At 36.9% G+C, this 72,089-nt stretch overlaps 3 protein-coding genes, 2 long non-coding RNA genes and 1 pseudogene across 9 annotated transcripts; 1 reads left to right on the forward strand and 5 right to left on the reverse strand.

Moving 5' to 3' along the window:
- Positions 1-33,949: 33,949 nt before the first annotated feature.
- Positions 33,950-34,483, forward strand: LOC145018609 (uncharacterized). Its single transcript, XR_013667092.1, has 2 exons — positions 33,950-34,078; positions 34,246-34,483. It is a non-coding gene; the product is annotated as an uncharacterized LOC145018609 (long non-coding RNA).
- Positions 34,484-36,037: 1,554 nt separating this feature from the next.
- On the reverse strand, positions 36,038-36,992 carry LOC145016372 (large ribosomal subunit protein eL24y-like; annotated as a pseudogene). The gene is made up of 5 exons (XR_013666186.1): positions 36,982-36,992; positions 36,795-36,870; positions 36,614-36,715; positions 36,386-36,534; positions 36,038-36,302 (listed from the first exon to the last, which is right to left on the reverse strand). The product of XR_013666186.1 is annotated as a large ribosomal subunit protein eL24y-like (transcript).
- A 682-nt stretch (positions 36,993-37,674) lies between these two features.
- Positions 37,675-41,703, reverse strand: RPD1 (Ubiquitin carboxyl-terminal hydrolase family protein). The gene is made up of 4 exons (XM_078973050.1): positions 41,666-41,703; positions 40,155-40,486; positions 39,418-39,640; positions 37,675-39,165 (listed from the first exon to the last, which is right to left on the reverse strand). Exon 4 carries the CDS (start codon positions 39,043-39,045, stop codon positions 37,735-37,737), a length of 1,311 nt encoding a protein of 436 aa, XP_078829176.1. The 5' UTR covers positions 39,046-39,165; positions 39,418-39,640; positions 40,155-40,486; positions 41,666-41,703; the 3' UTR covers positions 37,675-37,734.
- Positions 41,704-43,609: 1,906 nt separating this feature from the next.
- LOC145016373 (large ribosomal subunit protein eL24y-like) lies at positions 43,610-48,924 on the reverse strand. Its single transcript, XM_078974711.1, has 8 exons — positions 48,791-48,924; positions 48,564-48,567; positions 48,159-48,227; positions 47,770-47,825; positions 44,240-44,315; positions 44,059-44,160; positions 43,831-43,979; positions 43,610-43,760 (listed from the first exon to the last, which is right to left on the reverse strand). Exons 1-8 carry the CDS (start codon positions 48,922-48,924, stop codon positions 43,610-43,612), a joined length of 741 nt encoding a protein of 246 aa, XP_078830837.1.
- A 1,790-nt stretch (positions 48,925-50,714) lies between these two features.
- Positions 50,715-53,370, reverse strand: LOC145013982 (uncharacterized). 4 transcript variants are annotated; one of them, XR_013665361.1, is made up of 3 exons: positions 52,044-53,368; positions 51,911-51,930; positions 50,715-51,390 (listed from the first exon to the last, which is right to left on the reverse strand). It is a non-coding gene; the product is annotated as an uncharacterized LOC145013982 (long non-coding RNA). The 4 variants fall into 4 exon arrangements; XR_013665362.1 differs by having other exon boundaries at positions 50,715-50,969; positions 51,038-51,390; positions 51,911-53,368; XR_013665360.1 differs by having other exon boundaries at positions 51,911-52,784; positions 52,866-53,367.
- Positions 53,371-54,414: 1,044 nt separating this feature from the next.
- Positions 54,415-55,041, reverse strand: LOC145016374 (uncharacterized). The gene has a single exon (XM_078974712.1). The coding sequence runs from the start codon at positions 55,039-55,041 to the stop codon at positions 54,415-54,417; it is 627 nt and encodes a 208-aa protein (XP_078830838.1).
- Positions 55,042-72,089: the final 17,048 nt, after the last annotated feature.

The following is a 72,089-nucleotide window of genomic DNA, read 5'->3' on the forward strand; positions in this document are numbered from 1 at the left end:
GGGTGTTGGCCTCCCCTTCGGTCCTCTCGACCGGATATGGAGGGAACCATGTCTCCCCTCTACCAATACCACATAACATGTAACACAATATCAGAATCTATCTATCATGACTGGGTATGACTACCCCTTCGGCCCTACCGACCTGATGTCTTGGGGACTATCTCCCCCTACTGTCTCTAGCACATAGCATCATATCATACTAGCACATAAACGTACACAGATAGTAGCAACCCTAGATGAATATCACAGAGACAATCATCTAACCATACAACTCCTACTAGTGGGTCGGCATTGTGGCCTTAGACCCACCAGTACTGGAAGGTAACTCACCTCGAAGTAGCTGCTGATCTGATCGGGAACTGACTGCCTACGGCTGCTGCTGCTGCTCCGGAAATCCTCCGGCTGCAATTCCCACAACATACTCAATCAAACACTGCTAACTGTCCTTTGGGTAAAATGACCATTTTACCCCTGATCATGTCTTAAAACCAAGTCAGAGTCAACTCTCAGTTGACTCGACTCGCCGAGTTGGCTTGCCAACTCGCTGAGTCCCTAGCAAATCGTCTGACCTGAAATCTCGTCCCTACTCATCGAGTTGGGCTCTGACTCGACGAGTTCTCCTTCTATACTTGAGGTTCAAGTCCTTCATCCTACTCGCCGAGTTGTATGAACAACTCGCCGAGTTCATCTTCATCCGATGAACACTCATGCTTAGACTCGCCGAGTTGTATGAACAACTCGTCGAGTCTGATCTTGATCTATGAAGATTGCCTTGGACTCGCCGAGTCAAGCTATGACTCGCCCGGTCCTACCATGGGTGAGTTCGGCTTCCAACTCACCGAGTCACACCCTGTGACTCACTGCTCAAACTCGATACTGCAAAAAGGGGACAACTCAGAGACTCGCGAGCAGACTCGCCGAGTCATATAAACGACTCGCCGAGTCGTTGCCATGCACTCATAAAATACACAGATTTGCTCGATTCCAGCCCATGCCATTCACAGATCTGGACTCCTAGGACACGAATCACACGTAAAGTTTCCAACTTTACGTGTAGATACTTACCAATATGGTTTTTAGGGTTCCAAATGCACTCAAAATGGTAGATCTTGGGTGAACAAGCAACATGGGTCCATAAAGCTAACAGATCTGAGCTCCTGGAGCTCAATCTTGTCCAGATCTAGAGGCCAATCAACTTATTACGAACCCTCAAGCATACACAATCTAGGAAACGACTCAAAAAGGAATTTAATGGAGCTATAAGGGGACAATAAGCTTAAAAAAACAGAGGGGAAACAAGCTATACCTTAGGGGAAACGTTGGAATGACACAGAGATGCTTGGCCTCCTTCTCCTCTTCTTGATTCCCTCTTCTTTTCCTTCAAAAACTTCAAGAATACCACAAAAACACTTCAAACTCACAAGGAAACATGGCTAAAGCAAGATACAGAGCTCTGAGGGCGAATGGGGATGGAGTTGGGGCGGATATGTCGTTTAAATAGGGTGCAAACCCCTGAAACTTAGGGTTTCATCCAACAGCTGTGACTCGCTAAGTCCAGGATATGGACTCGTTGAGTCGACAACTTAAACGTGTCCCGGGTCCCGCATCTACTCGGCGAGTCGGACCTGTGACTCGCCGAGTCCAAGGCTAAAATAAGAGAAATACTCAAATAGGATTTACGTACCAGGAACCAGGTGCTACAAAACTGGCTTGTTCATACATATCTCACATCTCTGTTTTTTACATCATGGGTGACCGTTGGCTTATTTCTTGGATGAGGCAAGTACCCCGTACAGGGGTGTCGTTGAAAGCATCAGAAGGTAAAGTTTCATTGACCAACCCACTGCTCAAGGAACATGAGAAACCATGAATTGCATTGTTTGAGCCTTCTGTATCTTTAGTACCTGGCGAATTTAAAGAAAATGAAGATATATTATTATAATCTAGGGTTAATGGGGTATGTGGTCCCTCCCCATGATTTATGTAGGCAGGCTCTGAGTTTTCCATGTTACCCATGAATATGAGTTGTACAATGCATGTGCTTTCTAATAAGCTTCCATGTGTAGTCTCCCAATCCCAAGCTTTTGCTTCATCAAATGAGACATCACGCGTCACTACAATCCTTTTAGCTTTATGATTATATAGTCTGTAAGCCTTGCTCCCAGGTTTTATATCTATATCAACCATAGGTATGCTTTTATCTTCGAGCTTAGTGAGATGACCTCCCATTTAAAAAAAAAAACAAACAAACAACCGAATATTTTTAAATATTGCATATTTGGTTTTCTTTTCTTCAAGCCTTCATATCGAGTAAAGTCTCTCACATCCTTCATGGGAATTCTATTAAGAAATTAAAGTGTATGGCAAACTGCTTCCCCCCACAACAGATCTGGTACGTTCATGCTTTTCAACAATGATTGAGTCATATCGACTACCGTTATGTTTCTCCGCTCCACAACACCGTTTTATTGTGGGGTATATGGTGTTGTGGTTTGCCTTTGGATTCCTTCTCGCTGGCAGAAATTGATGAAGGCTAGTGAGTTGAACTCGCCTCCCCGATTTGTCCGTAGTATCTTTACCTTATGCTTAGTTTCCATCTCAACTTGAACTTTGAAGATCTTGAACTTTGCTAATGCTTCATCTTTTGATCTGAGTAGATAAAATCACATATATCTACACCAACAATCAACAATCAATAAAAAAATATTTGTTACCACCCACTGATTGTGGCTTTATTGGCCCACAGAGATCGGCGTGCAAGAGTTCCAACGGCTTGGACACTCTCCACTGAGCTTCATTAGGAAAGTTTTGCCTTGTTTGTTTTTCCACAACACACCTGTTGCACAGCTGTTTCGAATGTGAGACACATGGCATTCTGATCACCATCTGTAACGCCCCGGTTTCTCAGGTATTAGATTAAGAATTTCTTTAGTTTTTAAGCCCTACTCAACGAGTAAATGATGCCCGAATCGTCTAGTAGCGTCGACGCGGGATCGCGAAATTAGTGACCTACTTGCCGAGTCCATAAAGGGACTCGATAAGTAGGAGCTGGCAGAAGAAACCCTAAGTCCTAAGTTCTGCACTCTATTTAAGGAGGTTTAAGCCCCATTTGGCCTCCTTACAGTCAGTTAGAGCTCTAAAGAAAACCCTAACCGTGTATTGTGTCATTTTGTGCATTGGAAGCTTGAAAGACGGGCTTTGTGGAAGGAAGAGTTTGGAGAAACAAAGGGATAGGAGCAAGGAAGGAGTGGAATCCGAAATCTACCTCATTTAGTACTCATTGAAGATACCAAGTCAACATATTTATCTCTTTTTCCCTTCTAGATCTCATATGGTGGAATCTAGGGTTTTTATGGTGTAAGTAAGGTGATAGTGCAAGACATAAGCTAGATCTGAAGTTGTAACTTCAGATTTGGACCATTTCCGAGTTCTAGATCCATAAAGTTCCTGTCTTGGACGTGAATGAGGCCCCCCTTGTGCATGAAACCCATTAAGAGCTTAGTTTTGGGAATTAAGAACCTTTTTAGCCATGCTTTCACGTAAAGTTTGCAACTTTACGTGAAAGGCATGCCCTGGAAGCTTGGATCTGTAGTTTGGAGTCGTTGCATGGCTCAAAATGGGTATGTATGGCTTAAGGACTGAACGAACTCGGCGAGTCGCAAGGGCGACTCGGCGACTCGTATGAATATAGTCGTGAACTCGACGAGTTGGAAGAACAACCCGGCGAGTCCAATGAATATTGCCATAGACTCGACGAGTTGCATGAACAACTCGGCGAGTCGGATGAGTTTTCCCCAAGTTAGGAATGCGTGTGCATCAACGTGTTACTAGAAGGAAACTCGACGGGTGGCCTTAGGGCCTCAATCGAGGATCGTGGGAACTCGACGAGTCACCCCGGTGACTCAGCGAGTGGGTAAAGGTTTCAAGGAACTCGGCGAGTAGTCGAGGGTACTCGACGAGTTAAGGTCAACATGGATTGTTGACCTTGACTAAGGACTTTGACTTTGACCAGGGTTAACTAGTTGGGTTAGGGAGTATCCTGTGAGGACGAAGACTTATGAGCATGTTCGTATTATGGTAATAGGTGGTGGAGTCTTTGACGAGTGATTGGAGAGCTGTGATTATTTACCAAGCTGACATCTACAAGGTGAGTTATCCTCACTATACTAAGGGGTCTAAGGCACCAAGGCTGGCCCATTGGATTTGATATCCTATTAGTTATTGATATGTTGAGTTGAGTTAGTAATGTATGTTAGTTGATATGCTAGTCAGGTAGATCTGTAGGACTGCTTGTGATACTGATTGATTACCTGTATGTGCATTTATCTGTTACATGTCGACATGTTATGTGGGGTGGGTTAAGGTTGTACTGCTCTGTGAGGTAGCCAACAAATCCGAGAGTATTCCAAATATGAGCTGAGGGCCCGGTAGGCATTCCAGACTCATACCGAGGACTCAGGAGCATTCCAGATACGAGCTGAGGGCCCGGTAGGCATTCCACACTCGTACTGAGGGCTCGATGGCGTTCCAGATACAAGCTGTGACAACCGTCAAATTTCGGTCAAGATAAAGTCAACTGAAGTCAACAAGTCAAACCGTTTGACTCAATTTGCCCGTGGGTACTAGAATTTACATTATGAAACTTCTACATAACTCTCTATTCTAATGAGAAATCATAAAGCAAAAAGTGCGAACACCTAGATATCCTTAACCTAAAACTGTGGTACGTGGCAAGCCAAACCGATAAAACAATGTTGCATACTCATCGGGAGTGTGTAAGATCCTAAAACAAGGCTTAACAGGGTTTACAAACCTTGCCTTGCGAAGCCAGACACTCACAAATGCCACACTCGAAACCCCTCTCAATTGTTTTCACTCTATCTCTCTCTATTTGAAATCTCTCCAAGTATGTGAAATCTCTCTCAAATATCTCTCTGTATGAGAAATCTCTCCAAGCATATCAAATCTCTCCCTAATCTCTCCAAGTATGTAAAATCTCTCGCAAAAATCTCTTTGTATGGGAAATCTCCCCAAGAATGTCAAATCCCTCCCAAATATCTCCAAGTGTGAGAAATCTCTCCCAAATCTCTCCCAAAAGTTTCCCGTAACTTTTTAGAATCATTCGGGTCATTCCGACCCTTAACCGGGTCAAAAACGGCTTAAAACGGGGCGAAAACGAGAAAAATAGGCTTTAGAAACCGAAACCAAGAAGAGAGGCCTCTTAGGACCAGAACCGAGCCTCTGTTGGCTAAGGCATGCGAGACCGAGCCTCGGTCTCTGCCTCTCTCGGTCTCTCTTCTGGTTGCTCGGTCTCTGCCTCTCTCTGTTCCCTTCTCTCGCTCGGTCTCTGCCTCTCTCTGTTCCCTTTTCTCGCTCTGTCTCTGCCTCTTTCTGTTCCCTTCTCTCGCTCTGTCTCTGCCTCTCTCTGTTCCCTTCTCCCCCCTCTCGGTTCCTGCCCTCTCTCTTCTCCACTCTCGGTTCCTGCTCTCTCCCTTCTCCTCTCTCGGTTTCTACCCTCCCTCCTCTCGGTTTCAGCATCAGAAGGCCGAACCTCGGCCAGAATCCGTAAAATTGTCACTTTTGGCCCATTTTTGATATTTCTAACATTTTAAGCCCGTTTTTCGTGATTTTAAAGCGTGATTTTCTCCAGAAATTATATTTTAACATAATAAACCCTAAATATTCATAATTTAAACATATTTTGATGAAAATCATTATCTAAATAATAAAAATCAAATGGGTGAATTATTAAAGGTGGAGTGTTGACTTTGCCATATCCAATATCACAAGCAACCACCCCACACCCACTCTATGACCAGCCATACCTCCCCACCTTACCTAAGTCACTTCAATGTCCCTTACACTCAAATTACACTCATTCCCACGTTTTTAGAGCTGGAACAAACATCCTCTCTCCTCATTTCTCTCATTTGCTCTCATTTCACTAAGTATCAAACACCACTATTCTCTCAAACTCTTTCTCCACCAAACTTGAGATTCAAGGCTGATTATCAAGTGTTCTTCCACATTTGGTAAGCATAATCCATTCTCCTTATGATTATCCCACTTATTTCCACTCAAATCATGGATATCTTACACAAACTCCATCATATTTGTGTTAGATCTTCAAATCTTTAAGCAATCTTCCCTAGTGTTCTTGAGTTGAACACCCCTTCTCTCCATCATCCATCCACTGAAATCACTCAAGGTGAGTTCATACCCCCACATTTTTATGTTTTCTCAAGTTTTCAGGGGGGGGAATACAAGTTAAAACACTAAGAACATAACTAAATTTCTCTAACAACCTTCATCAGAAAAGTTCAACTCCATTCACGGACTGTTTTGGGCATCTTAAGCATTTTTGTTTTCAAAACTGTACAAGGTGCAAATAGTTCAAGTTCTTAGCTTTAAAATGGCTACTTTCACATCTCCATACGATTTTTCTACAATTTATGGTGATTTTTACAACACTGCCTATCATTTCAAACAACAATCCGGACCAGTCTGCGATTTTGGACTTATTCACCCAAGTTGAAGGTCGTTAAAAATCGTGATAAAAATTATGAGTAAACTAGACACATTTTGTGAACTCTCAGAATTTACGGATCTAGTTTTCGACTTCGTATGAATTTTCTATGATTTTTCCAAAACAGTGCATAATGGCTAAAGTTAGCCAACAGCATGTAAATATCATAACACTTTGTATTATGTGGAGCAAAGTGTATAATCATAAGTTCTAATCATTGAATGTGTTTCGTTGTTAGTTTATCATCATGAACTGAAACTAAGTCATTCATAATAAATATTATTCATTCATTTTAGAACACGTATATTAAACTATAAAAAGTATAGTTTAGTAAATTCATAACACTAATACATTTTCATAAAAGAATTTATACATATTACATACATTTTAGATAAACTATACTAGGTATAGTTTATGATACATCACTCAACACACTCGTACAAAAAGGGTACATTCATACAAGAAAGATTTATATTCACACACATTTCACGTAAACTTGTTATCCAATATTCTCTCTCTCTCTCTCTCTCTCTCTCTCTCCCCGTATGTCCGAGTGCGGGATATAATTCCTGGGAGTTATAATCAGAATCTCCTTGAGGGAGAACGTGATACTTGTATATAGATCTATATTGGGTTTGACACCCCACACCTTGCTGCTAGCTACAGTTGGACCTGCAGGTCTACGGGTGACAAATGTCATTTCAGTTTTCGCGACGCCTGAGAACGTCGTGGCAGGTTCACATAGTCATAGTATGATTATAGCGACTCACATAGGATATAACAATCCATAAGTTTACGGGATTTTATTTTTAAAACCTAAATGAGTTTTATGTCGATTTAAAATCACTTTTTATCTCTATGAGTACAGATATTACTGTACACTTTTGGTTTTGGTAGTTACAACTACACATCATTTGAAACCACATTTATACCTTTAAGTATGGTCAATACTTGTTATTACTCGGTCCTCTAATTTAGGACTACATATATATAATGTATTAATAAACATGAGAACATACAGTGATGAGATTATAGAGTCTTTTAATGTATAAAGATCGATTAGATCTTGAACAAGTGAATAAACAATGACAGTTCAGACACAGTATGTAACGCCCGGGTTTTCAGGGCTAAGCATTTTTGTCAATGTAATAGTCTAGGTCAACTATTGTAACTCTTTTTGAAGTAATAGATATGAAATATTTGAGTATTATGTGAATTATGTGTGTTTATGTGTTTATTATTTAATTATAAATGTATAATTAATAAAGAATAAAAAATGAGCGTCAAAATTAAAGTGTGAGATAATCCCGATATCTCTACATAAAGTTGTAGAATATGTCTCAAGGTTTCCGTGCATATAAAGAATGCCGAAATCCGAGCTATAACGAAGAAGTTATGGCCCGCCGAAGTTTTACGACAAAACCGGCACGATACCGGGAGACGTAAATAGTGAATTTACGATAGAAGACTTTTTAGCCTTAGCAATCTAAACAAAAGTCGTAGAATATGTTAAACTAAGAACATCGATAAAAAGAACGCCCAAATCTGACTTCGTATGAAGAAGTTATGATTTTTCTAAGATTCGGCTTAGCAGTGCATGACCTGAAACTCGAATTTTAGTTTGAGCGGTTTTTGGCTTACGCAACATAAATGAGAGTTGAAGATCTCATTAATAGGAAATCAACGGTAAAAAGACAGACAAAAACAGAGTCCGTATGTAGAAGTTATTAATTTTACGCAGACGTTTAACAGTATAATCTCCTTGTACTGTTAAATTTAAGATCGGTCGAGAATTAGCTGACGGTGTCAAAATGAAAGTTGTAGATCTTATTATTACCTACGCGTGGATATAAAGAACGTCAAAAACGGAGGTCGTATGTGAAAGTTACGGATTTTAGAAGTCGGAAGTGTGCTGTGCGAAAATGGGTGATGTGGCACAATCTTGGTCATTGCTTTCTCCCCAAGGCTTGCCACCAGATGGTGACATGTGGCACCAAGTTCAGCCACATTTCACCCTATAAATACCACCTCTCCCACCCTCATTTTCTTCACACCTTTCCCATTCTTTCTTCTCTTTACTCTCTCTCTCTCTCTAGAACCTCTCTCTAGCCCCGAAATCCCCCGAAAAGCCTAGGGAACCTCCCTAGCACGAGGCGGAAGCCCCGGAGTGCTCGAAGGCTCCGAGAAGAAGAGCTTTTCGGCTCGGGAACGCTGCTCCAAGCAAATCCCGGTTTTCTATAAAACCCGCTGTAAGTGAGCTACGCCTACGCTATTTTTAATATAACTTTTATTTAATTATAGTAACGTTATTAGGAACTTATAATAAATACTTGGGCTATTATTATGGGTTATATAAGTATTTTTTTTGACGCTTATATAATAATAATAATAATAGCTAGACTATTAATTAGTCTCGACGAATAATAAACTAAACTCTAGTGGTAATAATACTAGGTTTCGTCGAAGAAAAATTCTTTTTAAGAAGCGAAGCGCTGTCTGAGTTCGGAATCACCACCTTTTCCGGTGAGTGCATAGTTACCTTCAACTTACACATAGATATGAAGTATTTTATATAAATTACGTGTTATGTGTGCATATTATCTGAATACTTGCTATCTATGCTAGATGAACGTTGTTATACATGTTTTCAATGATTTAAACTGTATATGTATTTTATATCTACGAAAATGTTGGGGTAAAACATGGGTAGATGTAATAGGTGATGTGTGATAAAATGATGAGAGGCCTCATTGTTGTTGTTGTTGATCCAGTCATCTAGCGGAGTATAGATGACGACCACGGACTCTTCTAGACAGTCCAGTGGAACACTAGCAGGTTCGCAACCTGTAGGTGTTGTGAACGATGTGTTCACCGGTGTACTCCATCCCCCACATGGTTGCCTATTAGGACATTTATTGCTGAGGAATCCCCTTAGCAGTAGTGTCCGTCCCGATGATAATCCTTAGGCTAGGTCCCTTATGATAGGTGTTTAGGGACGTAAAGTGAGGATAACGGGAACGGGTAATCGGGTTATTGTTGATTGATGAAATTAATAAACTTATTTATTGTGGGTTGAAAACCCTATGTGCTCACCAGGCCCCCAAGCCTGACCCACTCAGTTTTATGTATTACAGGTAGTGGCGCATGATCATAGGTGTGATGTTTTGGTCGAGGGATTACGGATATAGGCCTGTAGATATGAAATAATGTAGTAAGGCTTATATTGTACTGTTTATACTTTTGATCTGTACGAACATGACATCCCGAGTCTTTTAATGAATACATTTCTATGGAAATGCTTTTGATAAATCTTTATCATATTATTGTTTTGGGACAAATTCCGCAAACCATTTATTAAAAGATAACTCTGATTTTGAAATAAAGTATAAACAAAACCGGTCTTTTCTGGCCGTGATTTTGGGGATGTCACAGTTGGTATCAGAGCATTAGTTTAAGCGAACTAGAAATTTGTAGGATTTCTAGACTTAAACTTAGAATGCTAAGCGATGATTGTGAGGTGTGAGCACTAGCTTATTTTAGGAATTGTGCCTAAAATGCTTTTATGTGCTAAATGTTTTATGCATGATATGCTGTTATTTTGTTCGGGATCTATGGTCTGTTGCCGACCGGATCTGGAACCTTATGTGTTTAGGATTCTAAACGTACGACTACGATATTAGAACTAGCATGTAAACGTTTCGGAGTGATAAGGATGATTTAAAACGTCTCTCCTAAATAAAGATCTAAATCCACCTTATTCGGTATATAGATCAAGATGGTAAGGACCCGTAGCGGAAACGTAAACGCAAATGGGAACGGACACCAACCCCCCGTGATCGAGCAAATACCAGTTGTGGAAGCCGCCGCCGGACCAATAACGATGGCCGGAGTGCAAGCGATGATCCAGGCAATGTTGGATCGTCAAATGGAGGAAACCAGGCGTTTGCTCCAGCAAAATCGAGAGGAAGCGACTATTCAGCTCGAACAGCCCGAGTTGAACGAAGGGCAGACTGAAGAAGGAAACTACAGTGGGACTATTGGTCAAGCCAACCCACTGATAGTTAGGCAAAACCACCAGGATGGAGGAAATGATGGACGTGGATGCAAATACAAGGATTTCATGGCATCCAAGCCACCGAGTCTATCCGGAAGCCCGACGCCGGTGGAAGTCATGAACTGGATCTCTGAGATGGAGACAATGTTTGAGAGTTGCGAGTGTAGCAATAGGCAGAAGACTGCTCTTGCAGTTCCTCTATTGAAATCTGGAGTACTAAGCTGGTGGAAGCTACTAGCTGATTCAATGCCCAAAGGTGAAGCAAGCAAGATGTCGTGGGAGGATTTTCTGGTACAGTTAAAGATGCAATACTGCTCTGAGCAGGATCTTCTGGAGATCAACAACGAATTCCAAAGTCTGAAGAAGGGGAGGATGAGCGTTACTGAATACGCTGCAAGCTTTACTGAGAAAATGAAGCTTGTTCCTCACCTCGTCCCAACTGAACTCTCCAAGGTTAACAAATTTGCCCTCGGATTACCAGCGGACTTCGGTCCAATGGTCAAGCAAACTAGCACTCTGAAAGCTGCCATCTGGGCTGCTAAGAATGTGGAGACCCAGATACGAGAAAAGGGTCTGGAGAGAGCGGAAGTGGGAGAGAAACGGAAATTTGACGGATCCTCGAGGTCCGGTAAGAAAGGTAGATTCTCGAAGTCTAGTTCGAGAGGAGGAGGATCAGAAGCAAAGTGGTGTGACAAGTGCAAGAAGAAGCACTCTGGGAAGTGTGATGGAGGGGTCACTTGTTACAAATGCGGAAAGCCTGGGCACTATGCCAACGAATGCACTCTTAACCAGAAGGCCTGTTATGGGTGTAATGAAGAAGGGCACATTTTGAAGGACTGCCCGAAGAAGAAGGAGGCAGGAAGACCCAACATACCACCAAAGCCGAAGGCGAGAGCCTTCCAGATGACGCTCGAGGCTGCAAAGGAGGCAGCAGACGTCGCTTCAAGTACCTTTCTTGTAAATGGTTTGCCTGCAAATATACTGTTTGATTCCGGAGCCAACTACTCCTTTGTGTCGCATAAATTTAGTGCGAAATTAGCATTACCTGTAGAAAAAAACTTGATAACGCCCTAATTGTAGAAGTTGCCAGTGGCAAATTCGTACCTGTTAGTAATCGTATTAGGAACATCGTCATTGACCTAAACGGAAACGAATTCCAGGAGGAACTATTACCCATAGAGTTAAACGGTTTCGACATCGTTTTGGGTATGGATTGGCTTAGCGCCAACGATGCCGAGATATTATGCCGAAAGAAGATAGTTAGGATAAACCCACCCGGAAAGGAATCATTTATGGTGTACGGGGACAAACGCAGAGTGAGTTCTGGAATCATATCCTTGATGAAAGCTAGGAAATGTTTGTCCAAGGGATGTGCATCGTACTTGGCATTCGTAATCGATGCTAAGAAAGAAAAGAAAGAGGTGCAGAATATACCGGTTGTGTGCGATTATCCGGAAGTCTTTCCCGAAGATCTTCCTGGATTACCACCTGATAGGCAAGTAGAATTTCGTATAGACTTATTACCAGGAACAACACCGATAGCAAAGGCACCTTACCGATTAGCACCGACGGAGATGAAGGAGCTCATGATGCAACTTCAGGAGCTGTTGGATAGCGGTTTCATTCGACCTAGTTCATCACCCTGGGGAGCTCCGGTGTTATTCGTGAAGAAGAAGGACGGAAGCATGAGGATGTGCATAGACTACCGAGAGTTGAATAAGGCAACGGTGAAGAACAAGTATCCATTACCGAGGATTGATGATCTATTCGATCAGCTGCAAGGTTCGAGCTACTTCTCAAAGATCGATCTTAGGTCAGGATATCATCAGCTGAAAGTGAGAGAGCAGGATATTGAGAAGACTGCATTCAGAACAAGATATGGACACTACGAGTTCTTGGTTATGTCATTCGGACTAACCAATGCTCCCGCAGCATTCATGGATTTGATGAACAGGGTTTGTAAACCATTCCTCGATAAATCCGTGATAGTGTTCATCGACGACATTCTCATATACTCGAAAAGCCAGGAGGAGCACGACAAGCATCTACGAGAAGTGTTGGAGGTGTTAAAGAAGGAGAAGCTTTTTGCAAAGTTCTCCAAATGCGACTTTTGGATACGGGAAGTCCAATTCTTGGGTCATGTTGTTAACCAAGAGGGAATAATGGTTGATCCCGCCAAGATCGAGGCTGTAATGAAGTGGGAACGTCCGAAGAATCCCACGGAGATTCGAAGCTTTCTAGGATTAGCCGGATATTACCGACGATTTATCCAAGGCTTTTCTTCGATAGCTGCTCCATTAACAGCTTTGACCCATAAAGGAGCTACGTATACATGGAGTGAGAAACACGATGAGGCGTTCGAGAAGCTAAAGAAGAAGTTATGTGAAGCGCCGATACTTTCTCTACCCGATGGAGTCGAAGATTTCGCAGTTTATAGTGATGCATCTGGAGTCGGGTTAGGTTGTGTTCTGACCCAAAGAGAAAAGGTGATAGCATACGCATCTCGACAATTGAAAGAGCACGAAAAGAACTACCCCACTCATGATCTGGAGTTGGCAGCGGTAGTATTCGCCTTAAAGATATGGAGGCATTACCTCTACGGCACGAAGTGCAAGCTCTTCACTGATCATAAGAGTCTCCAGTATCTCTTTAATCAGAAGGAGTTGAACATGAGGCAACGACGCTGGCTAGAACTTCTCAAGGACTACGACTGTGAGATACTTTACCACCCAGGTAAAGCAAATATTGTTGCTGATGCTCTCAGTCGGAAAGTCAATCTTGAAAGAAGAAGGCCGAGAGCGTTAAGAATTGAAGTCGTCTCGACGATTGTGGAAAGTATCAGGAAAGCTCAAGAAGAAGCCTTAGAAAAGAATGACCGAAAGGAAGAACGTTTGGGAAAAACGTTAGTGTTCGGTACGAACAGTCGAGGACTGAAGGTATTCCAAGATCGAATTTGGGTACCTAAGACGGGAGGAATAAGAGATCTTCTAATGGAAGAAGCACACAAGACCATGTACTCGATTCATCCCGGTAGCACTAAAATGTATAGGGACCTAAAACCCTACTACTGGTGGCCGACGATGAAGCTCGATGTTGCAAAATATGTGGCTGAGTGCGTAACATGTGCAAGGGTTAAGGCACAACATCAAAAACCGTATGGGAGTTTAGAACCCTTACCTGTACCCATGGGTAAATGGGAAGACATCACCATGGATTTTGTGACTAAACTGCCCAGAACGAAGAATGGTCACGACATGATTTGGGTAGTCGTGGATCGTTTCACCAAGAGTGCACACTTCATAGCAGCCAACGAGAAGTGGTCTATGGATAAGCTCGCAAATGCTTACGTGAAGGAAATTGTAAGACTTCACGGTGTCCCTCTTACTATTGTGTCAGATCGTGATAGTCGTTTCACATCGAGGTTTTGGAGGAGTCTACAAGAGGAGTTGGGTACAAAGTTGTGTTTGAGTACTGCTTACCATCCGCAAACTGATGGTCAGAGTGAAAGAACGATTCAGACGTTGGAAGATATGCTGAGAGCATGTACCCTCGAATTCCAAGGGAATTGGGACGAGCACTTACCTCTGGTAGAATTTTTCCTACAACAATAGTTTTCACTCGAGCATCAAGATGGCTCCTTATCAAGCCTTGTATGGGCAGAAGTGTCGTACGCCGTCTTGTTGGCTTGAAGCCGGAGAGAAGCAGTTTATGGGCCCCGAGATAGTCCATGAGACTGCTGAGAAATTGAAGGTGATTAGGGAAAGAATGTTAGCAGCTCAGGATCGTCAGAAGAGCTATGCCGACAAGAAAAGACGACCGATAACCTTCGAAGTTGGGGATTCCGTTTTACTTAAAGTCTCACCATGGAAGGGACTTATACGATTTGGGAAACGAGGAAAGTTGAGTCCAAGGTTTATTGGACCATTCAAAGTTCTTCAGAGGATTGGGAACCAAGCTTACAAGCTGGAATTGCCCGAAGAACTCAATGGTATTCATAACACCTTCCATGTGTGTTATTTGAGGAAATTCATGGGAGATGTTCCCGACATAATTCCAATCTCGGAATTAAGGATGGATGAGAATAAAAGGCTGATCGAAGAGCCTGAGGCAATTATTGACCGTAAGACTAAGAAGTTACGACGCAAGATGGTCGACTTGGTGCTAGTCCGATGGAAACATTCGAATGGGCCGAATCTCACTTGGGAAACAGAGGATGACATGATGAGTCGCTATCCACATCTGTTTGCTGATGCATGATTCCGGGACGGAATCATCCTAAGGGGGTGAGAATTGTAACGCCCGGGTTTTCAGGGCTAAGCATTTTTGTCAATGTAATAGTCTAGGTCAACTATTGTAACTCTTTTTGAAGTAATAGATATGAAATATTTGAGTATTATGTGAATTATGTGTGTTTATGTGTTTATTATTTAATTATAAATGTATAATTAATAAAGAATAAAAAATGAGCGTCAAAATTAAAGTGTGAGATAATCCCGATATCTCTACATAAAGTTGTAGAATATGTCTCAAGGTTTCCGTGCATATAAAGAATGCCGAAATCCGAGCTATAACGAAGAAGTTATGGCCCGCCGAAGTTTTACGACAAAACCGGCACGATACCGGGAGACGTAAATAGTGAATTTACGATAGAAGACTTTTTAGCCTTAGCAATCTAAACAAAAGTCGTAGAATATGTTAAACTAAGAACATCGATAAAAAGAACGCCCAAATCTGACTTCGTATGAAGAAGTTATGATTTTTCTAAGATTCGGCTTAGCAGTGCATGACCTGAAACTCGAATTTTAGTTCGAGCGGTTTTTGGCTTACGCAACATAAATGAGAGTTGAAGATCTCATTAATAGGAAATCAACGGTAAAAAGACAGACAAAAACAGAGTCCGTATGTAGAAGTTATTAATTTTACGCAGACGTTTAACAGTATAATCTCCTTGTACTGTTAAATTTAAGATCGGTCGAGAATTAGCTGACGGTGTCAAAATGAAAGTTGTAGATCTTATTATTACCTACGCGTGGATATAAAGAACGTCAAAAACGGAGGTCGTATGTGAAAGTTACGGATTTTAGAAGTCGGAAGTGTGCTGTGCGAAAATGGGTGATGTGGCACAATCTTGGTCATTGCTTTCTCCCCAAGGCTTGCCACCAGATGGTGACATGTGGCACCAAGTTCAGCCACATTTCACCCTATAAATACCACCTCTCCCACCCTCATTTTCTTCACACCTTTCCCATTCTTTCTTCTCTTTACTCTCTCTCTCTCTCTAGAACCTCTCTCTAGCCCCGAAATCCCCCGAAAAGCCTAGGGAACCTCCCTAGCACGAGGCGGAAGCCCCGGAGTGCTCGAAGGCTCCGAGAAGAAGAGCTTTTCGGCTCGGGAACGCTGCTCCAAGCAAATCCCGGTTTTCTATAAAACCCGCTGTAAGTGAGCTACGCCTACGCTATTTTTAATATAACTTTTATTTAATTATAGTAACGTTATTAGGAACTTATAATAAATACTTGGGCTATTATTATGGGTTATATAAGTATTTTTTTTGACGCTTATATAATAATAATAATAATAATAGCTAGACTATTAATTAGTCTCGACGAATAATAAACTAAACTCTAGTGGTAATAATACTAGGTTTCGTCGAAGAAAAATTCTTTTTAAGAAGCGAAGCGCTGTCTGAGTTCGGAATCACCACCTTTTCCGGTGAGTGCATAGTTACCTTCAACTTACACATAGATATGAAGTATTTTATATAAATTACGTGTTATGTGTGCATATTATCTGAATACTTGCTATCTATGCTAGATGAACGTTGTTATACATGTTTTCAATGATTTAAACTGTATATGTATTTTATATCTACGAAAATGTTGGGGTAAAACATGGGTAGATGTAATAGGTGATGTGTGATAAAATGATGAGAGGCCTCATTGTTGTTGTTGTTGATCCAGTCATCTAGCGGAGTATAGATGACGACCACGGACTCTTCTAGACAGTCCAGTGGAACACTAGCAGGTTCGCAACCTGTAGGTGTTGTGAACGATGTGTTCACCGGTGTACTCCATCCCCCACATGGTTGCCTATTAGGACATTTATTGCTGAGGAATCCCCTTAGCAGTAGTGTCCGTCCCGATGATAATCCTTAGGCTAGGTCCCTTATGATAGGTGTTTAGGGACGTAAAGTGAGGATAACGGGAACGGGTAATCGGGTTATTGTTGATTGATGAAATTAATAAACTTATTTATTGTGGGTTGAAAACCCTATGTGCTCACCAGGCCCCCAAGCCTGACCCACTCAGTTTTATGTATTACAGGTAGTGGCGCATGAGCATAGGTGTGATGTTTTGGTCGAGGGATTACGGATATAGGCCTGTAGATATGAAATAATGTAGTAAGGCTTATATTGTACTGTTTATACTTTTGATCTGTACGAACATGACATCCCGAGTCTTTTAATGAATACATTTCTATGGAAATGCTTTTGATAAATCTTTATCATATTATTGTTTTGGGACAAATTCCGCAACCATTTATTAAAAGATAACTCTGATTTTGAAATAAAGTATAAACAAAACCGGTCTTTTCTGGCCGTGATTTTGGGGATGTCACACAGTAAAATAATAGAACAAGATTGAATCAAACGAGTCGAATGATTAAAACAAAATCCTCAGAAGAGCTCGATCAAGAACATCAACTGTAGAGGATTGGAAGGTTACAAGTATTATCAAATAAACCTTTAGTCGTCTGGAAAATAACGTATTCTCAGATCTCTCAAAACCTTGACCTAATATGCATGCAAGCATAAGCTTATATACAAAGCATAAAAGACATACGGTTGGACAGGCCCAAACCGTAATACAAAGAATTATAAACAAACGAGCCCAAAAGACGCAATCTTCTAAGCCCAACAATCTCCCCCTTTGCGTCAATTTGGGGCGAGATCTTCACTCTGTCTTCAAAGCAGATGGCTTCTTTACCGTTTGAAAAATTTTCGGTATCAAAGCAAGAATATGATGCCTGAAGGTAATATACCAACGAAGCATATCTGTAAAGTTCTTCTTATCTGCTGTTGTATTCTGTTTGCATCGGTGAATGATATTGATGATGTGCTCCAGACACTCTGTAGAGAACAGATGCTTGTCTACCAACGCAAACAGAAATTTGTGCTTATCCCCCCTTGTGAACATAACTGTCAGATTGGAAGAATCAATCTGCCCCAACTTCATTTTATGGACATCTCCGGTTTTGGAAGTGGGCTTGACAGTCGGTTTCTTATTCATCACCTTTGCTATTTCCTGATCCATAGTGGCTAGCTCATGGACATAGGAAGCCAACATTCTTTTAAGATGAGAAAGTATTGGTTCATATTCTCTCTGGTTGGAGAGAAGAATGTTGTATAGCAAGATCCAATCGTGGGGGTTCAGACTGGGAAGATCTGCCAGAGAAATAAGATGTTCGGTGTTGGCAGTTCCTGTGTTGATTTTGAAATTGACGTTTACAAATCTCCCAGCCTGGGTTGGTTTCAGTACCTTGACTCTTATAATTTTCTGGGCACTCCAAGTCAAGTACTGAGGTTGACCGAATTTCAGATAGAAATCGATAAGCTCCCTGTCAACCTTCGGGTTCGGATGAGGGACGTTTGCAGTGACATCAAAGCAGTGAAAAGTGAAGGCTTTACGCGTAATGGGCATGTCGAACTGCGAGTCTTTGGAGTTTTCACACTCAAAAGATGCAATCGGTTCCAACCAATAAATAGAAGGAAACTCAATTGCTTGAGTGATGAGTGTGTCTCTGTCCCAATCTGGGAACAGAGTCTTTTTAGCTTGAATTGCCTCCTCATCCTCCCGGATTTTCTTTTCTCTGGCTTCTGCCTCACGAGCTATCTTCAATGTTTCATCAAGCTCTCTGTCCCGTTTCTTGCGTTGAAGAGCTTCAGTAATGGTTTCATCTGATTCTGATTCGCTCTCAACTAGGACATGTTTACCAGAACCCGAAGCTACATTACCCTTCGGTTCCTGTTTGGACATACCTTCCTCTCCCCCTTGTCTCGGAAGAACATGCTTCTCCGAGACACCCTTCATTTCACTTAGGATAGTGATCGCCGGAAGGAGTTTCGCCTGGAGATGCTGACGAACAGTGAGGGTTAGGAAGGGATCATGGGAGTCAAGAACACCGGTTAACATATTTTTAACGTCACCAGCGCAACTCTGAAGAACTGCCCGTTGAGTTTGAAGTAAAGTGGTTTCTTGTTGTGCCTGGGCCAGTTGAACTTTCTGTAAGTCAATAGTTGCCTGGTGCTTGATAACTTCTTCCTTCAGGGTGCTCTCGGCTGCTAAAGAGGCAAAACGTGAATCCAAAGATTTGAGAATTGAAGTGGATTCAGTTTTGAGGTCAGCACGCAGAGCCTCAAATTTCCTGGTTTCTCCCTGAAGGGTGGCTGCGAACGAGTCTACTGACGCTTGAAATTTGGAAGCATTTGAATCAGCATGAGCCTTGAGAGAATCAAGAAAGATCTGAGTTGTATGAACAACCTCAGAAACTTCCTTAGTGGCTTTGGAGCATGAGGCTGCTGAATTGTCTACAGCGTCAGTAGAGCGATCCAAGGATTCGGTGTAAGTCTGGATTGCTGACTCGATGAAAGCCTTCAGCACAGCACCCCCATATGCTTTACTGTCAGCCAACAGACTGTCGAGTTTTGCGTGAATCTCTTGAAGTTGCTGACTTGACACAGGGGTATCTGTATCGGTGTCGGTAGGGATCCGGTAAGGGCTGTAATAGATGGAATCAAATTCATCATCATCACCCCCTAGGGTAGCACCGGAGTTGGAAGATGGAGAAGGGGAGGATTGAGGGTTGATGACCGGGGTTTCAACCACAGAAGCAGCCCCCGTATCAGATACGTTGACCGTTACTGGTGGTTGGGTTGTGGTTATGGTGATAGATTCTGTGATAATAGGTTGGGAGATAGAAGATAAAGGTTGAGAAATGGTGAAAGGAATAGTGGTTTCGGTTGTGGTTTGGGAAATTGATGTTGGAACAGAACTTGAGATGTTCTGTTTGGGTGATTGGGTTGGGGTTGAAAATTTTGGGGAAGTAGGAGGAGAAGGAGATTTGGTAATTTGAGGAGATTTAGGTGGGGTAGGTGAGTTTTGTGGAGACGAAACGGGTGCAGTTTCGGGTTGAGGATTAACGTCTGGTGGGGTAGGTGAGTTTTGTGGAGACGAAACGGGTGCAGTTTCGGGTTGAGGATCAACATCTTGTGTTTCGGATGGTGCATTCTGTTTTGATTCAGAAGGAGATCCTTTGGCTCTTTTAGCCATCTTCTTGATCTTTTTCGATCTCGGCTGAGAAGGTGCCTCTGCCTCAGATTTGCGTTTGGAGGACCTTCTCTTTTTCTCCTTTTGGGGTGCGGGTTCCTTCATCTCAGCCTTCTTCTTTTTGCTCGCTCTTTTGCCCCGGTTAGCAGGCTGATCCAGAGCCTCAAGAGTTGCACGTTGTTCCTCGGAAAGAACCCTAGGAGGCAGGGGGTTCTGGAGCTGTAGTCCGCCATAATCTTGCTGTGGGGCGTGACACATCTGTACATAGACTCAGGGATTAGTCCATAGTGGAGGAACTTACTTGGATCTGAGAGAATGATTTTCTTGGTGTGGTATGTGGCAATTGAAGCCATAAGAACATCCTTCATGACAGGGATGTCAAGAGAATCAATGGCTCTCCTGGTGATGAGAGTCCAAAACCTGGCACATGAAATTTCTGAGTGCCTTGCGGTAGAGTTGAGACTCTGAACCACTTGAGACCAGAGAATCGACCCATAGTCCAGATTGATCCCGTTGTAAAGCCCATACAGCATTGTGAGAAATCCTTTGCTAGTGGTGTCGGAACCACCACATCGCTCCGCTAAACCCTTAATTAAAAGGGTAAGCAATCCATTCCACTGAGATGGAAGACATGATTTCTTGACTTTGCCAACAGATGTTAGAACATCTGTATACCCCATTTCGTACATCATCTTAAAGATTTGGGCAGTTGTGATGAAGTCTGGTGAAATAACAGAAGCATCTACGGCAAGCCCTAGAAGAGAGCAAAACCGTGCTTTGGAAACGGAAGTCTTCTTGTCGTGAATAGAGAAGTAGATACGGTCTTTGTGTTTGTCATAGCTTGCTGTGGAGTAGACTTGAGATAGCAGGGTCATAGGAACTGCCTCCACCTTCGTTAATGCCAATACCAATGGGGAATATGTGAGGCATTCCACCACGTAGAGCATATATGAGTCATAGACGTATGGAGACAACTCTATGATCATGTTCTGATTTGGTTTGATTGCAAGAAAAGAAGAAGAAGCAGACTGATCGTGAGTTGTAGAAGAAGTCGCCATTGTTGAGTTTTTGGAAGAAGATGAACAGGGGCAACTTTTTCAGAGAGATAATGCTTTGAGAGGTAACTGCCAAAGAACACGATCACGTCTTATTTATACCGTTCTCAGGAGAGAGAAAATCGTGATGATTAGGAACCCAAAACGTCGCCTGAAAAAGCGCGATTAGAAGTTATGGTGTATTCAATGAAGACGTCAGCACACGTGGGGCTGAAACGAATCCTTTGCACGCGCCCAAATCTTTTTCGTACCGTTTGAAATCCCTTGTGCCCTTGTTTGGTTACAGATGAGACTTAGAACCATGTGCCAAACAGTAATTAGAATGTGGGAAAACAATTCCGTGCATAAGAGTGTGAAAGACAAGGAAATAAATCTAATGTGTTTGGTAGTGCGTGTTGTCTAAATAAAAGACAGAAGGCAGAAGATTCCGGGCAAGAATCGCTTCCTTCAGAGTCAAGAGAGACCTGAAGTGTTTGTGTGGTTTCCCGAGAAATACGATCAGTTGTTTTTAGAGAAACAATGAAAGGCGTCTTCTGATGATGGCTAAGAGGTGGCTGAACTCAATCCAAACATTAAGTCTTGACATAAAACTTAAGTGTTGGTAGAGTTACCTGTGAGACCGATGTGATCTGTTGAACAGGTAGGTGGGAAGTATTCTGTGATGGGAATGATATAGACAGAAATCTCAAAATAAATTAAACTAGATCTCTTTGGGAAGAAATGTCTTAGGACGAGACAGTTTCATAAAAGATCACTCATAAAGAAGATTTCCAAGTAAAAGCTTGAGTTAATAACTCACCGTCAATTCTATTTAGGTGTTGGATTTTGGGTTTCACTCAGAACATGGTAATCGAATCTAAGATCATGAACTCAGATGTTGTGCAACCATAAGCCTCAGTGGTAAAGACTGAGAGCATCAAGGGTTACTTTGGGGAGCGAATGTAAGTGAAGAAGTTGAAGAGATGGTTAAGAGACCGAAAGTACCTTCTGCTACATAAATGGGACAAAGCAGAGCAACTCATGTTTCAGATGAGTAAAAGAAGGTAGCTCTAGACCGAATATGAGAGAATAGCCTGATTGGGAAGAAACGATAGGTATTGATCGAATCATTAAGGCATGCTCGAGGTCATAGAGGCTTGGGACAACATACAGCAGCATGCTTCTAGGGACGTCTAACTAGTCTTATAAGAGAAAAACATACCTGGATGAACGTTCCATAAGGCCATACTTGTATTCACTTGAGCAAGAAGTACATATAAAATATTTTTGAAATTTTGAAATTTATTTAGAGATAAATAAATACTGAAAGACAAAATATTTTTGTTAATTTTTAGTTTTCTGAAAAAGAAATAAAAACAGAAAGATAAAATATTTTTGTTAAATTTGAAGTTTTTGAAAAAGAAAAAAAAACAGAAAGACAAAATTTAGACAAGGAAAAGAAGTAGAGATTAGGAAGAACCGAGTGGTTTGATTGAATGAGTGCCTATCTTGTAGAGACAGAGAGAGACCGAGCGATCTGGTTGATTTGGTTCCGTTATGTTACTAGAGCAGAGAGCAACAGAGCGTTCTGCTAGGTTCGGTTCTTTGATTTTGCCAGAGTAGAGAGTAACCGAGCGGTCTGGTTGATTCGGTTCCGTTATGTTACTAGAGCAGAGAGCAACAGAGCGTTCTGCTAGGTTTGGTTCTTTGATTTTGCCAGAGCAGAGAGTAACCGAGCGGTCTGGTTGATTCGGTTCCTTGATTGTACCAGAGCAGAGAGTAACAGAGCGGTCTGGTTGATTCGGTTCCTTGATTGTACCAGAGCAGAGAGTAACAGAGCGGTCTGTTAGGTTCGGTTCTTGAATTTTACCAGAACAGAGAGCAACCGAGCGGTCTGTTAGGTTCGGTTCTTGAATTTGACCAGAACAGAGAGTGACCGAGCGGTCTGTTAGGTTCGGTTCTTGAATTTTACCAGAACAGAGAGCAACCGAGCGGTCTGTTAGGTTCGGTTCTTGAATTTTTTTTTTTTTTTTTTTTTTTTTAATTAGAGACATGAGGATTTGGGACCGATTCTGCAACCATCATGCCTAAGCCTTGCAATATCTGATTGAATGATGCTTCAGGAAGAGCTTTTGTAAAGATGTCAGCCAGCTGATCAGTGGTTCTTACGAAGTGAACTTCGACATTTCCATCTTCCACATGATCTTTGATGAAGTGATACCTTAGTGCTATGTGTTTGGTTTTGGAGTGTTGCACTGGGTTATGACAAATCCTAATTGCACTTTCGGAGTCACAATATAGTGGGATCTTCTTCATATTGAGTCCATAGTCTCGAAGTTGACTTTGGATCCAAATCACTTGTGATGTGCATGATGCGGCTGCAATGTATTCTGCTTCGGCTGTAGATAGCGACACGCATGTCTGTTTCTTGGATTGCCAGCTAACTAACTTCCCGTCAAGAAATTGACATCCACCGGTCGTGCTTTTTCGGTCGAGTCCACATCCTCCAAGGTCAGCATCAGAATAGGCTTGAACGAAGAAGCCTGAGTTGGATGGATACCAAAGACCTAAGGAGGTGGTTCGCTTGAGATATCGGAGGATGTTCTTCACTGCAAGCATGTGAGGTTCACGGGGGTTTGCCTGAAATCGAGCACAATAACACACAGAAAACATGATATCAGGTCTGCTAGCAGTAAGATACATTAACGATCCAATCATTTGACGATAGAGCGTGATATCAACAGCTGGTTTGTCTAGAGATGGGGTAAGCTTAGTGCCGAATGCCATTGGGACTTTGACTTTTGAGTCTCCCATCATACCGAACTTTGCTAGGAGAGTCTTTGTGTAAGCTTCCTGATTAATAAAGATGCCTTCGGGTCCCTGTCTTATGTTTAAACCAAGGAAAAAGTTAATAGGACCCATTGAGCTCATTTCAAACTTAGTCTCCATCAGCTTTCTGAATTCAGCCGTTAAGCTTGGATTTGTGGAGCCAAAGATGATATCATCGACATAAATTTGAACTATCATAAGGTGGTTACCTTCCTTTTTGCGAAAGAAGGTTGGGTCAACCGAACCTTGTTTGAATTTAGACATCTTTAAAAATTTTGTAAGCGTTTCATACCAGGCTCTCGGAGCTTGTTTAAGGCCGTACACAGCTTTATCCAGAATATAGCAATGATTTGGATGCTTTTCGTTCACGAATCCAGGAGGTTGCTCGACGTACACCGTCTCTTCAAGTTCTCCATTGAGAAATGCACACTTGACGTCCATTTGGAAAACTTCAAAGTTCTTGTGAGCAGCATAAGCTAGGAATATTCTAACAGATTCTAGCCGAGCTACTGGAGCGAAAGTCTCTTCGTAGTCTATCCCTTCCTCTTGACAATATCCCTTGACCACCAGACGAGCCTTGTTTCGTATAACATTACCTTCCTTGTCCATTTTGTTCCTAAAGACCCATTTGAGACCAACAACCGAAGCATCTGGAGGAGTTGGAATTAGGCGCCAGACTTTGTTTCTTTCAAATTCGTTCAACTCGTCTTGCATTGCTTGAACCCAATCAGAGTGATCGAGAGCAGTGTTAACTGTCTTTGGTTCAACTTTTGATACGAATGAATTGAACATGCAAAACTCTACCTTTGAAAATAAGGAAGTCTGTTTTGCCTTCAGTTGTGATCGGGTCAGAACCTTTTCAGATACATCCCCAACTACCTGAGAGACAGGATGATCTCTGGTCCATTTGATAAGAGGAGGGTAATTTGGATCAACGGTTGGGTCTAAGTCGGCATTGATTATTTCTTCTAGTTCAGATTGGCTATCATAACCGAGTGTCACATCGTCATGTTCTACCTCAGTTGGTGTACTTTGGAAGATATGAGGTTCGTGTGATTCTAGTGGACCTGAGCTTGCTGGTGTTGAGACCTCTTCGGTTGAAGTTGTGGAATTTGGCTCCCCCTGGACTTGAGCGTTTGGCTCCCCCTCGACTTGTGTGCATGGCTCCTCTTCGACTTGTGTGCATGGCTCCCCTTCGACTTGTGTGCATGGCTCCCCCTCGACTTGAGCACTTGGCTCCCCCTCGATTTGAGCTTCGTTGGAAGGAGAGTCGTTACAGATTGATTCTTCTTCATACATTCTCCTTGCAGCATCTTCAACAATCTGCTCCATGTGATCAACTTTGTTATCTGCTGCACCAGCTTCAGAAAGTGAAGCATTCTCTGGTTCGTCAAAGAGCTCCAGAAATGTCTCAAATAGATTAGCAACCGAGACTGTAACCATGCCATTTGGAGGAAAGATTTCCCCAGTGATATTTTCTTTAGCCTGCAGCTTCTTGACATAGTTGTCGTCAAAGGTCACATAATACGTCTCTTCAATTTTTCTTGAACGCTTGTTTAGGACCCTGTATGCCTTGGATGTGAGAGAGTAACCCAGGAAAATTCCTTCGTCGGCTTTGACATCAAACTTGTTGCGGTGTTCTTTGGAGTTGAAGATGAAACACCTTGAGCCGAACACATGGAAAAATTTCACATTTGGCTTCCTGTTGTTCAATATCTCATATGGGGTGAGTGCGAACCTTTTGTTGAGATATGACCTGTTCTGTGTAAAACAAGCAGCACAAATAGCATCAGCCCAAAAATAAAGAGGTAAAGAAGCGAAACTTAGCATAGTTCGGGCAGCTTCACACAAGGATCGGTTTCGTCTTTCGACTATTCCGTTCTGTTGTGGTGTGTAGGGAGCTGAGAAATTATGACTAATTCCCTTCTCTGCAAGAAACTCTTCAAACTCCCTGTTCTTGAATTCGAGACCATTGTCGCTTCGGATGTTGCGGACAACCTTTTTGAGCTGTACTTCAATTTGCGTAATAAATGTTTTCAGCTTTTGAGTCGCTTCAGATTTGAGCTTTAGAAAGAACACCCATGTAAATCGAGAAAAGTCATCAACGATAACAAGAATATACTTGCTACCACCGATGCTTTCGATAGATGAAGGACCACACAAATCAGTATGAATTAATTCGAGTGGTTCAACAACTTTTGTATTGATAATAGATGGATGACTTTGACGACTCTGCTTTCCCATTTCGCATGCAGCACATAGATGATCCCTGTCGAACTTGAGTAATGGAAGTCCCCTTACATGACCCCCTGTAACAAGACGATTGATATCTTTGAAGTTAAGATGAGATAATCTTCGGTGCCACAACCAGCTTTCATCGGATTGCGCTTTTGACAATAAGCATACAGCTGGGTTTCCTTTGATAGGTTTCATGTTTAAGGGAAACATTTCACCCTTTCGCTCTGACTTGAGAATTATTTTATTTGACTTTTTCTCTATTATTTCTGAACCTTCATCATCGAATGAGACTTTGAGACCTGTACCTCCAACCAGTTGAGATACACTAATGAGGTTGTGCTGGAGTCCTTCCACATATGCCACCTTCCTTATTGAGAAATCCCCATTGGTTATCATTCCGTATCCCTTTATGGTGCCGAAAGAATTGTTTCCGAACTTGACGTTGCCACCATTTGCAAGCGATCTGTACTCCCTAAGCTCTTCTTTCCTCCCTGTCATGTGACGTGAGCAGCCACTATCAATGTACCATTCTTCATCAAACTGCTCGTCACTTATAACCTGCAAAATTTAGAGAGATTTAGGAACCCAAAGTTTCTTGGGTCCACGTGAGCTTTGCATGGAAACAGGAGCAATGAGAGAGATATCAACAAGAAAAGTTCTTTTTACGAGAGTTGTTTTATCTTTCCTTTTAATGGTGTACACTTTTATTTTGTTAAGATTAGTAGTGTTAGATTCGGTCTTTGGAGTGGATTTATCGACTTTCTGCTTCCACTTTTGCTCAGTTGATGAATGAGATTTAGAACGAGATTGATATGAAACTGAGGATGAAGAAGAATTGGAAGAATGAAAAGAATCAGACTTAGAAGGAGACTTTAGGTGACCCTTTTGTTTTTGATCATTGGAGGGACCGACCTTAGAGTTTTGAACTCTTTTGTCTTCAGAACCGAACCTTTGTGTTTGGTTCGAGCCACTTTTGGAAAAAAACCTTTGGTTCTGGTTGATATCCTTTTCAGAACCGAACTTCTGCTTTCGGTTGTTGTCCTTTTGTGAACCGAACCTCGGCTTTCGGTTTTTGTCCTTTTGTGAACCGAACCTCGGCTTTCGGTTTTTGTGACTTTCAAGCTTTTCTTCAGGAATGTCTTCATACTTTAGATTCTTGTCTTGATGAGTGAAGTATGCATTCTGGGAACGCCAAAATTGTTTCCTTTCCGAAAGGTTCTTCCGGTATCTGATGTTCCTTTCTATCTTCCTGTTCCGCATCTGAGATGGTTGATGATGAACATTTGCTTTTGTTTTTGCTGACCCCTTGATTGGTTCCATTTGAACTGCAGTGGAATTACTTTGAGCTGAAGAAGCCGAAGGAATGGTTTCTGTTGGTGAGTGAACATCCTTCTGAGGAGTATCTTTTGTACCACTAGTGCTCGGCTCACTGAAGTTGTTTGGCTTATTCAAAGGTTCGGGTATATATCTTCCTTTGCTCTTCCATGAAGTTCGTTCAGATAAACCAATGGTTTCGTCTGCATTATCAATAGGAGCTTCCCAGAAGTATTCATCACAGCCATCAGCATTGTCTTTGTCTACAATGGCTGCAAGTTCGGCTGTTTGATGTTCAGTTACTCCTGTTACCTTGTATACTTGATTTGGAGTAGTCCTGACCTTTTGATACACAACAGCTTTCTCAACTAATTTTGGGGACTTTTGATGGGACAACCGAGCGAACTCTACCGAATTTTCAGAAATAAGATTCTTGTGATTTTCTGGCTCGGTTTTAATAAATTCTGAGCAGTCAACCGTGTCCTCTACAGAAATTTCACTCATATTGTCATCCTCATCAAGCTCAGATGCATTTTCAACATCAATTTTGTTTTCTGAGCTTACTTTGGTGTTTAAAGAGTCAAATTTTTGCATGGTTTCGGTCCTTAGTTTAAGTCTGTCATTTTCATCCAAAAGATTTTTAAGCATGAGCTTGTGGTCTTTAGATTTAATGAAGGACTCAATTTTGTCCAGTCCATACATGTAGGTGGGATTTATGTCATCAGACGATATCACACTTTCACAGTTATAAGCTTCGGCATCGATTTCATCTTCCTTAAATTCCAGGAAGGGCAAAATCATGCGGTGAATTCTTTGGCCTATTTCACAATCCAAGTGGAGCTGAGTAATATTAGAATACAGACGTTTAGCAATTAAACAAAAAACATTTCGTTGTTTTAACAATTTCAAATTGTCTCTTTGCAAATAAATGTTTTCATCTTTAACTCTGACTAATTCCGATTCCTTTAACTCTATCCACATTCTCCGCTCCTCACTCTTCGACGCAGCCCTGCTCAATTGATCAGTTAGGTTAGAATTTGTGACCCGAGTTTGAGTTAAGCTACTATCTAGATGAGATATTCTTGAATTGACACTTTTTAGTTCTTTCTCATAAGAGGATGATGGTACTTTGCATGAAATAAAAACAGATTGTACCTTCTTTATCAGTTCATCCAGCTCATTGAACTGCTGGCTGAGTGGTTTGGCTGTGAAGCACATATCCTCTTTTGCATTCTGTCCATCATTGCCTCCATCGGTGTTGTATCCCCTCAATTGAGATACGTCAGAAACCATAAGGCATTTACCACCACTGCCTTCTTCCTTAGACACAAACGCCTTTCCATGAGTAGGCTGTCTCACTTCCTCGTCTTCTGAGTCGAGAGACCAAACTTCCGTGCTACCGAACTCACCATCTGGAACAGAACCCTGCACAATAAAAGCATTACTAGTCGGGTTAGCATCGGACTTCTTCTTTCTCAACTCATCTAGCCTTTTCTGCAACACAGCTTCCTCATTGTTTCCATCATCTTTCTCAGCCATTTTCTTGAGGACACAGTCCTTAGCATAATGATTTTTCCCACCACAGTAGAAACAGCTCACTCCAGAGTCGCCATCAACCTTCGGTTCCTTCTTGTGCTCCTCAACTTTCGGTTTATTAACCACCTTTTCAGAGCTGTAACTTCCCTGCCAGTTTCGGTTTTTGTTGCTGGGAAATTTCTTCTTTATGAACCTTTTGGGATTGGATACCATCAAGGCATAATCTTCTGATGTGAGATCATATTCTTCCAGGCTGAGATCTTCATCCTCCATGACAGCTTTACTTTTTGACAAGAGAGCCAACGAACCGAGACCAGAAACGACATTTTTCTCTTGCACAACGTTTTTCTCTTGAGACTTGAGAATTCCCACCAGTTTCGCCAAAGAGTATGATTTAAATTGCTCATGGGCTTTAACTGTGGAAACTACTGCCCTCCACTCAGACTTTAGACCATTCAGGAATGTAACCTTCTGTTCGATGAGCTTCCTTTCGATATCATGTTTGATCATCTTGCTGAGAAGATGATTGAAGCGATCGAACGTCTGGGTCACAGATTCTTCAGCCCCTTGTCTGAATTCACCGAACTCAGATAGAAGCAGAGTTTGTATAGAATGTTCGAGATCTTCGTCTGTAGAGTACAGTTCACGAAGTCTGTCCCAAACATCCTTCGCCGTCGTGCATGAGCTAACCAATCTGAATGTATCAGACTGAAGGGCGAATCGGATCAATCTTAGTGCTTTGATATTGCATTGGAACTTGTCTTTTTCATCTTGTGCAATGTCTTTCACGTCCTTAAGCAGATCATTGTATTCTTTTTGAGTTTTAATGACTCTGGACATTGCAGAATGAGAACACGGTCCGTTGGTGATGGCTTCCCAAATCAAATACCCATTTTCCTCCGACCCAATAACGTAGTCTTCGAAATGATGTGCCCATACTTCATAATCGTTGGTGTATAAGATCGGAATCCTTGTCGTCGAACCAATGTTGTTTGAAATATTGATAACGTTTGATTGTGTCGCGTCCATTATGATCGTAAAAACCTGTTCAAAGATCAGACTTGTAATAAAGCGGATTAGGGCAAAATAATAAATATCAAGATACGTCAATAAGGATGACGGCTCAATAAATATTAATGATTGCGGAAAAACCCTAATGAAAATCTTTTTCACAGAAAAGATGTGTATCAATTACACAGCCTCCTGCTCTGATACCAATTGATGAGATTATAGAGTCTTTTAATCTATAAAGATCGATTAGATCTTGAACAAGTGAATAAACAATGACAGTTCAGACACAGTAAAATAATAGAACAAGATTGAATCAAACGAGTCGAATGATTAAAACAAAATCCTCAGAAGAGCTCGATCAAGAACATCAACTGTAGAGGATTGGAAGGTTACAAGTATTATCAAATAAACCTTTAGTCGTCTGGAAAATAACGTATTCTCAGATCTCTCAAAACCTTGACCTAATATGCATGCAAGCATAAGCTTATATACAAAGCATAAAAGACATACGGTTGGACAGGCCCAAACCGTAATACAAAGAATTATAAACAAACGAGCCCAAAAGACGCAATCTTCTAAGCCCAACATACAGAAATTTCATTTAGTTCAAACGCGTCCATGTCCATTTAAATACATAACATTTTCTATTAATGATAAAGGATACTTATACATTTTTGTCTTCAGTCATAAGACTTCATTACACAGATTTTAAAGAAAATATCAGATTTTCTGAATACATATTCTAACGCTTTTACAAGGAAAACGATTTACTTTCCTAACGAAATCTCTTATGAACTCACCAACCTTTGTGTTTACACTTTTCAAAACTACTTGTATTCTCAGGAATTCAGTGAAAACAGGAAATCAACAACGTTTTGAGGATGGGACGATAAATCGTCAAACAGTTCATTTTGTATCATAATGTAATTGTTGTGAATCATGTAAACATGTGCTTTGATGTAGCGTTTTCAATTATATTTGTGTTGGTTGTATTTACTTTGAGCACTATTATACTCATTGTTGTGATACTCTACATGAAGTCATCCACCCCCGGACGTTTCCGCCATCCTTGGTTTGGGGGTGTGACACAAGCTGAGGGCCCAGTAGGCATTCTAGACTCGTACTGAGCGCCCAAGGGTAGTCCAGCTTGTAAAGTTGTGGAACCAGTGCATGTTGTTTTGTTCTTGATTGATATGATATGCTAATGTTGATATTGCTATGTGGATTGTATGTGTATCAGTATTTTGGGGGTAACTCACTAAGCTTTCAGGCTTACAGTTTCAGTTTATTATTTCAGGTACATCAGGGGATCACGACAAGGCAAAGGCATAAACGTACAGCTCCTCATGTTATGTCATGTTTCTGGGAAATACTCTGATAATTAATATTTTGAAAACAAAGTTGTAATGATTTGATGAATTTGACATGTTTTAAAATGTTTAAATTTTTTTGAAATTTTGGATGTTACACCATCCCTTTCTTTCCCATTATTTCCAAAGTTTGGAAGTTAGCATGTCCCAAGCGTGCATGCCAAATCCATGGGTCATCAACCAAAGACACTACCAAGCATGTCGGTTTTGCAACCTTTAGTGCGATTTTATACAGCCTATTTGTCGACCTTTGCACCTTCAACACAAGCGGCCCTTGCTCATTATAAACTCATAGGTTTTCATTATGTAACCAAGCATCATATCCCAGTTCAGTTAATTGACCTAAACTAAGGATGTTGTTAGTTAAAGTCAGGATAAAATACACATCCGAGATCACTAACTGGTCACTGTTTTTGCGTTGGAACAAGAGTGTACATTTTCCTTTAATTTCAACCGTAGAGTCGTTACCGAATCGAACTCGACCCGTGACGCTTTCGTTCAATTCTGCAAACAATTTTTTTCCCCCGGTCATGTGATTACTTTCCCCGTTGTCGAGATACCACATGTCGCGATTGTTATCGTTTTGGCTTTCATGCAGTTTAGGAAACACTTTCTCTTCATTTAGCATTACCATTGTTGATATGTCATCCCCTTCAACAGACAACATGAGAGTTGGTTCATCTTCCATTCCCTTCGTCAAGTTCACTTCTTGTTCCTGTTTCTTCTTGTTCAAGCATTCCAATACGTAGTGCCCGTATTGTTGGCATTCGAAGCACCTTATGTGACTTTTTTCACGTGGATTTTGATTTAATCTTCCACCTTCTTGAGACGAATTCCTATCATGTCGATCAGCCCGACCTCGACCTGCTCCACAACCCCCTTGTATGTTACCTCTATCGCCATTAACACTATTCTAGCCTCTACCACGACCACCAGCCGCCTTGCTCTTTTGTTTACTTGTTGTGTTTATTTGTTGTCTGTCCCTTCGACTTTGTGAGCAACAATGAATTTTCCCTCGTCGATCCTCGTTGTCAAAGCTTTAACCTGTCTTCGTAGGCTTTCAATCGACCAATTGCTTCCTCAAAACGCATTTCTTCTACATATGAGTATTACTCCATGGAGGCAATAAGATGGATGTATTTATCGGTTACCGTATCAAAGAGTTTTCGAACCAGTTCTTCGTTGTTCAATGTTGCACTAGCATCATTATACTTCGAGACATCCCCACATTCTAGTCAATGGACTCACTGTTAGAGCACCTCGAACTCACTTTTCAATGTGTGTAACCTGGCCTTTTGAACCCGAGTTGCTCCAACAAACTGAGTTTTTAGCGGCTTCTACACTTCACGGGTTGTTTTCCTCTTAGCCACCTGCATCAGAATATCTTCTAGTATTGCTTGGAAGATGAATGCATGAGTCATTTTGCTTTTCTTCTTGTCTACAACCACACCAGTTGTCGACTCTATGGATTCCCATAACCCTCGAGCATCCATTATAGCTTCCATCTTAATGGCCCATATCATGTAATTTGTAGAAGTGAGAACCGGACACTGAAAGGTAACTGGGTTTTTTTTTGAAGGGTTTGAAGGTTTTGTTAAGAGAGACATTTCTGAGGATCAAACGATTTTTAGCATATACAATTAAACACGAGACACTCTGATACCAAGTGATAGATTAAAAGCCTTAAAAACTAAAATTGCGGTAACATGGAGGAAGGGTTACTACTATAATACTTCACAACAAAAGCTTTATTGAATACTGCTAGAAAGGGAAAAAACAATTCAAACGAAAAACAAAACGAAACCTTATATTGAAGCTACCTAAAAGGATATTGTAAGTCTGTAACAAGCCTATTTTTTCTTACAATAAAAGTAAATAATTGTCACTTTGAGCTTAACCCTTGAGATTGGGATTGGAATCTTTGAAAACTATCTTGATGGTTTGACTTTGAGTTCGGATAACAATGTTATATTCATTATGTTTTAAAAATGGTTGTTAATTTCCTCACATCTACCTCTCTAATAAATGAATCCTTAAAATGCCACATGTCATTTTTCTATACATTTCATTTGCTACGTGTCCCTTTTACTTTTATTCCCGCCAATTACTTTAACCACGATTTCATCCCTAAAAATCAGGTCTTAAAGTTAAAAGCGATTAGATAATCCAATAAATCGGCAATAAACATTTTGAATTCCATTCAATTTGATCTCCATATATATCGGCATAATCAATCCAATAAATCAGTAATATACATTTTGAATTCCATTCAATTTGATCTGCATCATAAATCTCGGCAAACTCAATCCAATAAATCAGCAAACATTTTGAATTCCATTCAATTTAATCTGCACAATAGATCTCGGCAAAATCATAGTCTTCGTATGATAGTCCTCCTTAAAATGGTCGTCGGTCACCCAATCTTTTTCTCTCTTAAAATACAGAACTCCCTCTTCTCATCAACTCCCTTCTTCTTAGGCTATTAACGCCACCACTTGCTTACTTACCATATCAAGCGACAAAACAGTGTATAAGAAATGAAACTTCGTAACTCGAAGTAAGTCACCTTTGAATCTTGATTCTAGGTAATCTTCATCTCCAAGACCTTCTTCTTAAGATGGTCGCATATAGAAGACATGTTATTTATTTCCTCTAATAAGAAACATAGTTTTTTTTAATTGCTAGCCATAACAGCCTACCAACATTGACTATTTCTATATAGTGCTTTATAAAGGATGTTGATTTGGTTACTAATAATATTTGTGTTTGGATCGTTAATGGATCTTTGAAGGATCATTAGGAGACATCTCTCTAGGCAAAGTCACACAAAATGTTTGTAGGTAAGAAGTCTTTTTTAAATTTCGATTATAATTTGTTGATATACAACTTATATGCCTCTTTTTACTGATACGGGAATACAAGATCTCCCATTGTTTTTGGTTTCTTCCTTACCATATTTGATGTCCCATTGTTTTTGATTTCTTCCTTACCGTATTTGATTTTCCAGGTTCAAGTTGTTGTATGTTAAATTGATAAGCAAAGAACGTTACCTCCGACATTAGAGTAGGATTTCAATGTTTCTTGAACCGATATGTTGCAATTTTCTTTGTTTGAAGTATGTGTATTTTTTAGAGCTGTTATGTTGGAATTTTGTTTGTTTGAAGGATGTGTATTTTACAGATGTTTGACACAACTATGGTGGATAAAAACAGGTTAAAATCAGAAATTTGTGTATCGTTTGGTTCTATGGTTTTAATTTGTTTAGATTTAGATTTTTCATCAATTATGTTTTTCGATTTCACAGTTTTGAGTTATTTTATTTTATTTTCTTTCCGATGTTTTATTCTAATTTTCTATCATTACATCCCATTTGTCTAAGTAGTTTTCCAATTATCATGGGTTTATTTTCATCTGAAATTACTCAAATTGTATTTCTTTTAAGAATATATTTTTGTATTTTGAGAAATGCAATTTGATTCCAAAGTGATTATTGGTTTCTCTCATTTCATCTTCTTAAACATAGTGTTTTTCGCTTATTTATTTCCTTTGTTGGGATGGGTATGACAATCCTGATATGTAAACCCATTCACTTTGTTATTGATGTCAACCATTGTTACAAATGTTAAATGCAAGACAACACAACACACTTTCCTATTTTTGTTTATAACAAGGCACAAATATAAAATAGTTTTATAATTCATTTCACAGCCAAATTTGAATTCGGGAAACTTGCAATATATGTTAACTTTTGTTTTTTTGGAATGGTTTAATAGACTAATTTTCATCATTCATTTCATATTCATCATAAAGAAAAAAACATTGTAATATTTCTTATGTTTAGAGTTCTTGAGATATATGATGAGTATTGAGTAAGCAAATAACCTTTAAATTGATTTACTTTTTTAGTTTAGTTTGGAAGCAAATGAGAAACTCATCTAATATGGATCTTTGTTGATAGGGAGACTTGATTTTTTGTTGTTGTGTATGGGTTTTGAAGTTCAAATAAAGAAGATTATGAACGAGATGCCTCCTTGCACGCAAGCTCTCATGTATACCGCCACTTAGCTTAGAGAAGTATGAAAAATAGTCCGTGATCATCATGTTTAGGTCAACATTGATAATGCAAATGAATTTGCTGCAAACAAGTTTATTATAGAGGTTTGTATTCTTTTCTTAAATCATTATTGACAAATAAGTAGAATGTGATGATATAATGCAAGTGTTGTGTTGTAGTTCTTCCAATAAAAGATACTGAGATATGAATAACCATTTCCAAAATTATAATATTTTGTTCAGTAAAGAAATTACATGGTCAGTTGACACAAAATTAATTTAAATTAGCAATTATATATTTCTAGAAAAACAATTGTTTTAAAATGTATTATTAATTATAAAGTCTATTAATTTTCAAAGTTGTTTATTATGTTGTTCCCGTGTAGTACACGGGTTATAACCTAGTTTTTTTAATAAATATAAGGTTTTATCTTTAAAACATATTTTTCAAAACATTAAAATGTTCGAATCAAGATTTTATAAACTACAGCATCCCTCCATTTCATTGTGATTGACTGCTACAAACCAAACCAAACCATATAGAAGGAAGCCCTTTACATCAAAGGTATTATCTAAAAACCTTTTTTTATGGTTTTGTCAGTTGTTTATTAATGTATATATGGATCCACTTTAATGTAATTAAAATTTCATGTTATTTTAGAATTGATCAAACCCAACAAATGATGCCGAGTCTTCTGGTTGTTACCATGCACCAAAACAAAAACCATAAAACTACACCACTTGAATTTCACAAAAACAAATCTTGTGAATAATTAGAAACACCTCAAAAACAAATACAACACACTCAAAATCTTGTCTAACATGTAGTAATAATAATAAAAATAAAATACCAAATAGTTTTAACGCTTTCCACCACCTCCTCCAAGTTTAGGCCCCTTGCCTTTTGGGGCATTGCCAGCTGTCTTTCCTTGACTCTTTTGCTTTGACACCACCTCTGCTTTCTTTGCCTTCTTCTCATCTTTAGTTTTCTTAATCCTCTCCTTAATTTCACTGTAATTTCACAAAAATCATCACTTTCAAGTCAAAAACATCATGATAGAAGATAGAAAGAAGATGAAAAAAAAAGATGATACCGAAGAGCTGCTTCTCTAGCCGCATCACGAACTTCTGGTTTCTCACTTCTTTTCTTTTGAATAACTTCAAGGGTGGCTCCCACAATGGCCCTGGAGTATGGCTTCTTGGTGGCACGACGCCTCTTCTTCACAGCTTCTTGAGCAATGTCCTGATTAACAACATTTGAGTCAACAACTTGAGCAAAAAAGGGATGTATCGAGAAAGATGGAGGATGGAAGAGTTGTAACCTTTTTGTGTTGCTTTCTGTACATTGCAGTCCATGTAAGCTTTGAAGGCTTCAGTTTGTTGTGGAAGTACCTCTTGCATTTGGAATTTGCAAACAGGAAGACCTGAATTTGAATTTGAGGAAACCACAAATGTTAATGGTTTCATGGGAAAAAACTCCCAAGAAAGATGTGATTGTGTTACCTGAGAGTCAGATCGGATGAATCTAATTCCTCTTCCAGGATAAATCTTCTGCCCACTGAATCTGCATAACTCCGTCCTATAAACATCATGGAAAGAGATTCTATTTTACATAGTATTTATAAATTATATGTGAAGCAGGGATCAATGTTGATATGTCACTCACTAACCACTCGTATTTTCAGCTCACATGTGTATCATACTTTCCACAAGTTGTAATTGGTTTAAAATTCCAAAAATTTCTATGTATAAATACATCAACGGACTACTATTCAATGCCAAATTCCCGACAATATACCAAACAAACATATAAACTGAAAACTAAAGTGTCTTCGATGCACAAATTTTGCATTTATTGCTTCTAATTTATCGTCAAATAATAAGAAAGATCTTAAATCAAACAGAGAGGATGAATAGCTAGTTGGGTTTCGAGTGATAATCCCTGAATCGAATACATTTACAAAAGCACTCATTAAAGCTTTGGGGATTTATAAGACGCCATAAAGGCATTGCAAGCAGTCGATTGTTTGGAGTTATTTAGTGCATTTGTCTTTTGGGGTTTAAAGAACAATAAAGACATGGCAAATATATTTATGTATATAATATCTCGTTTTTTAAAACAAATTTAAAAAATAAATAATATTCTATACAGATGCCACGTCAACTATGGAATGGGCCATTGCTTACGTAGTAATTTAGTGCATTTGTCTTTTGGGGTTTGTATTTACTATTTATTTGTTTAAAAAGTAAACAAAATAATTTGCTTGTTTTAGCATGGTTTATGTTAAATTTTTAATTGAGTTAGTATTTAGTTGGTTTTAACTTGTAAACAATAAAGTAAAAATGTCTATAGACAATGGATAATCAAATATCATGTCACAGATAATGGCAAAAACAAATTTGATATATATGAAGTTATCAATTATGTGTATATTCGTCAATTTCAATTTTCATCAGTTTCACAAGAATCACCACCCCTTTCCGATTCCAATTCCGATTCCGATTCCGATTCCGTACCTTCATTCCCCTCATTGTCTTCATTAATTCTATCCGAATCATTACTCACCCTTTCCCTCCTATAATAAACAAGCTCATGTTCCATATTAGGCCTCCTCAAAGTAATCAATTTAGCCAAATTCCTTCTAGCCAAATACAACTCATTAGGTTCAATCAACTCCCCTCTATTATACGCCTCCCTAAGAAAAATCGTATGAAGCTTCCCATAATTCCCTCTTGTAGAAATATAAAACACACCCTGATGTTGAAGAAGAAAATCTTTAAGCTTTTTAGGCAGATTCATTGTAACCCTAAAATGAGCAATCCTCTCCAAACTAATCTTCTTCTCAACAGTTAAAGACAAAATCTCATGAATCATTGCAATCGCTCTCTTCTCCATTCTCTTTTCAGCTTCAAGTGATCTCATATCATAACCAGATACATCTTCATATGGCGACCAATAAGGAAGCCTTTGCCATTTCCAAACAGCTATCTTGTAATACTTGCCAGTTTTGAAACCAGGGGGAAAGTTTATAAGAAATGAGAATCTAATGTTTTCAGCGTCTCCACCTTTTTCTCTGTATTCTTTTTCCCTCATCTTCTCTATAGCACAAACAGCTAAATCTGGGTCTCTTTCTACTATCTCGATGTACTTGGTTTTGCTTTCTTTATCTTCAAACATTCGGAAAAATTGTGGGTGTTTTAGAATTATCGAGAATTCAAAGTCGTCGGGAAGTCCAAATTCTCTGCTAGCAATTCGAACATGGTCAAGCCCTAGTTGTCCGGTGTTTGATAGCATTAGGAGCTTCCTTAATCTGGTGACAGCATGGTCGATTTGGTTAATTAGAGCTTCGTTTTCTTGTTGGATTTGGATTAGGGCTTTTCGTGTAAGTCTGCAATAAAGGATTCTTTGAACTGGATGTTCAAAAACATCGAAAATGTGTGGGAATTTGAGGATCAAATGACCTGCTTCCAATTGTTTGAAGCCGAGTCTGCGCGAGAGGTTGTCTAGACGAGCAGAGGAAACCATGGAGTTGGGTTGAGAGAGGATGAGTTCTTCAACTTTGAGGACTTTGCGTATTTTTTTCTCGATTTCCATGTAGTTATCGTATCCATGGTCTCGAACTCGTTGTTGCTTTTTGGGTATTGAGGTTGATTGTGAAAAATCGCGAAGACACCAAGGAGTCAACTTTTGGGGGTTTTCAGATATCCAGATTGATTGTACAACTCGGATTGAACGGGGGAAGATCTTATGCATTTTCAAGATGAATTTTGAGGGGTTTAGGGTTTAAGAACATGTACAGTATTTTCTTACCTTTACACCAATTGAATCTAATGCCCCAGCCATGAATCAGGATGCATCTTCTAGCGATTGAAGCTGCAGAGAAGAACAAAAAAAAATAATAATAAGGAAACAATCAAAGGTGGGAATTTCTACAGAAACATAATTTATATACTTCAACCATTTAAGCTCTGATTTACTGGTTACCAAAACAAGAAAAATCATTACTTAAATGATTAGTGTGTTGAATTGCATACATGTAAACCATTATAGCACAGATAAACAAGCAATCAACAACTTGAAATTAAAGCAATGAAACTGAAAGGAAAAGATATTTGACAAAATTACCTGATTGTCAGGGGTATTACCGTTGATTCATTATTTGAGACGAATCACACCACATTGACCTAAACGGGTCAAACCTCTTTGAATGGTTTGATGCTTATTTAGTTGTTTTATTATGGGCCTAAGGCCCAATCTCAAAAATACTCCTGAGTTTTATTAGGGGCGCCCGTCGGGGCTGAAAATTTCCCCGAACCCGACCCTAAACCCGAAACCCGAAAACCCGACCCTAAAACCCGAAATATGGCAGAAAAAAAAAAAGGAAAAACTATAAATACAATGATAAATTAAGAAGTTGCATAGGCTTAAAATACCAACTAAGTTCTTAAATCACAAAACAACTCAAATCAAAATCACTCAACAAATCTGTCTATATAAATTAGAAATCAGAACAGATCAAATTCACTCAATAGATCAGTCTTAGCATATCAGAAACAGATTAGAAATCAGAAACCATATATTCAACTCAAACCAATGTCATATCAGAGTATCATACTCAACAAATATTATGTTCATTTGAAAAGAAATCAAATAATATATGCATTTAAATATCAGAAATCAGATTATCGGTACAAATCAGCTGTATTCAACATTATCCAAAATTAATACAAAAATCATATGCGAAATCCAAAATCAATTCATCATAAACAGTAATTGGATTCGAGAGTATCAAGTTCATCATAAATCATATTCAAATCCATCACAGTTCGAAATTATCAAGTTCAATTAAGCATTATTTTTACCGATTAGATGAGTTCGAAATTACTAGGATTCTCCAACGATTGAAACTGTGAAACCGACGAGGACGAGGACGAGCTTCGAGTCTTCGATGAAACAGAACTTCAGGAGTCGGGACGTTGCTTGCTGGACGAATGACGATGGTCACAATAGCTGAATAGCTTCCTGTTGATCGAGATGGTTCACTCGATGAAAATGAAGGATGGATTTGAAAACGATCGACCGATCATCACCCTCGGACCATAGCTGAAAAAGTGAACATTTGATTTTGTTGATTTGGAATATTGAAGTCGGCTGGAACTAGAAGAGATCAAGAGCAGCGTGACTGCGAGAATGACTGAATGTGTGATTTTAGGGTTAGTCTTCAGGGGCAGAAGTATATATATATATATATATATATATATATATATATATATATATATATATATATATATATATATATATATATATATATATATATATATATATTCGGGGAGGGTCGGTCGGGGTAGGCACTCCCCACTCTCTGCCCCGAACCCAAAAAAAATACCCGATAAGAACGACCCGACCTGGCCCGAAAACTTCAGGGATCGGGTTTCCCCGTCGGGTTCGGGTTTTTTTGCCATCCCTATTTTTAACCATTTTACTCATTAAAAAGCTGTTTTTTTTTTGCATCCAAACACTTTTTAAAACCAGTTTTTCCTAAAAGCAATAAGCTAATAAACACTTTTCTTAAAAATCACTTTTTAAGTAAATAGAATAAAATAAAAATAAATAAAAAAAAAAAAAACCCAAACATATCCTTAGTGTGTAGGTTATGGGCCCTGAACGATTAATCAATTACTCAGGCTAGAGATAGGCAAAAGGTCCAGTTTATTCATTTAGATGAGCGTATCGTTTAAATCACCCAATGTTGCCCGACTTTCACTTTTTTTTCTTTTTTTTTTTGGTTGATGCATAACATCTTGTATATGATGTTTCATTAACACCAAGTCTCGAGTTCGATTATTGATCTCTTTAAGATTCATAATTTTTTTTAAAAAGATCAAGTGAGAATAACCTACTAGCTAATAACATATCATTTCAAAGTGTACTTTTTCACTGGGCATATGAAAACGAAATCTTATCCCGAAATAAGCAATAAATCAAATGTATGTAGATGCTCGAGAAGTTGAGAATTGAAATGGTGGAAACTATTGCATGTTTTGAAGGTATCTTACCTCACGAGATTTAGTCGATGGCGTTTGAAACCCTAATATACAAACCAATAATGTATTTGAACGATTGCTTCCTTAAGCTCTCGCTTAACTTACAGACAAGCGAAACACGATAACAATCTAGCTAAAAACACATCTTGATTTCATATCAGAGGAAAATGATCATTGCAATAACTTCTAAATTGTATCTTCGATTTCTTATCGACCAAAAGAAAGAATACATGATTGCGATACATATAAAATAGATGGCGTTTATATGTTAATCTATCATATAGCGATCAAAGATGAAGAAGTGAAGGATTGAATGAGAGAGATCGTACTTGAGCACCATGGCGGCGGCAGCAGCAACTTCCCTTCCCTGTTCGCGAAAAATAAAACATAGGAGCTCAATGACTTCCTGCACTTTATAAGTTGTAGGGATTTTAAGTTTTCATTATACTACCTTGTAGAATCTAAAGTGACACTTTTACACACCTAGTATAGTTTTATTCTTACCGACCTTTTAACTTTGTTGTTTTTATTTGACAAAGTAACCCATAACTTCTTGAATTTTTTTACATATTTAGCACAAATCAATTTACTTTCATATTTAAGACATTATCTTGTGCTTTTCTTTCGTGGATACAGAAATCTATTATAACCAAATCATAATTTGTATATGCATAATTATTATTATCACAGTAAAATAACATACTATCAACGAGAATGTGCATAGTGATCAATGGTGTGACGTTGTATGATGGTAACACAGTAATATCACACCCGTTCGGTGTTCGGTGACCACACATTCTAAATTTGGTGCTCCGTGCCCACACTTCAACACTCCACCAACTCTTTACTTCCCCCTCCTCTTTCATATTGTAAGTATTTAAACTATAAAAAAAAACGATATCAATAATGTCATTTTTTCAAATTTGAAAGAATAATTCGGTAACTCTACTAACATGGTAATCCTATGGATTATTCTAAATTGATTAATTTAGAATTATTATTATAATTAGTTTATTACTATTATTTTGAGAATTTGTAAATTATATGTGAAAGAACATTCAATTGGTTCTATGCTTTGAAGAACATCCAACCACTATCATTATTCACCAAGTCTCTTTGTGATCTTCTCATATGGTGGATAAATCAAAAAGCTATTCGATAAATTTAATGAAAACATTATTTATATCTATATTTTAAATGAATATGGACAGTTGGATTCGAGTGATAATCACTAGCAATGATAAGGAAATTTGGGATTGTGATGGGGCGCATGGAACCAAGTTAGTTAATGAAGTGTGTGTGTGTATAGTCTCTAAATGACCTCCTAATGAATCAAAACCTTCTTAATTGTTAAGGAACATATATAATTCTCTTCACCATTAAGAGGTTGGAACCATTTAACACTGAATTGTTCAATTTTATCAAACAACCCTTAAATCCGAATACATTTACAAAAACACACTCATTAAAGCTTTGGGGTTTATAAGTGATGATTTGTGAAGAGTTAGAGAGAGAAAAACTATTTTCATTATTCCCAAACTGTTATTACAATACTGAAGAATAGGAGATTATATAATCTGTACAAACTAATCTAATCAGAGTAAAACTAATTCTCTAACAACCAATCACGTGATAAACCCGTGAGGTCAACATAAGTCAAGGATAACACTAACATCCCCCCTCAAGTTGGGAGATGATGAACTCCTAACTTGCTGACCAAATGGTTGTGTTGTTTACTTGAAAGATTCTTTGTAAAAACATCAGCTAATTGGGATTATTTTGGAACATGCTTGAGAGAAATCAAACCATCCTATAGTTTCTCGGACAAAATGGCAATTGGTCAACATAAGTCAAGGATAACACTAACATCCCCCCTCAAATTGACATTAAAATGTTCGAATCAAGATTTTATAAACTACAGCATCCCTCCATTTCATTGTGATTGACTGCTACAAACCAAACCATATAGAAGGAAGCCCTTTACATCAAAGGTATTATCTAAAAACATTTTTTTATGGTTTTGTCAGTTGTTTATTAATGTATATATGGATCCACTTTAATGTAATTAAAATTTCATGTTATTTTAGAATTGATCAAACCCAACAAATGATGCCGAGTCTTCTGGTTGTTACCATGCACCAAAACAAAAACCATAAAACTACACCACTTGAATTTCACAAAAACAAATGTTGTGAATAATTAGAAACACCTCAAAAACTCAAAATCTTGTCTAACATGTAGTAATAATAATAAAAATAAAATAGCAAATAGTTTTAACGCTTTCCACCAGCTCCTCCAAGTTTAGGCCCCTTGCCTTTTGGGGCATTGCCAGCTGTCTTTCCTTGACTCTTTTGCTTTGACACCACCTCTGCTTTCTTTGCCTTCTTCTCATCTTTAGTTTTCTTAATCCTCTCCTTAATTTCACTGTAATTTCACAAAAATCATCACTTTCAAGTCAAAAACATCATGATAGAAGATAGAAAGAAGATGATACCGAAGAGCTGCTTCTCTAGCCGTATCACGAACTTCTGGTTTCTCACTTCTTTTCTTTTGAATAACTTCAAGGGTGGCTCCCACAATGGCCCTGGAGTATGGCTTCTTGGTGGCACGACGCCTCTTCTTCACAGCTTCTTGAGCAATGTCCTGATTAACAACATTTGAGTCAACAACTTGAGCAAAAAAGGGATGTATCCAGAAAGATGGAGGATGGAAGAGTTGTAACCTTTTTGTGTTGCTTTCTGTACATTGCAGTCCATGTAAGCTTTGAAGGCTTCAGTTTGTTGTGGAAGTACCTCTTGCATTTGGAATTTGCAAACAGGAAGACCTGAATTTGAATTTGAGGAAACCACAAATGTTAATGGTTTCATGGGAAAAAAACTCCAAGAAAGATGTGATTGTGTTACCTGAGAGTCAGATCGGATGAATCTAATTCCTCTTCCAAGATAAATCTTCTGCCCACTGAATCTGCATAACCCCGTCCTATAAACATCATGGAAAGAGATTCTATTCAATGCCAAATTCCCGACAATATACCAAACAAACATATAAACTGAAAACTAAAGCGTCTTCGATGCACAAATTTTGCATTTATTGCTTCTAATTTATCGTCAAATAATAAGAAAAATCTTAAATCAAACAGAGAGGATGAATAGCTAGTTGGGTTTCGAGTGGTAATCCCTGAATCGTTGCAATGATTTCTAAAATGTATCTTCGATTTCTTATCGACCAAAAGAAAGAATACAGGATTGCGATACATATAAAGTAGATGGCGTTTATATGTTAATCTATCATATAGCGATCAAAGATGAAGAAGGGAAGGATTGAATGAGAGAGATCGTACTTGAGCACCATGTCGGCGGCAGCAGTAGCTTCCCTTCCTGTTCGCGAAAAATAAAACCCTAGGAGCTCACTTCCTGCATTTTATAAGTTGTAGGGATTTTAAGTTTTCATTATACTACCTTGTACAATCTAAAGTTACACTTTTAGACATCTAGTATAGTTTTATTCTTTCCACCTTTTAACTTTGTTGTTTTTATTTGACAGAGTAATCCATAACTTCTTGCATTTTTTACATATTTAGCACAAATTAATTTACTTTCATATTTAAGACATTATCTTGTGCTTTCCTTTCGTGGATTCTGAAATTTATTATAACCAAATAATCATTTATATACGACATAATTATTATTATGACATAGTAAAATAACATACTATCAACGAGGTGGTAGCATGGTAATACCATGCCCCTTTGGTGTTCGGCGACCACACATGATAAATTTGGTGCTCCGTGCCCACACTTCAACACTCCACCAACTCTTTACTTCCCCCTATCCGTTTATATCGTAAGTATTTAAACTATAAAAAAACGATATCAATAATATCATTCTTTCAAATTTGAAGGAATAATTCGGTAACACTATCGACATGGCAATCTGGTTGGGATTTTAGTCAACATAACCGGTCGCCATGGAGTTGACATGTAATCCACATGGATTGTTCTAAATTGATTATTTTAGAATTATTATTATAATTAGTTTATTACTATTATTTTGAGAATTTATAAATTATGTGAAAGAACATTCAATTGGCATATGCTTTTAAGAACATACAACTACTATCATGATGTCACTAACCACTCTCATTTTCAGCTCACATGTACATTTTATCATCATCGATCACAAACCCTCCTTCCTTAAAAAATAAAGTTCCAACCTCCACGCCTCTTCGATCACGAAATCATAAATCTAGTTTGTGGATCCAAACATCCACTACTTTCCACAAGTTGTAATTGGTTTAAAGATCCGTAAATTTCTATGTATAAATACATCAGAAAATCCAACAAATTACTATTCAATGTCAAATTCCCGACAATTTACAAAACAAACATTTAAACGGAAAACCAAAGTGTCTTCGATGCATAAAATTTGCATTTAGTGCTTCAAACTTATCGTCAAATAATAAGAAAAATCTTAAATCAAACGAAGAGGATGAAGATGATAAACACTTAGGTTTCGAGTCATAATCACTAGCAATGATAAGGAAATTTGGGATTGTGATGGGGCGCATGGAACTAAGATAGTTAATGTGGTGTGTGTGTGTATATAAGATTGGTTGAGAACTCATAGTTTCCCAACAACCTGAAAACTAAAAATGGAACGTTAAATTAAAATCTACTCATTAAGGACATGATCGTAATCTTAACGATCTCATTTAATGTTTTTTTTTTGTTATCGCACAAAATTAACATAATAAATCAAATTTCAGATTTGTTTTTTTAAATAATCTTTGGTTTTTAAAAAAAATGGAGATTTTTTAATTTTTTTTTCAGAAAACATGATTTTAAAAAAATTAAAAAAAAGTAATTTTCAAAAAAAAAAAAAAAAACTGTAATTTTTCAAAAAAAAAAAAACTATATTTTTTTTCAAAAAACTGTAATTAAAAAAAAAAAAAAAAAAAAAAAAAAAAAAAAAAAACTGCATTTTTTTTTCAAAAAGAGTGCATTTTTTAAAAAAAAAAACTGCATTTTTTTCAAAAAAAAAAAACTGCAATTTTTTCAAAATAAACTGCAATTTAAAAAATTGAATTTAAAAAAAAAATCAGTATGCTTTAAAAAAAAGCTTGAATATTAAAATAAAATAAACTCTAATTTTTTTAACAAAAAAATCAACGTTTTATGTGCATATATGCATATTTTTTCAAATGTATATATGCATATTTCTTATACTATAATATTCGTAAGTAATAATAAAAAAATCTCATTTTTATTAATCAATCTATAAACATAATACTACAAGTATTATATTCGATACAAATTAAAATATATAATAAAAAACTACAAAGATTCACAGTATTGTCATTTCTTCATATCAAGATTTCTATATTTTTTTCTTCAATTTATCACTTTCACCCCTTCAATATTTTCCAAAAAATCTTCAAAATCTACAAGAAAAAAAAATGATTAATGCAAGTACATTCACAAAAATGCACATGTATATATCATGTAAGATTCACATGTGATTATATAATGTGATATTCACATGTCATTGTATTTTTGAAGATTCAAATGTGAAATTCACAAGAAATTTTAAAAAAAAAAAAAAATTAACGAAGAACACTCACACAAAATGCATATGTGCATATAAACATAATTAATATGTGATTCACTTTTGATTTACATGTGAATCATGTGTAATTCCTATGTTATTCACTTGTGATTTACATGTGAATCACATGTAATGTAATTGATATGTGATTCACTTGTGAATCACATGTAATTCACATGTAATTTATATGTGATTCACTTGTAATTTACAAGTGAATCACAAATGAATCATATGTGAATCACATGAAAAATTACATGTAATTCACATGTGATTCACTTGTAATTGATATGTGATTCACTTGTGATTTACATGTGCATCACAAGTGAATCATATGTGAATCACATATAATTCATATGTGAATTACATGTTATTTACATGTGAATCACATGTAATTCATAAGTGATTTACATGTGAATCACATGTAATTCATAAGTGATTTACATGTAAATTACATGTGATTTACATGTGAATCAAAGGTAATTCATATGTGAATTACATGTTATTCACATGTGAATCACATGTAATTCATAGATGATTTACTTGTGAATTTCATGTGATTCATATGTGAATTACATGTGAATCACATGTAATTCATATGTGATTCACTTGTGATTTACATGTGAATCACATGTAATTCAAATGCTAAAAAGTCGTTTCCTTTCATTCGTGTTTAAATGAAACATATAAGTGTATATATGCATATGTTCACAAGTACAAATGTCACCAAAAACATATATGCATACTTAGAGACATAAAAGATATCATATAATATAGTATCGTATTAATTAATGTATATAACAACTAGTAGATTATAAGAATCACTAACCCACCTTTCTGGTGCAATTGAAAACAACTCATAAAGTTCAGAATCTTGTAAAGCTCCATCCTAAAAATTACAAAGATTGATAATTTGAGATGATTTGCACAACTTGGTTATTGAGTTTTTTATTAATTGTGCAAAAAGAAATTAGATGAGTAAAATGGGATTATGTTTCGCATGTAAGCAACTAAAATTGAAGACTAAAATGAAAGGAATAGATGGTGACAAAGTCCAACTCAAGACCCAATATTCGACTACAAAACTCCACTTTAGATAATACTCATGTAACAACTGACATTAACTATAGCAGATTTTAAGTAAAACTTCACAATATAGATGTAGTTCACAATCAAGTTATACAAAATTATGATGTCATATAATGTGTAGGAGAAAACATACCTTGTTAGAATCAAACAATCCGAAAATTCCTTTCAAGAAGTCAATAGCTTCACTCATTAATTCAACACTCTACAATAACACAAGAACTGAGAGATATTTGCCACTATTCGGTACAAATGTCACAAGTTCAATGTAATTTGCGGAAGTGAAACTAAATATAAGAGAATTTTACCAACTCTCAGATCCCCAACCAACAAATAGCTTGAACAAATAATCAAGTTTTGCACGTGATGATAGATCCATTGATAAACTAGAATCAATTTCGAACTCTAGAAAACAATCGATGCCATAATGGAGACGATAATTTGTGATTTAGAGCTTAGGAATCGAGCAAAAACTAGAAAAATCTATTAATCAGAAAGAAAATTATCATCTCAATGATACACATATGAACCAATTTCATACCTGACTAAAATTGAAAAGCATAAACAAATAGTGATAAATGATACGTGGTGATTGTATATGAATGAATCGATGAAGCCACATTGATTGATGAATTAACACTTCTATTCCATATCTACAACAATAGGTAAGGAAGGAGAGACATCACGATGTTTTAGGTCGTATCGACAAGAACGAGATAGCGGTGATTCAAGAGTGTGGAGCAGTAGAGGCGGAGGAAGTACACTCACACGATTGAAGATGACGATGAGATGGGGCGGAGATGTGATTCAATCGGAAGAGATGAGGTGGAGAAGTGACACGATCGTGACATGGCCAAACCTCCGGGAAACGACACCATCACCGGGAAGCGATGCGACGACATGAAGGAACGACAAAGAGAGAGACAGTGGGTTATCATCGACGATTTACAGGTGTGACATTGGTTTTAGAGAGAGAGAGAGAGAGAGAGAGAGAGAGAGAGAGAATGAGATTCGACGTTATTGTTAGCTTTAAGGATGAATTTTATTTCATATGCCAATTTCACCCCTGACTTAAAAAAGTTAGATGCCTCTGTGTCTTTTTTTTTTCTCAGATATTTATAAAATTGCCATAAGAAATCTAAACCCTCTATTTTTTTGATCTAATGGTCTAAATTAAATTCTCAAATGATCCTCCCTATATATATATATATATATATATATATATATATATATATATATATATATATATATATATATATATACTAGCCGTTTACCCGTGCTAAGCGACGGGTGCGGATAGTTTTTTTTTATAAATTAGTTTCTAAAGACAGATTAGTTTTTTTTTGTGCAAATAGTTTACTATATCTCAACAACTATCAAACGACGTGTGCGAATCATTTTTTCAGAAACTTGTTTCATATGTTGGATCTGTTGTATCGAAAATACATCATTTATATTTCATGATAACATATTTGATTCCAAAAAACACAAAATGTATTATAAATATCGAAGTCAAAAATCCTAAAACCAAAGTTTCATTTAGGAAAATTACAAACATATTTATCACTCAAACTCGTCAAGAGATGGTCACTAAAAATACATTTTATAAAAAAGAAAATCCTTATGCTTACCGATGCAATTTTCATAGAAAATAATTAAATCTAAAAGTGACAATGAATATTTAGAATCTAAATGAAATTTTACAATGTAGAGGTGCAAGAAACAAATAATGAAAGTATATAGCTATTAAATGTATGTTTAGTAAATTTTAGAATGTTAAGGTAAAAAAAAAAATATGTTCCATCAATAACAATCACATAAAATTTTAAATTCAATTCATCATGTTATTCATTTTTAAAACACGTATGCGACTCATTAATCAACTTGCTTGCATCATATTTTTTTTATTAGATCGATGGACTCAAGCCTTAAAATGTATTGATTATTTTATCTTACTAAAATGTATTGATTATTTTATCTTACTTGATTATTTAGACAAAACATCATTGATTATTTTATCTTACTAAAATGTATTGATTATTTTATCTTACTTGATTATTTAGACAAAACATCGTTAGTGAATATGAGACATGTATTTTTTTATGATATTGTTTCTAAACTTTAAATTATGTTACTCCAAATGATTTTTCTTACAAATTTGTCCACAAAATTAGATTTTGTTTTTTGTTAAAATTATTTTTTTATAACCTTTTTATTCTTTTTACAATAGTTTTTTTTTTTAACTTTCTTACAACATTTTAAATTTTTTTTACAACATTTTGTAATTGTTTTTTAAAATTTTTTTTAAAACATTTTAAATCCCTTTTACAACTTTGTTTAAACTTTTTTTTACACTTTGATACAACCTTTTTTTATATTTTTTCAACAATAATGTTTCTAACAATTATAAATAAGTGAGATCCGTAAAAAGTTGTAGGAACTTTTACTAAATATTGTAAAAAATAAATTTGAGAAAGTTGTAAAAATCAAAGTGTAAATGAGTTTGTAATTTTAAAGAAAAAAGGTTATAAATAAGTATTTAAACTTGACTTTTTCTTTATTCTAATCTTAATATGAAAACATCAACAAAATAAAATTCATAAAAATTCCAATAACAAATAATACAAACTCATCATATGGATAAAATTGAAGCAAACTAATTATAAGAATTCCATTCATCATATCGATCCAATAGTTACAGAAGCTCAATAACTTTGTTTAAATAGATGTATGAACAAAAAATTTACTCATATAGATGCAAAGTTCATCTTGTTCCGTATATTCTTCAACCACACCAAGATAATACCTTTTTTACTATGTCAAATGACACCCACATGCAAACCAAATGTTAATTAAAACATCAAAAACCAAAATATCTAGTAATATAATCTGTTTTTATAGTTTGGCAAACCATAACAAACATTACCTTCATTTTTTGCTCCATAACCTATTAAAATCACAGATTAGTTAAAAATTTGAACAAATTAACATAAATTTCATATTTTTGCTTCATACCTTCATTCTAAAAGTGTCCCATAATACCTAGTGAAATTTTGTTTCCCTCCACATCCAAGCCAGAAACTCAATTGTAAAACACACAAAGACACAATTAAACAAACACACAGACTAAAAATAAAGAATCATTTAAGTAGATAACAACATAAAACTTGAAATAACTTATAAAGTGAAGAAAAAAATCAAACACAAATACCAAAACAAATTAAGTGGTTCCAGATTTATTACTGTAATTATTATAGATTGACCCTTCTTTTGTCTTATTGTTGTTGTTCTTGTAAGTGTTGCTCAAACTGCAATTTCAAATCTTCCCTTGTTGCTCACCTTTGCTCTCAAATTCCCCTTCATGAATCCTGCATACATACACAACACCATCATCCGAAAAACTAATTGTCTTTAACCCCCAAGGCTGTGGTCATAAATGTGAAGCCAATAGCTCAAAATTATCATAAGATCTCTCATCTCTGAAGAGAGTGTTTGGCTTCGCTGCAATGATATGGCAGGTAATACCATGATGTGTTGTTGTGAAGGCAACTAAGCAACTCAAAGTCTAATTCTACTGTGATGTATGTATTTAAACAAAAATTAAGAATGATCAAAAGACTACAATATATAACCAATGGTAGTATTTTTTTTCTAAGCCAACAGATAATTTGAATCAATGTTAACTTCAAAAATACTCATTTCAATATATAGATATAAACCCTTTTTGTTGATTTGATTAGGGTTCTAGCAAGCTGTTTCAGGTTAAAACTTCTTTACATCATCAAATCCATTTATTGTTTAGGAGAATAAAGAGTTGGACTGGAAAATAAAATAAATAAATAATAAAAAATAAAAACTTTGAAGTTAGTGGGAAGAAAGGAATGATACCAAGATCTCAAATCAGCTTCCTGTAGAGAAAAATGTAAAAAGTGTAATTACTTAGTGAACATAAATTCCATATCCACTTCTGAAGTCTATTTCCTGAACAAAGAGTGGTTTGAGGCTTAAAATTGTTGCTTACCTTGAATGTGTAGTGGCAGCTTCTAAAATCATAGCAGAAAAAGAAAAAAAAAAAAAAAAAGCCCATTGTTGAAATTGTAGGTTGTCTCCTATCTAAAAAATATCAAGATCAAGAGTGAGTTTATGGATTAAAGCAGAGATAGAGAGTAAGATTTAGGGCTCAAAATCATTCCACACACACATTGTCAAAGAAAGATGAAAAATGAAAAAGTAACACAGAACAACATCAATTCAACACAATATATCAACAAATAAACATATACCTCCATTGTCGATGGTTGTTTCAATGATACATATGAACAAAAAGCTAATAAAGAAAAGATTGAGTACAACGATACACTATCCCAACTACATACCTGCTTCTTCTCGGTTCGCCCTAAGTAGCTTCCAAACTGTGTGACAGTTATGCTTTGTTTCACATTAACCCAATTTAAAGGAAGACTTATGAAACTCGACAAGAAATCCCCCAAATTATTGCCAGCTATGCATTTGCTTTACATTTCAAGATCTGAAATACAAAAATCATAAAGTAAAAGTTCAAGACCCGAAATACAAAATCAAAATCTCGAAGATCACATATCTGCAAATCTGAAATGCGAAAAAAAAACAAAATATATCATATTCATATCATAGATCTGAAATAAAAAATTCAAAATCTACTATAAATGCTTTCCAAGATCTTGGGTAATCTGCAGGAGGCCGACGAGCGATGTTCATATCTACCAACATAATAATGTCAGACCTGAGATACAAAAAAACCACAATTAAAAGATTATACATTTCCACATTCGAAAGGATAAAATAAGATACTACAAGCCCTAACATTTTTAGATCTGGAGTACGAAATCAAAGCATCAACGATCCTATAATCACATATATAAAATATGAAAATCAATAGATAAAAAATCTTTCACGGGGGTCGAGGTGATATGTTGGTCGAAATAAAGGTAGAGGGAAGGTTTGGTGCGGATGGCAGAGATGATAGCAGTGGTCGGTGAAATATGTAGCGGTGCAAGCATGGTGCTGTGACGATAACAGTAGTCTTGTTCACCAGAGTTTAGCTTTTTAGATACTGAGCTTGAATTGTTGTTAGGGATGCATATGACGGTGATGGTAGTGGAGGAAAATGGCGGTGACACCGGCGGCAAGAGTTAGTTCTAGGTTTTTACATTGTGCGAAGGTGAAAATAGAGAGTGCAAGAGATGCTTGAGAGAAAGGAAACATTTTATAGAGAGGAAAGATTTCAAAATTTTAGAGCGTGAGAGCCAGAAAAAGAAGGGATAAAGGATATGATATACAAGGGAAGCGGTAGTATCCGTTAATTTAGATAACCATACATCGGGGTTAGAGGGGACTGAGTCAAAAACAAATGTTGGTGACCGCATAATATATTTCAGTGCATAAATTTATCGTACAAATTGCATACAAAGTTATACCTCTTAAAATTCAGCAAAACATGGTAAATGCTTATTAAGGTATATATATATATATATATTTATTACCTTATAAAATATTTTGGGTCAAATGCTGAATTTTAACTCGTACAAACATACAATGCATTTGTACAATTAATTTATGCATTACAAAAAGAGTAGAGTACATATGGTCAACAGTTGAAAAGATCAAATCTCTTATCCCCTATTCTTAGGCTATTTTGACCCGGTTCATTCGTTATCTCCGTATTTCCCCAAATCTCGCAATTCCTGTTCACAAATCTTGGATATATATCACTGACGTTTCCATTTCTAGGGTTTAATTCATCTTTCAGCATTCAACCACCATTATCACACTTGTCGCTTAGCACGGGTAAACGGCTAGTATATATATATATATATATATATATATATATATATATATATATATATATATATATATATATATATATATATATATATATATATATATATATATATGGGTAATTCTAAACCCACGAATTGAATTCCAAATGCACGAAGACACGATTGATTTGATATACATCACTTAACAAATTTGACTATTTTTAATAATATTAAATTGAATTTGCATGGGCTGTTGTTAAAAATTAAAGAATATGTAAGTTTTCAATTCAATACCTTATACTTGTATTTATTTTAAAATTAAACCTTACACTTTTTAAAACTTATATATATATATATATATATATATATATATATATATATATATATATATATATATATATATATATATATATATATTGTAGACTGTGATTAGTTTCTAGATTGTACTTCAAAATATTTAATCTTGTTTTTAGAAACATCAAAATCGCACATATATAAGTTTGCTAAATTATATATAAAAAAAAAAAAAAAACATTTTTTTTAATTTATAGAGATCTTAATAATTATAAACAACAAAACATAAATTTGATTTTATTAATTATCAGATATTATAACTGTAGAATTGTTACAATTACTGTGTGTTGCAAATGGAGAAATGTAAGAATTCAGGCGAGCAACATAAACAGTTTCCCATCCAGCAGAGCGTGATGATCTGTTGTGACACCAAAGTGGTAAAATAGTAGGCATTGGATATGCTCCATGTAAATCAACCTTCACATAATGATCACCTCTAACAAGAGCAATAACAACAACTCTATGAGTTGAGATGTCTTGGGGACCAAGCCATAGTGGAAAACATGTAGATGGATTATCTTTGCTTAGAAAAATAACTATTACATTATACTTGTTAGCAATGAGAAAGCTAGTGACCGGCATAATCAACCAACGATCTTTTGGTGCGAAATGTGATCCATTGAAATTCAGTGAGTGATGTATGGTGTTTAAATCGTAATAAAAAAACTGTGCGTACTCAGCTGGGTGTGCTAACAACTCATTCTGTAAATCTAAACGGATTTGACGCCAATTATCTTCACTATAACCGAGACACGCAACTATTGCACGAAATCCACAATTTCCATCTCCCCTCACGTTTTGTATGTTTGTGACATATGGATGAAATTCATACGGAATTTCATTCATAAGTGATTTGCATTTCTTCATGACGTATAAAGAACATCCCAACATGATTTGCATTTCTTCATGATATTGTTATTTATATGCCATCTGCAAAGTAATCCTTTAGCATCTGGAAATATAATAGTGTATGCGTTCATGAGAGCCATTTCTCTATCAGTCACAATAACACGAGGCAACATACATCCTTCCATTACCGATTTTAGACAGTCTAAAGCCCAAACATAGTTGGACTGTTTTTCTTCATGCATGTACGCAAATGCAATGGAAAATGTCATATTTGTTGGAGTTACACCAACAATCTCCAATAGAGGCATCTCGTACTTGTTTGTCTTATATGTTGCATCCATTAACAAGACATGTGGAAATGCACGCCATATTTCTAATGATCTTGGATGAGCAAAGAATAAATTCTCTAACTTATTTGTCAAAACATTTGCACGACTATAATAAACATATCCATTTTGATCTAGAAATTCCATAACACCTTGCATTTGAGTTTTACCTTCTCTCTCCCTACGTCGAAGTTTTTCGTCTGCATTGTAGATAGTTTTGAGAGTAGATACATTTTTCGGATTTAGGTTTTTTAGTGCAGATAATATATCTTTTGGTTTGACATTTTTTTTCAACAAATCTTCCACTATTCGACATTCATATTCAGTTAGCCGTCGTGGATAAGGATGACCTTCTAAATATAATGACGACTCATGGTTATGAAATTCACATATCATTTTTATCTTCCAAGAATTATCTACTGACGAATATTTACCCTGTAGGCTAAATGGACAATTAATTTTTTTTTGTCCCTGCTTTTTTTTTTTTTTTTTTTTTTTTGAGATTTGTGTACTTTTGTATGTACCTCCACGGTCACATTGAAATACAACATTAAAGTTTCGTTTAGAATTTTTTATGACGATAACATAACCTAAAGTATTTGCCATATTTTGCACCCAATCCATCGATTCTTGACGAGAATTGAACACCTGACAATTATATTATTATCAGTAGCAGACAAATCCACTTGATGCTTAGTTGTCTACATTACAGTAACAACATACTGATGAATTTATACCTTATTTGTTTTGAAGGGTGATGTGTCATCGAAGAAATAACGACTTTCGTTCAAACTTTCATTTTCATCTGCTTCATTTGTATCCATTGGATGAATATCCTTTTCGAATGGTGATGTGTTGTCGAAAAAATAGTTACTTTCATTGAAGCTATTATTTTCATCTACTTCATTTGTCTCCATTGGATGAATATCATCTCTCTAAACATAACAAAGAGAAAAACATATATAATAATAATAATAATAATAATAATAATAATAGTAATAATAAGAAAGGTTAAGTACAAATACCTCATAATATGTATCACCCATCCATTCTTCCCAACTTGTCATTTAATAAAATCTATATTTATAACAAATATCATATGTTTGCTTTTAAGGAAAGTTACTTTCAGCAAGTCGCTTTCAGTTTACCATATAAGAAATATCAATCCTCTATATATAGAAAGAAATTGTAACCAAATTTTCATTTTTATCCCTTCTATTTTTGTTAATGTTTCATAGTTTATATTTCTTATTTAACAAATTAATTTTTTTTTCTATTAATATTTAATAATATTTATTATTACTCTTCTTGTAAATGTATTCATAAGATCATTATAATTAAACAACTTTTATGAATAAGTAATATGTTTCTATTTGTTAGTTTTCAAAATTCATAAAGTTTTAAAGGTTTAAGATTTAAATTGATAAAATCTAGGGTCTTTTCTAAAACTGCAATGTAAATCGAATGTATAAAATTGTAATATTATATTTTATAGATAAAATGATTATTTTATCGGCACACATATTAATACATTTTATCGGCACACATATTATTTTAATAAACTTATAAATTGGTCGATCAATATGAATTTTGAAAATAATAAAATATATTATTTTCATTAAATATCCTTACATTTATATTTGATTTTCAAATCAAACCTTATATTCTTTTCCATTGTAACAGCCAAATAACCTTTCTGGCCTGCAATGGAATCACCCATTCCATTCCATTCCTCCGTACCAAAAAAGGCACCATAATATTGTTAATAGACTCCGTAAGCAACGGAATCATCCATTCCATCTCTCCACTTCCATGTCAATGTAATAGGCTTGCCATTTTTAGCAATGTAATAGTCTAGGTTAACCTTGTAACTCAACTTGAAATAATAAGAATGTATTATTTGTGAATTATTTGAATTATGTGATTTATGTGTGTATTTTCTTAATTTTTATAATTTAATGAATTAAGAATAAAATAAGCGTCAAAATTTAAGTGTGAGATAAGCCCGACATCTTTGCATAAAGTTGTAGTGGTCGAAACAAGGATTCCGGAGATATAAGGAATGCCAAAATCCGAGTTATAACGAAGAAGTTATGACCTGTCGAAGTTTCGCGACAGAACCGGTACGACGCTGAGTGACGTAAAATATGAATTTAAGATAGAGCGATATTTAGCCTTAGCGATCTAAACGAAAGTCGTAGATTTCGTTAAACCGAGAGCATGCATAAAAGGAACGCCCAAATCTGACTTCGTATGAGGAAGTTATGATTTTCTGAAGTTTCGACGTGGCAGTATGCAGCCCGAATACTCGATTTGAGATCGAGCGGTTTTTAGCCGAAACAATCTAAATGAGAATCGAATATCTTGTTGTTAGTAGCGAAACGATGAAAAGTTAGGCGAGAACGGACGTCAGACGAAGAAGTTATGAATTTATAACGAAGTTTTTCTGTCCCGGCCTTCTAAAAATAAATAATAAAAATAAAAGTCAAAATTAGCCGACGGAGTCTAAATGAAAGTTGTAGAGTATGGTCTGACCTTCGCGTGGATATAAAGAACGTCGAAAACAGAGCTCGTATGCGAAAGTTACGCAATTTAGAAGTTTGACAAGTCAATTACGCCCCGCGTAATTTGAGTACGCCCCGCGTACTCAGTCGGATGCAACTTGTCTGACCAATACTCGAGTGCCACCAGTCGACGCACGCAGTGACGTCAAAGTACGCCCCGCGTAACCTGAGTACGCCCCGCGTACTGAGTACGCCCCGCGTAATTTGAGTACGCCCCGCGTAATCCCAGACCCAGCAGCCTATAAATAGAACTCGAATTCAGCCATTTTCTCTTGTTCAAACTCTTCCCTCTCTCTAAGTTTTGCCTCGATTTGCGTGCCGTTTATACCCCAAAGCCCCGGTATCATTCCCGAGCCCCGAAGTAAGATTCGAAGCCCCGAGGATCCCGAAGAGCGTTATTCCCGAGCCGAAACGCTGCCCGCGAGGAGCCCGGTTTTGTGAAGATCTTCCAGATCTACGGAGAAACACCTCTTCTACAAGCCGTAGTGCTGCCCGATCATCTTTTGATCAAGTGAGTGTGTAGTTATTTTCATTCCAACACAATATTATGAAGTATTTCCTATAAAATACGTGTTATGTGTATATATTTGGTTGTTATACGTGTGAGTGTATATTCACTCTCTTCTATCTTATAGATCTGAAGTATTCTCTATGAAATACGTGTTATGTGTGTATGCCTCATCTGTTATGTGAAAAATGTTTTGATTGAGCATGCTATACAGGTTTTGAAACTACGTATAAAAATGTATATTTTTATCTACTTATATGTTGGGTAGAACATGGGTAGATAATTGGTGTGTAATAAACAGATGAGAGGCCTCGGTGTTATTGGTGTTATTCTAGTCATTCAGCAGAGTATGGATGACGACCACGGACTATTCTAGACTGTCCTGTGGAACACTAGCAGGCTCATTACCTGTAGGTGTTGTGAACGACGTGTTCACCGGTGTACTCTATCCCCCACATGGTTGCCTTTAGGATACTTATTGTTGAGGAAGCCCCTCTGCAGTAATATCCGTCCCGATGAAAATCCTGAAATAGGTTCCTTATAATAGACGTTATTTTTAGGAACGTAAGGTGAGGATAACGGGAATGGGTAATCGGATTTATTGTTGATGGTTGAAATTAAATATAATTATTGTGGGTTGAAAACCCTATATGCTCACCAGGCTCCCAAGCCTGACCCACTCAGTTGATTTATTTTACAGGAAGTGGCGCAAGAGCTTAAGATGGGCGAACATCAAATTGTTTTGTTTACAAGTCTGTATATGTATATATTTGTTGAACGACTTGTAATGTTATCGTTTATGCTTTATGACCTGTATCGGAACATGACATCCCGACTTTTGATTATGAAATGAAATCATATTTCTTTATGAAATGTTTTGATAAATATCTATTTTATCATGTTTTGTTTTTGGGAACAAATTCCGCATCTCTTTTAAAATTAAAAGGATTTACTCTGAAAATTATTTTAAAAAGCATAAATGAAATCGGTCTTTTCTGGCCGAGATTTTGGGGATGTCACAATGAGCGCTTCGTTTTCTTGTTGGATTTGGATTAGGGCTTTTCGTGTAAGTCTGCAATAAAGGATTCTTTGAACTGGGTGTTCAAAAACATCGAAAATGTGTGGGAATTTGAGGAATTGTTTGAAGCCGAGTCTGCGGGAGAGGTTGTCTAGACGAGCAGAGGAAACCATGGAGTTGGGTTGAGAGAGGATGAGTTCTTGAACTTTGAGGACTTTGCGTATTTTTTTCTCGATTTCCATGTAGTTATCGTATCCATGTTCTCGAACTCGTTGTTGCTTTTTTGGGTATTGAGGTTGATTGTGAAAAATCGCGAAGACAGCAAGGAGTGAATTTTTGGGGGTTTTGAGATTTCGAGATTGATTGCAGAACTCGGATTGAACGAGGGAAGATCATGTGCATTTTGAAGATGGGTTTTGAGGGATTTAGGGTTTAAGGACATGTAAAGTATTTTCTTACCTTTACACCTGAGAATCAGATCAGTTGAAACTAATGCCCCAACCATGAATCAGGATACATCTTCTAGCGATTGAAGCTGCAGAGAAGAACAAAAAAAATAAGGAAACAATCAAAGGTGGGAATTTCTACAGGAACATAATTCATATACTTTAACCATTTAAGCTCTGATTTACTGGTTACAAAAGCAGAAAAATCATTACTTAAATGATTAGTGTATTGAATTGCATACATGTAAACCATTATAGCACATATAATCAACCAATCAACAACTTGAAATTGAAGCAATGAAACTGAAAGGAAAGGTATTTGACAAAATTACCTGATTGTCAGGGGTAAACGATTTCTTAAGAAGAACCGAAGAATCGGCTTCAGGATATTATCGTTGATCGACGATTCACACCACATTGACCTAAATGGGTCAAACCTCTTGTTAGTTACTGAATTGTTTGATGCTTATTTAGTTGTTTTATTATGGGCCTATGGCCCAATCTCAAAAATAGTCCTCGGTCTTGGGTCGGGCTTAGGACGGCCTGGTTTTTTTCTTCTGTGATCGGTTTTTGTTCGGATCAGTCTTAGTCGGTCCTTTAACCATACACTGTCGGTCGTTTGACCGTATAATTTTTTCAGATCGGTCTCGGTCTAGACCAGTCTGATCACACGGTCTTTCTATTTGTTTAATTCAATTTAGATTCATGATTTTTTTATTATGTTTTGCGGTTTTTTGTTTTTGTTTTTCATTTTTTTTATTTCTTCTTTTTTATTAGGTTGTGGTTAGGAGTTGGTTAATTTAATAATATCATAAAGGAAGTAATGAGGGTAGTAATAAGGTAAAAAAATACGGTTTAATTTTATGATATTAATAATGTAATAAAAAATACATATATCCATGTAAAAATATGGTTTAAATAATACAAATATGTACTTATAAATGATTATCTTTACTACTTATAAAAGAAATCTAACTATTTCTATAAATAGATTGAATATAATAATATTATTTTTTTAAGACGTCCAAACTATTAAGCTTGAAGTACAACCCATTTATAATATAATAATATTAAAACTTTAACCCTATCTTTTATCCCCTAAAAATCTGGTATCAAATTAATATAAGAATTCATTTGTAAATTGAACCCGCCAATCTCAACACTTCAGCCATTTAAAGCGGTCAATGTCAACAATTTATATAGGATCTCTTCTCTCACATTGGTAACAAGCCATCTCATAATATCTATCTTCATAATCCCTTCATAGTAAGAAATATACGCACACTCTCTGGAAGAACCCTAACCAGTAACCAAGACAATATAACCACCACCACCACAGCCGCTCTGCCTCCTTCCGCCTTCAACTAACAACTATCATGACTACCGCCCTTCCTCTCACCCACGACATGAACTTTCTTTTGGAACATAACATTTTTCTTTAAAAAAAATATCGTTGAAAGAAGCTATTTGTCCCCGCTGCTGTGCGCGGGTGACGGCTAGTGTTTTTTAATGTAAATACATATGTTTTTGTTAAAATATGTATTTATATGCAAAAAAAAAAAAATACATACTTGTTTGTAAAAATATCATCGCTTCAAAAGAAGTTTTAACGTGTAAATAAGTATTTGATTATGGTATATGGGTTATGGGCCCTGAACGATTAGTCAATTACTCAGGCTAGAGATGGGCAAAAGGTCCAGTTTATTAATTTAGATGAGCTATCGTTCAAATCACCCAATGTTGTCCGAAGTTCACTTTTTTTTTTTTTTTTTTTTTTTTTTTTTTTGCTTCGAAGCATAACATCTTGTATATGATGTTTCAGTAACACCAACTCACCAAGTCTCAAGTTCGATTATTGATCTTTTTACGATTCATAATTTATTTTTTAAGTTTTAAGATAAATTGTAAGACCAAACTCACTATTTATATCCAATAATTTCAACGGAAGAATGTATATGATATTTTGTTTAGTTTCTTTTAACCATGTTCAAGATCTTAAGATTTGAAATTTTAAGTTACATATTTTAAGTATTGATTATTAAAATTACCGGTTTAAATTTATAAAACATTTATATTCTCTTGGATGGTATGCGGCTAGTTATTATCTGACGACAGTCGGGATCCATGGGGGTGAATGCCATGATTTCTTGCGATTAACATTCTAAGGATAGATTTAATTGTGTAGTCATGAAGATTGATTGATGTATATTTCAAGAATGTCAATTACAAACAATTAGGTGGATGTCAACAGAGGAATCAATGGGAAATAACGTAAGGAGTGACAAAGAGAGCTGGGAACCAAGGGCATGGGTTACAACCCTAGAAACGAATTTTATCTCATATGTTAAAACCCACGTAATCGGTATACGTGACGAAATTTGTTAAAAACATGATTTGCATAACAAGTTTATTGATATTGATAAAGTTGTTGAAACTGTAAATGTTATTCTATATATGTTGGTGGAACGACATATCATTTAAAAAAATTTAAAAGACATTGACAAGCTCTGAGTCTTTTAATATGAATCAAAATACAAATATAAAGTAGAGTATTGAAGGAAACAAAAACTCAAAGTTTTTCTATGGAATTTTAAAAAAGAAAGATGATCCTTTTTGATATGGGGAGTCAACAACATGGGTATATTATTGATATGAGTCGGGTTAAATAGATATTCCATAAATTTTATAAAAAAAATTCAGAAAGTTTGAATGACATACAGTTAAAAACCGAATGCACATGTAGAAGTGCTTGACTTCGAATCATTATGTTTATTTTGAATTTGATTTCACGTTGCAAAATGCTAAAGATGAAGTTTGGTCTTGTGGTAGAGACAAAACTCCAGACCTTGATGGTTTTCCTTTTAGTTTCTTGAAACGTTATTGGGATATCATGCAAAATGATATTATGGAGTTTGTTGAGGATTTTTTTATTCACAGGCTATGCCTAACAACTGGAATTCCTTGTTTGTAACTCTATCTCAAATATGTTGGTTGCAAAATTTAGACCTATTAGTCTAATCGGTTTGTAGTACACCATCATTACCAAAGTTATTGGAAATTTATTTAGCTTGCGCTTTCAAGAATGTTGCTAGTATGGAGCACTTGACATTTGAAAATGGTCATCAAAATTTGGATGGGTCGTTTATGGTTAATGAGATTATAGATCGGTACGATGATATTACTATATTTATACACATATTTTGTGCAATGTTTTAATAAATTAAGCTATGGTTATATATATATATATATATATATATATATATATATATATATATATATATATATATATATATATATATATATATATATATATATATATATATATATATATATATATATATATATATATATATATATAACAATACTTAATATGTGGGTTTATATTTTATAGATAATTCAACTTAGAAAGATGTAACATTCCAAAAACCATAATAAAAAAATTCTATTTTTATAGAAATTATACCACAAACCATAAGATAGTAATCCATTATTTCAACACAAAACCATAGAACCAAAGTATCAAATCTCTCAAAAACATAATCAATCATGAGGATGTGTACAGTCACGCATTCGCCTTGCCCCGATCATCTGATATACTTGAAACCATGAAACCAACAATTGTAAGTCAAAACTTAGTGAGTTCCTCCAAAATACCCCACAAAACAATACATATACAATGCATGTATATTGGGTCCACGACATTAGACTGGATTGCCCATGAGTCCACAGCATGAGACTGGATCGTCTGCTCCTGGTCAACAACTCATAACAGGCTTACTCTCAATCCCATATCATAAGACTGGATTTCCCTCTCGGCCCTCAGTTTATGACTGGATTGCTTTCGGGTTTGTTGGCTTACAACACAAAGCAATATCGCCTCAACCCAATCGTACTTTGTTGACATATGCAACAAATAAACATTAACCAGAAAATACATGTAGTCATACAGATCTACCAATCTAACATATCACTACAACATAACAACATCCTATACACAAGGATATATACCTCAATCTAGTGTGTCGGCATTGGTGCCTTCGACCCATGTGTACAATGATGAAAACTCATCTCAAAGTCTAAAAAGGTAATTAAATTGATCACAAATCCAAACACTGACTCTACAGGTCACCTATATAACAAACACGGACCAAGTCTCAATCTACAGCTCAAAATGTTCCCTTTGACCTAAAGTCAAGTTTTGTTAAAGTCAACGATCAACGATCAAAAAGTCAAAAGTCAATGTCCAGCTAATATACTCCCATCGTAACAGCTATACACCCTGCGTAGAGCCTAAGGTGGAAAATACAGGGAAAATTAGGGCTACACCAATCATAATGGGATTTACACCTTACGTAAACCCTTGATCCCCTAAATTAATTATTAAGCCCTTAATTCAAACCAACAACTCTTCCAACTTCCAGATCTCTGTCTTATAAATGTCTTAATGGATAAAGTCTCTGACTTTATCCATTTGCATGCTGTGACAACAGTCTATTTCGGGTCAAGTCAAAGTCAACAAGTCAAACCAGACGACTCAATTAGCCCTTGTGTATTAGGGTTTATGTTGTGTAATTACTAAACAACCCGCTATTTTAATGAGAAAACATCATTGGAAAATTTGTACGTTTGAATTTCCGCAGCCGTGATAATGCTAAACATTGAACCAAAGCAATAAAACACTATTAGACACTCATCGGGAGTGTGTAGGACACTAAAACATGGCTTAATGAGGTTTGCGGACCTTGCATTGCGAAGCCGGACACTCAAAAATGTCACAAACGAACCCTCCCTCAATCGTATTTACTCTATCTCTCTCTATTTTAAATCTCTCCCAAATTTATCTCAAAAGTTCCCGTAACTTTTTATAGTCATTCGGGCCATCCCGGCCCTTAACTGGGTCAAAAACGGCTTGAAACGGGGTAAAAACGCGAAAAATAGCCTTAAGGAGCCGAAACCTCTTAGCAACCGAAACCCTAAGCAGCCGAGACCCCAGCAGTCGGAACTAAGAAGCAGCCGAAACCGAGAGCCGAGAACCGAGACCTCTGGAAGCCGGACCCGCCGAGAACCGAAACCGCTGGGAACCGAACCTCGCTTATTCCTTCCGCCTTCGCACTTTCGGTTCTCATGCACAACTCAGCCTCACCTTCGGTCCGAGAGGCGACCCGCGCAACCAAAACCTTCTCTCTCGGTTTCTTCTCCCACTTTCGGTTCTAAGGACTAGGACCGAACCGCCGGCCCCGAACTTTGGACTTTGACAATTTTCACCCGATTTTCAATATTTTTAGCATTTTAAGCCCGTTTTCATCATTTTAACGCGGGATTTTCTCCAAAAATCATATTTAAACATATAAGACCCTAAATATTCATAATTTAAACATATTTTTATGGAAATCTTTATTTAAAGAATAAAATATAGTGGGTGAATATTTGAGGTGGAGTGTTGACTTCCCTTTAGCTTATGACACAAGCAACCACCATACCCACTCTATGACCAGCCCACACCCCTCTCCACCATACCCTATCACCTCCTTGTACTTTTTCCCTCTCTCGCAAGTCATCCCCATGTTTTTTTAGAGCTGGACACTCACCCTCTCTCCTCATTTTCAATCACTTGCTCTCATTTCACCAAAGATCAAACTCCACTTTTCTCTCTAACTTTCTCCATAAATTTCGAGACTCCAAGGCTGATCACCAAACTTTCTTACATTCTTAGTAAGTATATTTCATCCTCCTTGTGATAATTACACTCCACTCTACTCCAATCATAGATTGCTTACACAAATTCCATCATTTTGGTGTTAGATTCTCGAAAATCTTCTAGGCATCTTCAAGTGTTCTTGAGTTGAACACTTCTCATATCCAACACTCATCTACTGAAACCATTTAAGGTGAGTTCATACCCCTACAATTTCATATTTTCTTAAGTTTTAAGGGGGGGAAATAAAAGTTAAAACCACCAAGAACACAACTAAATACTTCTAACAGCTTTCATCAGAAAAGTTGGGCTCCATTCACGGACTGTTTTGGTCGACTTAAACACTTTTGTTTTCAAAAATGTATTAGATGCAATTATTTCAGGTTTATACCTTTAAAATTACTACTTGCACATATCCATACAAATTTTCTACAATTTATGGTGATTTTTACAAAACTGTCTATCATTTCAAGAACCAATCGGGACCAGTCTGTGTTTATGGTCGTTTTCACCTAAGTTGGAGGTCACTAAAAATCATGGAAACATTTATGAACAAACTAGAGCCATTTTCCAAACTCCCAAAATTTACGGATTCTGATTTGGATCTGTTATGAAGTTTTTATAAATTTTCTAATAACAGTGATCGAAGCTGTTACTAACAGAAAAATGTTAACAATTTATTATCACCTTGTAACATGTTGAGCAAGGTGTATATCTTTATGTGAATGTATGTTATTGCAAATGAATGAAACTTTATCTTGGTATATAAACATGCATCAGTTAATAAATGGATTTTTTATGTATATATACATATGAAATATAAAGGATAACACGATTGTTGTAATCAAAGTACATCCATTTTACTCAAACAATTGAATGAACTACGTTGAATATAGTTTACGTACATTACCATTACTACCCTTGTTTTGATAAACTATACTAGGTATAGTTTATGATACATTACATAACACACTCATACAAAAAGGGTACATTTATACAATAAGGGATTTTCATTACATTACACGTAAATTTGTTAAAAACCTTGTGAGACATTCGCTTCACATTTACCAATAAGTCCTGTATTGTAACCAGAGTCTCCTGGAGGGAGAGCGTGATAGTTGTGTATAGATCTATATTGGGTTTGACAAACCCACACCTTAACTGCATGCAACAGTTAGACTGACAGGTCTGGGGTGACAAATGTCATAACATTTCCGACGCCTGAAGAACATCGTTTCAGGCCAACTAGGTCATAGCATGGTTATGATAAACTCACATAAAATATTAACAAAATTAAGAATTTACGGAAATTTTCATTAAATTCAAACGTGTTTATGTCGAGTTAAGCTTACCTTATTTTCTTTAAGTATGAAAGGTTACTTATACATTTTGGTCTTTGGATATAAGACTACATTACACATTTTAAGGAAAATATCAGATTTTTCTGGAACAAACATGACATTTACAAGAGAAGGGCTTTTATCAAGTTTAAAGCAAAAGCTTATGAACTCACCAACCTTTGTGTTGACACTTTTTCAAACAACTTGTATTCTCAGGAAATCACTAAACAGGTAACCAAGCGCATTTTGAGGATGGGACGTTAAGGCGTCAACATTTTATACTTTTGTCAACATATTGTAATTGATTTGGAAACATGTAATTCAGATAATGATGTAAATCTTTCAATTATATATGTTGGTTGTGATTGCTTGAATTACTATTGCCATGGTGGTTATGATACTATACATGAAGTCCTCCACCCCCGGACGTTTCCGCCATCCTTGGTTTGGGGGTGTGACACATGCTTACCAAGGGCACAAAATCATAACTTAGGTCCAAAATTCACCCAATGCTCAAGAACTCATGCATGGATGGATGAGAGTGACCAAGCTCTCATTCTTTTGTGACTTAACAACTCTAAAACATCTGGAAATGGTACTCCAATTACCTGTAGTAGCTTTTACTCATATCTACCATGGGTATGGGGAAAAAAGCATGAAACTCTTAGCATAACTATATCTAATCATAAAATGGCATCAAGGTCGGAAATTATACCTTCTTGAGATGGTTGATTGGATGGAACTTCTGGATCTATATTGATTTGAGCTACCAAGTGGTTCCAAAATCTTCTTATTCCTTCAAAAGTGAACACAAAACACTCTCAAGGCTCAAAAATCACAAATAGAGATTATAGTTTCTAAGAAGGTTGTTTGGGAGGATAGAGGTTGAGGATGGAAAGGCCTGAAGAGAGTTAGAGCCTTTAAATAGGGATTGTAACACTCAGAAAATATGGTCCCAAAAATTTCACTTTTAAATCATAAATAAACCATAGTTATTGAAGTCATCTCATCAAAACATAAGTCATAGTATCTCAAAACATCATAAACGGTATATCCATATCAAAACATATGTCAAATATATCAGAGTAAATATCCCTGGCTAAACTTCATGGTGTGTGCAATGCAGTCATCCCGAGCTCTTCCATTTACTACCGGAAGTACTTGAAACCAAAACTGGAACTCGTAAGCACGAAGCTTAGAGAATTTCCTGCAAACTACCACATATCATACACATAATCATGCCAATAAGGATCAACCAGGCAAGACAATTGGGAGGCAGGACCATTTCGACGTATAGCCTTTCTAAAATCGAACAACCAAGCCAACATGACTATTCTAGTCACATCTCTTATAAGTAGATCAAGCAGTATTATAAATTGGAATTAATGATAGTTCTTATTTATAGGTTAATAATAATGACTTATGACTATAAATATAAGTTACATCGAAAAGACTAGAGTGTAGCTTAAATTACAGAGATTCTTCTAGACAAAAGTCTAGAATTTTCACTGGCAGAACTTCAGGCTGATGTCTACTAGATGTTGGTCTCTGTGACATCCCCAATTTCATTGCCAAAAAAGACCGATTTGTTTTTGCTTTGTTTTATAAATCAGAGTAATCGTTTAAAGAAAATGGTTGCGGAATTTGTTCCCAAAATAAAATATGATAATAATTTATCAAAACGTTTCTCAAAGATAATGTATTTTCATTATATAACAAAATCTCGGGATGCCATGTTCCGATACAGACCAAAAGCATAAACAGTATAAAATAGACCTTACAAAAGTTATTTATAACTACTGATCTATAATCCAAGATCTCTCGTCAAGTCCACTAATTTACACTCTTGTGCCATTACCTGTAATGCAAAGAAAACTGAGTGGGTCAGGCTTGGCAGCCTGGTGAGCATATAGGGTTTTCAACCCACAATAATACATTTATTATATTCAATTATCAAACAATCAACCCAAATACCCATCCCCATATGTCCTTTATTTTCTCAAGGGTTTACCCTAAGAACCAACTATCCTTCCTTCATTCATTCTTAAGGATTTACCTAAGGAATTGGCATAAAGTCCATTTGCTACCACGATTTATACAACACGCACTATGTCACATAGTCACCAGGGTTCATACAATAGGCACTACATCTCATAGTCACCAAGGTTTACACAATAGGCACTACGTCGCATAGTCACCAGGGTTTACACAACGGGCACGAAGTCACATCGTCACCAAGGTTTATCAAATAGACACGAAGTCGCATCGTCACCAATGTTTTACTAAATAGGCATGAAGTCACATCGTCACCAAGGTTTTACTCAATAGGCACGAAGTCGCATCGTCACCAACTATTCTATCTACCCATGTTCTACCCAACAATTTTGTAGATATAAATACAAACACAGTTTAAATCATTTAACACCCATATAAAAACATCAATTCCAAGCCCATCTCAAATAGACAAATAATACATCAAACATAGCATGTATTTTATAGCTAATACTTTATATTTATGTGTTAGAAGAAAGTAACTATACACTCACTTGATCAGAAGATGATCGGACAGCACTACGGCTTGTAAAAGTAGTATTCTTCGGTAGATCTGGAAGATCGTCACAAAAATCGGGCTCCTCGCGGGCAGAGCTTCGGCTCGGGAATTTCACTTCTCGGGATCTTCGGGGACTCGGGACTTGTTTCGGGGGTCGGGAATGATACCGGGGCTTCGGGATATTTCTTGCACGAAAAACGATGCAAAAACGCGAGAGAAAGGGAAGAAATGAGCAAAGAACTCGGCTGCCTTCACATTCCTTTTATAGGGGCTGAACCACCAAATTACGTTGGGCGTAATTAAAGTTACGTTGGGCGTAACTTGGATAAACTCGCTGACTCCCCCCCTTTGGATAATATCGGGTATTTTATAATTAAATTAAATATCGAAATTATTTAATAAACTTCAAAAACTCATATCTTCCTCATACGAACTCCGTTTTCAATGTTCTCTATGTCCCCACGTAGGTGAGACTACACTCTACAACTTTCGTTTAGACTCTGTCAGCTAATTTTGAATTTATTTTTATTATTTATTTTTAGCAGGCCGGGATAGAAAAACTCCGTTATAAATTCATAACTTCTTCATCCGACGTCCGTTTTCGCCTTTCTTTTTATCGTTTCACTACTATTAATGAGATCTTCAATTCTTGTTTAGATTGTTTCGGGTAAAAACCGCTCGATCTCAAATCGAGTATTCGGGCTGCATACTGCTAAGTCGAAACTTAGAAAAATCATAACTTTCTCATACGAAGTCAGATTTGGACGTTCTTTTTATGCACACTCACGGTTTAACGTATTCTACGACTTTCATTTCGATCACTAAGGCTAAATATCTCTCTAACGTAAATTCACTTTTTACGTCGCGCTGTGTCGTGTCGGTTTTGTCGCGAAACTTCGACAGGTCATAACTTCTTCATTATAACTCGGATTTCGGCGTTCTTTATATGTACGAAATCCTTGTAACATATACTATAACTTAGTTAAGATTACTCAATAATATTTCATCAAAAAGTCATTTTTGACACTTATCGTCTCTAAATTGACTAGCCCTGATCTACGGGCGTTACAATTATCTCCCACTTAGGATGATTACATCCCGGAATCATCAACGAAATTGGATTCGTATACTGACTCCATACATTATCTCTCCATCCTAAGTAATAACCGTAACTTCTATGTTTCCTTGAAAGAGTGTTTCACTCTATGCCTTTCTTAACTACAGACGAGGCCCAAATCTTGCATCTACTTTTCGTACTATGCTGTACTTTCAATCATAACTTCTGAGTTACCAAATAAGTCCTTATTTTGGACTCCTTCTTCTTCTTAGGATAAATACTTTCCTTTATCTATTGTAACAGACCGATGGTCGTGTCCTGATGACCTCTCATCGTAGTCGGACTCAATTGATATGACCACTAGGGTCGGAATAACAACCATCTTACTAGTCATTACCGAAACAATGGTAATGACATACTTGAATAAAACGGAATCAATTACTAGCTTCTTGGCAACCTTGCGACTTCCCATGATCCAAGCGTGAGTCCTGTGCTTCCAATACTATAGATCTCTACTACTATTCACACCTACTCATACTTGTCCCAAGTATTGTCTCGCAGTTAACCAAGTCACCATACATAAATCATATAATCATTCAACACATCAGATAACAAAACCATGGTTTATATTAATGCTTGAAACTATTACACAAAAGTTCAAGTTCACCCTATACTATGCTATGCTTCCTGATACATACTTTATATATTAATATGAAGTCTTCATCTTTTAACCCTCCCATCGTTTTCTGCTTTGTCGAGGAGCATGTGGAATGCCCTTGGCTATGGCGGTGCATTTTTCTTTGGGCAGTCTCTAGAAATATGCCCTTCTTCGTTACATCCATAACACACCTTTTCGTTAGCTGCGCATTTTTGGCGAAATGCCCTGTCTTCCCACATTTGTAGCAGGTCGTCTCCTCGTTATACTTCCTGAAGTGTTTCTTTTTACACTTCTCACACTACTTAGCTTCATCTCTTCCTCCAGATTTCGAGAATTTTGTTTCTTTGTTGATCATTGAAGATCCTTCATGTTTCCTTTTCTCTCCAACTTCAGCTCTCTCCGGACCCTTTTCTTTTATTTGGGTCTCAACATTTTTGGCTGCCTAGATGGTGGCTTTCAGAGTGGTTGCTTGTTTGAATATCGGACCAAAGTCCGCTGGTAATCCATTGGCAAACTTGTTGACCTTGGAAAGTTCCGTTGGAATTAGGTATAGAATAAGCTTCATCTTCTCCGTAAAGCTTGTAGCGTACTCAGTGACGCTCAATTTTGCCTTTTTTCAGATTCTGGAACTCATTGTTGATTTCCAAAAGATCCTGCTCATAGAAATATTGCATTTCCAATTGCACCACGAACTCTTTCCAAGACATCTTGCTAGCTTCCCCCTTGGGCATCGAACCAGCCAGTAAATTCCACCAGCTTAGTACTCCAGATTTTAACAGAGGAATTGCAAGAGCGGTCTTCTGTTTGTTGCTACACTCGCAACTTTCGAACATTGTCTCCATCTCGGAGATCCAATCCATGAATTGCACCGGTGTCGGGCTCCCAGAAAGACACGGTGGTTTG

Source organism: Lactuca saligna, chromosome 9 (genome assembly GCF_052625555.1).
Source record: "Lactuca saligna cultivar CGN05327 chromosome 9, ASM5262555v1, whole genome shotgun sequence".
Lineage (NCBI taxonomy): Eukaryota > Viridiplantae > Streptophyta > Magnoliopsida > Asterales > Asteraceae > Lactuca > Lactuca saligna.

What these genes read in the sequence shown, in the direction of transcription:
- RPD1 (XM_078973050.1), bottom strand. Translation starts at nt 39,045, where the DNA reads ATGCATAAGATCTTCCCCCGTTCAATCCGAGTTGTACAATCAATCTGG.
- LOC145016373 (XM_078974711.1), bottom strand. Translation starts at nt 48,924, where the DNA reads ATGTCGTCGCATCGCTTCCCGGTGATGGTGTCGTTTCCCGGAGGTTTG. An exon ending in GATTGTTTGATTCTAACAAG is followed by an intron (nt 47,826 to 48,158) that starts GTATGTTTTCTC and finishes TGTAATTTTTAG; the next exon opens with GATGGAGCTTTACAAGATTC. An exon ending in TCATCCGATCTGACTCTCAG is followed by an intron (nt 44,161 to 44,239) that starts GTAACACAATCA and finishes ATTCAAATTCAG; the next exon opens with GTCTTCCTGTTTGCAAATTC.
- LOC145016374 (XM_078974712.1), bottom strand. Translation starts at nt 55,041, where the DNA reads ATGAAGAAATGCAAATCACTTATGAATGAAATTCCGTATGAATTTCAT.